At 35.2% G+C, this 72089-nt stretch overlaps 2 protein-coding genes across 4 annotated transcripts; both read right to left on the minus strand.

Moving 5' to 3' along the window:
* Positions 1-3966: 3966 nt before the first annotated feature.
* LOC121428366 (alsin-like) lies at positions 3967-58753 on the minus strand. Of its 3 annotated transcripts, none has more exons than XM_041624960.1 (28): positions 58608-58753; positions 48940-49871; positions 46715-47273; positions 34029-34197; positions 30647-30759; positions 29725-29893; positions 28127-28298; positions 27103-27358; positions 26345-26504; positions 25821-25952; positions 21646-21774; positions 20374-20427; positions 18052-18122; positions 17428-17599; positions 16447-16553; positions 16009-16074; positions 15258-15356; positions 14248-14518; positions 13860-13937; positions 13401-13525; positions 12763-12933; positions 11927-12032; positions 10891-11048; positions 9928-10089; positions 9212-9391; positions 8187-8232; positions 6372-6580; positions 3967-5505 (listed from the first exon to the last, which is right to left on the minus strand). In XM_041624960.1, the coding sequence occupies exons 1-28, from the start codon at positions 58616-58618 to the stop codon at positions 5364-5366; spliced, it is 5019 nt and encodes a 1672-aa protein (XP_041480894.1). In that variant the 5' UTR covers positions 58619-58753; the 3' UTR covers positions 3967-5363. The 3 variants fall into 3 exon arrangements, with proteins under 3 accessions (XP_041480894.1, XP_041480885.1, XP_041480903.1); XM_041624951.1 differs by having other exon boundaries at positions 48928-49871; XM_041624969.1 differs by lacking the exon at positions 20374-20427 and having other exon boundaries at positions 48928-49871.
* A 4348-nt stretch (positions 58754-63101) lies between these two features.
* On the minus strand, positions 63102-69680 carry LOC121406587 (vacuolar protein-sorting-associated protein 25-like). Its single transcript, XM_041597599.1, has 6 exons — positions 69575-69680; positions 67271-67416; positions 66993-67046; positions 66359-66447; positions 65547-65622; positions 63102-63597 (listed from the first exon to the last, which is right to left on the minus strand). The coding sequence occupies exons 1-6, from the start codon at positions 69622-69624 to the stop codon at positions 63485-63487; spliced, it is 528 nt and encodes a 175-aa protein (XP_041453533.1). The 5' UTR covers positions 69625-69680; the 3' UTR covers positions 63102-63484.
* Between the last annotated feature and the right edge of the window lie 2409 nt (positions 69681-72089).

Raw genomic sequence — 72089 nt, forward strand, 5'->3', positions numbered from 1 at the left:
ATTAATATTTGTATATCTTAATCAGGCTAACTCAAAGTACTACATAGAAGTTATGTCATTACATCATTGCAATGCAAAGATAAATGATTTCATATGAATTAACCATTGAAATTAGGTCAGCAAACATATAAATTCAATATATAGCTGTCATTTGAGTATACATGTAATACTTTTCATTAATACAAGGTCGATGTGGTTTAAGTTGATATCACTTGTAGATGGTTAACATAAAATCACAAATAAGAGTAATGCAAAATGAAACACCCATACACACAAAACTTTAAAAAAAAAGAGACCAAAGATATATAAACTGTAGAAACTAAACTATTGAAAAAAAAGGAACTCCACATATCATACTATACTTCAAAAATAAAATAAAATATGAATTCGTTGTAGATTATGTAGGAATACATATTGCACAATCATGGACTGCATATTCATATTATACAATAAGAGAACCTGAAATGTGATGAAAATTATATTTACAAGGAATTACATTGACAATGAGGAATGTTTAATATTCCATTTAGTAATGGTACATGAAACCATTATAGACTTTCAGATGCACACATTTAGGAACAAAGAGACATTACTAAATAATATCAATTATCAAGCTTTAAGTAGATTAATCAAATACAATTTTTGGATTGTCTGTTTCTTTACATGGAAACTAATGATCCTTTTGTTATCCCAAAGCAGTATATTAAATTATTATCAAACTCTTTCTTCAAGTGAATGACAGCATAACTACTGTTTTTCTCTCAGTGGATGGATATTATATCCATCAACTGACTGACCATCAACAAACCAAGAGGAAAAAATGAATAACAAATCAGAAGCCAAATTTAATGATGGGGAAAATAAAATAGTTTGCAACATAAATTTAACTGTAATAGGACCATCTGCAAACATGATTTTGTAGGTAAGAACAATTGATTTTTTTTTAAATCACATTACATTGTACTTTCATTACATCCTTGACTTTCATTCTAAATATTGAAAAGGTTTTGCAGTAGCATAATCATGCTTTCAATTATAATCAAAACTTTTCTCTGAGAATGGACCTCTTAGACAAGTTCTGCAAAAATAAAAACAATATTTAAAAAGAAAATTATAAATGTAACCAATAAATAATATTTTCATTTTAATTTGGGGTAATTCTGTAGAAGAAATGCAAGATCTTGTCAATATATATGAAACTATCTAATTTGAATTTTATCTGTATATAATCTGATTGCATCTCTAGAGAACCAGCACAACTGCATTTGAGCAACAGACAGAAGTAATTGCACACTACATTAATATTAAAAACAATAAATACATATTTAAAAAAAATGAATAGTGCCTCATGCATGCACTCACCCCCATTAGATCTCCAGTGGCTGGCTTGGCCTTTTTTTTCAGAGGGGGGTGGGAAGAATACTGTAATATTTATTATAAACAGTTCTTGTATAGCGCATAGCACATTATAGCACATTTGTTTGGGGGCGTCATGGTCTAGTGGTTAAGACTCATCTTTCAATCTGAAGGATGTGGGTTTGATTCCTAGCCATGGCGCTTTTTCCTTCAGCAAGAAATTGACCCATATTGTGCTGCACTCAACCAAGGTGAGGTAAATGGGTACCGGCAGGAAGTAATTCCTAAAAAAGCTGTGAGCACCGGAATCGGTAGACTAGCTTAGGCAGGGTAATATCGGACCGCCTTGAGCACCTAGCAAGGTGGATACATGCGCTATACAAATCCTATATTATTATCATGATTATAACGTCTCTCTGTGCTTACAAAGGACTTTGATATCATAATCCCAGCTTTAGCTTGGCACCGTAATTACTTACAGTGCAAGTTTTTCAAATATAAAATATGAATATCATCCTTGTCATTCATATTTGGATTGACAAATACATTTACATGTAAATTGGAAACATTACATGAATACCTTATTCTTGTTAAATATTAACTAGAGACTTCAGGTGTTTGGTTGGACTGTTTCGGACATCATTTTTAAATACAAATTAAATATCAAATAATCGCCACATGGGAATATTTAATTGATAAAAGTGATGTTTGTATTTATTAACAAATAAAATTTTGCAATCTTTATGTCTGGATTATTTCTCACAAAAATAACGAGTTGGGGCATTTTCCCATGTTAAACATATCCCCACTTATCAGATAGTTGATTACAAGTCAAACACAGTACACACATTGATGTTTTAATATTTGAGCCATGGGACTATTTTAACTTTACACATATAGAAAAAAAATAACTCACTAACAAAAATTAAAACCAAGAATTTCTTTATCAGTTTACAAGAAATTCCAATTAACTGTGAGGAGCAACATAATTTATATTAACATTGACATAGATAAGATACAAACCAGTGGACATTATGGTGATGAAAGAACTTCCAATTAACTGTGAGGAATGGAGTCCTTGAACAACGTAATTGATTTCATCCTTGATATAGACAGCAATGAAACCCATTTCAATACAAGTCATTATCTCATCACAAACCTCAATCATGAGTGCATTTGAGAGCTTTTAAAGTAGTCTTTAATGTAACGCAAAACAAGTAGTGACATGTACAGTAAAAACACCTTATATTTCACTTCCACTTGTACTGGATATACTCGGAATAGGATTTCAGAGACATGTAGATATATTAACTTCATGAATGTTATGTAGATTGGCCATTTCTACCTGACTTTTCAGTAATATTATCAATATTATTTTTTAAAACATGAAGATTGTTTTTAACAACATTCCACACACAGTACTACTTTCATATTACACCTTCTACATGCTCCTTACATTTTACATACAATTACAGATTGTTCACATTTTTTGTTGAAGAGATAAATAGCTATATACACAATTTACAAGCATGGAAAGAGACATTTACACATATATGCAATGAATTATACTCAAATACATGTACATCATGCAGTAAGTCAATTACAAATGAAATGGTAAAACATCAGAGATAAAAATGAACATTCATGTATACAATATAAGTAAAAATGTGATGAATGCCAAGACATATGTGCGTAAAACAGACTCTTCTCATTTTCATGAGACTTGAGGAGAAGGTATATCAGTAAATAATAAACACATTCTGATCATACTGCATATTCTACATTATGACCCCTTATTAAATGAAATACAAACAAAATAACTTTGATTTCTAGATATTGCAATAAGCAGACATATCCAATGACTATTAAATAGTGGATTAACATTCAATTTTTTCCATTGTGATGCCAAAGTTACAAAGGCACATAATTACCAAGAAATCAGACGACACAATCATTTCTGCATACAATGTCACATTAACCATAGATGTCAAGACCTCTCTATTAGAAATGATATGATTTGCGTACAGTGAGAGCATATCTTTTGGGTATTAGTTTAAATATCAAGCCTCAAAATGAACACATACATCGATGTATACAATCTACCAGAAAATCTGTAATCTCTTGGGTTACATTTCATGGCAGGAGTTGATAGTGCTTTATCAGACATTGTATGCTTAATCCGACAATTACGATAGGATATTAGGCTTCTCAGTCCTCAACCAATCAAAACAAAGGATATTTGTTAGGTCTGACAACTTCTCAGACAACAGATTAATGAAATACTCTCCTGGGCCCAGTCTGAAGGCAACCGCACACCTTACGATTGGTCTGCGACCTGATTTTGGAATAAAACCTGGTAGAATTTGATGCTAATACTGAGACATGGAATATCTTACTGTGTAATGTTCTAAATCAGTGTACGAATACCGATGTTCAAATCTGTGACTATGCTATCATCCTTAGAATAAAGGTAAATTCAATGTCTAGCCGTAATGACGTCACAGCAGTCGCAGGATTGGCTACGATTTGAAACTAATTTAGCCTTTACTCTAAAATAAAGGCTTGCAATCTTTCAAAATGGTTGTATTAGTATTCTATCAATTGATTTTAACCTCAAATAAACTGATATGTTCCATTCACATTTTCAGAAAATGAGCAAAATGCGATTTGTTCCAAAATCGGATCGTGAACACTTGTTAAGGTGTGCTGTGGCCTTTTAATACAGAGTGCTGTAATTGATCTTATCAAACTCCAAGACATAAAACCATCTATCTTATGATCCTTCATCTATGATGCACTTCATCATCAATTTGTTACATAAACTCTATAGAGTATGAAGAGCTGTGATATATAAATGGACCTATTATCATAGAGAAGCAGACTGATTAACCATAGCAATAACATACACATGCTTGTTACTCACATTAGTTATCGTAAAGGTCTCAAGTCACATTTAGCCACAAAGTTTCGTTTGAATTTCGTCAGAGCACTTTCCCTTCAAACCATCAAATTTTGACACAGAGACAACAATGCGATAGCCCTTATATGATTGATATAGTATCTTATCAGAATTGTTCTCAGTACTAATATAAGTTTAAAATGCAATGATTCATTTAGGATCTACATACTGTAGTCATGTAAATATTTCTAAGTCCAATATCCATGACATGTCATACAAAGAAAAAGGATTTATACATATCTTTGATACTAATATTGTTCCTTTCATTTCAACTACTCTTTGGCTCAATCATATATTCTTTCATTCAACTTTATATTCCCCCCCCCCACCTTCACTTTCTCTCCCCCACACAAGCACACACACACACCCAAGTTCTCACTAGTTATTCTGACATTCTTCCCCAAAAATTTGATCCATTTATCACTCAATAAATCCAATCCTATAATCTCCTTTTTTCTTCCTTTACCTCTTATTGGATTCCTAAAGAGGCATTCATTTCAATTACCAATACCTTTAGGACTTGACAAGAGCAGAACTGTAAGAATGGCAGCTGTCCGATAAAGGAGTATCTATGAGTGTCTGCTAATATATAGGTTGGCTTAATCTGACTAACTTTACAGACAATGGCAGCAAACCATGAATGAACATCTAGAAATGGACATTTGTGAATGTATGCCATATCTAGTTTCACAATCTAACTCTAAAGATTATTTGGAACATTTCAAGTTATCTTAGGGCCAGGTGGACAGACTTCATAGTTTAACAGCTATCTTTAAGGTTAGTCAAAAGTAGACCTTAAGATTCACCAGTATTAGTAATTGCCATTCATATATTAGAGTCATGCTGAATCAATAATCATAGCAACATCTTTATCATGACTTACTTTACAAATGGGCGTGCATGAATTGCTCCGGGGGTCATGTGTCCTTTGAATGATCATCATAATTTAGCGGTTAGTGCAATCCTCAATGTTTAGGAATCCTCAATGATTATGTCCACCTGAAAAAAAGCTAATAATGGCTGATGTTGAGAGAGGTTGGATACCAATCTATAATGCCTTGAGGTTGTCATTCTTAGTATGCATATAACAAGCCTTGAGTGTAGTAAACATGATACCTAGCTTACCATGGGTCAGGTTAGGGTCCATCATATCATCAATAAACTGGATCTCAGAACCTAGATGAGGGATCCTGGATAAATACAAAAAAGAGAAATGGGTTTATTAGTTATTTTTCCAAAGAAAATGGAAGTCAGAGAATAAAACACAAACTTTCAAAGCTCAGCTAACAGAATCTAGTAATCAGCAGGGCATTGCTGCATAAAGGCTGTTAGCACTGACAAGCTTGCATTCACAGACAGTCACTAGTGGACTGATGGCTGAGAAGCGATGATCTTTGACTTGTGATATGGTAACTATATGACAGACATGTCGATGCTGAGAAACTCTATGAACTGTTGAAGCCCCAATTTAACAGAGTGTCAAAATGAGGAGATTAATCCCACTATTAAATAAATCTATACATATTGGAGTGAGGTCACTATTATGATTATCATTATTATTACTTAAGGCTCTTTCAATCAGGGGCATCAAAGCTCAGTCATACTTTTTAATACAAAGTCTATGGGATATAACGGGTAAGTCTGAAGACAAGAGGCAAGAGATTCACTTGGCACTCGACGGGTAAAAATGGCTTACCAATCAAATCTTCAAAAAAGTTTAGCACAAGTGAAAACAAGTATATGCAAAAGTTTCTATTCAGAGTTGAATGAAACAAAAGCCATCAATACAATTATCATTCAAATGACTCATGATTTAGTAATGAAATCATAACAACTACATAAGAAACTTCATCATGGAATCATATTTTTGTCACTAATTCTTTAATGCAAATTTGTAACTTCTTGAGACTTGAAGCATCATAATGCACACATCGATTAGCAAAACTAATGTGATTTTTCTCATCATATTGGAGCACTTTCAATAGTATTGTTGAGCTTTGTCACATCCTGTCTGAATAAGTCTTTTCCTAAAGCCATTGGTCATGGGGTATATTACCTTGCTCTGACGACGACATACTGGAACACAGGGAATAGATCATCCATAGACCATACGTGTCCTTCAGAATGTTGTGAGTTGACAACATTATTGATTCCTTCAAATGATGCTTCTATAACGTGAAGCTTATCAATAGGACAGAAGGTTGTACTGATGTTCTGGAGACTCTCAATGGCTTCCAAGAAGGATGCATCCTTTGTCTCTTTCAGCTGACACCATGAAAAGGGAAAGATTAATGAGCTTGATTTAATGAATTTTATACATAATCAAAACAAGATGGTTTCTTGACTGCATTTAGACAAAAATCTGCCTTTGCCATTGCTAAATTGAAATATTACACAACTTCTAATATGTTCCAATAATTACCTAAGTGATCTCTGACCTTTTAACACCTAAATCTATCAGATTGTCACTCCAATGAGTACAAATAAAGCCAACTTTGATTTCGTTAACATGGCAGAATAATAAATACAAAAAGAGAGATAAAGGTCCTTGATATTTGGGCAAACCTTTCCACTATCTTCACTTTTTGGGTTCTTTTAGGATCTGACATGATATCCATACTGCCAAACTTTGGCAAAATGAAGTGACACATCAGTGAAATTTGAGTTATTGTTGTTTCTGAAACAACCTTTGTATGTTCCATGTTCAGGCAAAATTTGGGGAAGAAATGATCGTTCTAAGGAAAGATATTGAAGAAAATATACTGTTAAATTGCATTGATGCCTACAATGTATGTAAATGACGAACACACATTGCTCATTTACAAAAAATGGTACTTTTGTACCATTTTGCTTCCTTTTGCCAAAGTACGGCAGCATACCACTTGAACTTGTTTTATTCTGAAAAAAAAAAACCGGGAAAAGCTACCCCCCCCAAAAAAAAAACCACACACACACTCCACACTACAATATATTAACCATGATTAATTTCACATCTACCCAGCATGGTTCTGCAATAATATGTTATACATGTTTCCCTCATTTCACTATCACATGTCCCATCATACATCAAATACAAAGACATAGGAAGCTATTCCAAACAGGATGTTGAACTTTCTATAGAGACCCACTCACTTGAAATAAGTAGGACAAAATGAGGATCTAAATCCCTTATTGTCTTTGATCACATAATGGTTTCATTAACAACACAATCTAAAATGTAAGCTATTCATTCTGTATACAAGGGGATTAATCAAACACTCAAAGAGATTGACTTTTAAGTAAACTAAGTCCCTGTAGACTTAAGAGAAAGATTGATCAATGATGTTTCCTCATTCAGAAGCAGTTTGAACATTTATGTTAAAGATATAAGAGGGGCAACAGACTGATATCAAAGTGGTAAATACAAGTCATCAAATTCTGATTACCCTTTCCAAAAGAATATACATGTATACTCTAATATGCAACCCGATTGCAATCATTTTAATTGAATCTAATTTTACATTTATGAAATTCAATTACCACTTGTGAGTCAGTGTTCATCAATCAATTCTGTATACTTGGGAGTACAGAATACATGCTGAAGTATGCCTATACTGCTTATGAAATTGGCTTGGTTTTATCTACTGCCACCACATTGAGGTGTCCTTACATGCAGTAATATATACATGTAGTGGAGTTTAAATTGAATGCAAACCACTATGTGAAGTTTGTCCTTTTAAAATGTTAGATAAAATGCATCCATTTTTGCTGGTATATTTCATGGTTATTCCAACATAGGGATTAAATATTACTATTCTTCTATAATACATACTTTATATAAACAGCAACACAAACAAATAAATTCTAAACATCATACTATGAATGACTATACCTTTCCAGGGTTAGCAAGTGTGGTCTCGTCTACATTCCAGAATTTTCTGTAAGGGAATATAAGGATAGCATAAGATATGGTGTACATATCTGAAATATGCTTAGTAGGCAGGCTCCGCTCCCTGATATTTCAACATATGTCAAATTTTCTTTGATTTAAAATGCTGTATTATCTAATTCAGATGAATAGTGCCATATCTGATCAGATCATGTTGAATCAGCTGATGTTACATTGTTTTTGTATTATGTTCATTTGTGAAATATGTAAAATAAATTCAAATTCAAATATATTACAAATAACAAGTTTACATTTCTTCTTAACCCTGTTTTAGAAAATGCAGATAAAACTTTGAAATGATAATTGGTTTGTCTACTTGATTTATTTTGAAATGAAAGAGGCACCATCTGATTTAAACACGGATCTTAGCTAGAATCCTGTCTTTTCTAATGTTTGTGGTATATATATAGATAAAACAATGGGGAATCAAGAAAGCCACTGAAAAAACAACAACCATGCAGTAAATAAAGCAGAAGAAGAGTTTTATTGAGGTAATTACCTGACTCCCTGCTCTGCTCTATAGATCCTCAGATTTTGATGGAGAGTAATTTAGTTTTCAGAGATATCAAAATTTAAAAAAAAAACCCTCATCCACGATCTTGTTTGGATATCTTGTTTTAACTATGTAAAAACTTTTGATGCTATTACTTGAAAGATTTCTAAATCATGAAATTATATAGTGGTATTTTTATACAAATAGTTTAAGGGGATGTTGCAAGAAAATATTTGTTATCAATTGCAAATATTCTGTTGCAATTTTACGACTGATAGATCAACGTTAGCTGTAGAAAATCTTATTAAACATCTTGTTTCAAGGAGCAAATTTGCAATCAATCACTAATTTGCAATTACCTGCAAGACATATGACTGATTTAGGGACCGAAATTGACTTGCAAAACCCCATTAGAAATATAAGAAAATAATAATAGAAGATTAAAGAAACATTGAATAGATATTATAACACTTACTGATCTACACCAAGATAAGCCATAAGACCAAGATCAGATTGTTTGTTCAGTCTAGTCAGTCTGTATCGGTAGTTCTCATCTTCCTTCTCATTACGAAGAGCATACAGAGTGAAGATAACAGGGTAGAGACGTGGTAACAGGGTTGGATGAAGGAGGCCCTCGCTTGTTATCTGGTGTGATCTGAAATTCATCAAACAATCATATTTTGTTGGTTAGAGTATAAAGATGAAATATATCAATATGATCTAAGAAGTACCAGCAAGCAAAATACTACTGTGGTTAGTGAACAGTCCCACACATAACACATACTAAATCTCTTAACCGCTCTTAGGAACACCCAGTGTACCCAGTTTTACCACATAATTTCATGTGTGTTGTGATTCATTCACATCTGTAAGAAATTGAGAAAAGTATCTAGATTTTATGACCATTCTTCAATGATTTATAAAAAACACAAGATGAGTTTCAGTGCCTTAATGTATTGATATTTCATATTTCATATAATACTACTAAACTCAATATCACAATATATGATGTAGTCCAGGCCGACACTTCTGAGTCATAAAGCCGTTGGAGGCAACCTTCTCCCATAGACTTTGTACATGTGACTCAGAAAGAGGCCAAGGCCGGCAAAATGTGGTCTCAGGGCCGGCCTTGACGACATCCCTGGAAATCTCACAGCCCATTTACATACTCAGTCCCATCTACTAACTTACATGTCATCCTTGTCTTTCTCCTTGGCATTACTATGGTATGTATTCTGTGATTGTGTTGATTGTGTATCCCCATAGTCATAATAATAATGAAAGGAAGGCGTCTGTTCCATCACAGGGGTCTTCACTCTTGGCTCTTCGCTTGGTAAGTCAGGAAACAAAACTCTGTAACAATTCAAGCAAACAAATTAACAAGAGTGTTTATGCATTCAAAGAGTTTTCAAGAGAGTCTTCCAGAAGCACCATTCTCAAGAAATAGAATAAATCAACATCAAACTTTAGAAAAGACAGATCTGTTTTTTTTTTCAAATTTCATGGAAAATTGTCTAAATAAATTCTTTTGACTATATTCGACTTTTGACTATATTCTAATGGTTTTCTATAAACTTATAGGAGTTATGTTTTTTAAACAAGTGCTGTATAGTATGTAGTTTGCTGCTATGTATATGGACAGATTGATTTAAAAAAATTACCATCATGTTTATGAACAACAAGTGGTATTTCCACTGTTTAATTCTGACTAGTAATTCATTCAGTACATTTCCAGCAGAACCTGTGTCACCAAACATGTTATCAATTGCAAGGTGATATAAGCTACTGTTTTCTGCTAATCAAATTGTGCAATTTGATCAGTCAAACTAAAATTCTATTGAATTTGTCATTAATAACAAGTTAAATAAATTGGGCCTCTGAATGTGACGCTACATTCTGGTGGAATTTTCACAAAGAGGTGCAGAATTTCCAGTTGCGTGTGGTAGAGAAGACACCACCCCACTGGTCAAATCATGCTACGAAGACACACACTGAGTATTTATAAAATTGCACATTATATATCATACAGTATGGTATCATATATCATATATCATTTGCACTTCATTATATAAGCATGACTCGTCAGACAATAATTTTATGGTTTGTGAACTCCTCCAACCCCCCCCCCCCCACCATGATACTATTTGAACTGACCTTAAGAGATTGTAGAGTCTCTTGACATAGGAATGAATCTCAGTGACAGCGTAAGGGAGTAACCAATGATGAGCACCTACACCTATATAGGTTGCACGGTAGACATTGACTAGATTATCAACTAATCTACCCAATGGATGCAGTGGATGGTCAAAGGCCTGTCATGGAAAGGAAACATAAGTCATTTAATTACTCTCATTTGTTTACCAAACTGCATCAAAGGCATATAATTCAAACGCAGCAAGGAATAAAGAAATTTATGTATAACTTAGTTAGGTATGATCAAATCATTTCTAAAGTGAAAAGAATGGGGGTCATGATTTATCTTTGAGATAAAATAAGAATTGGAAAAATCACTTTTTAATGACTAGGTAAACCAAGATAGTCCAAGAATTCAATCTGTAAGAAAATATTAATTAAGGCTCAGTCGCATTTCAAAGGGAAACAATCGTGGCATTCAAATTTGATAATTCATCCAAATATATGAATTTGTCACCCTAGCACTAGCAGTGCAATCATTATTTAAGAAAGATTATATTTCAATAATTTATCAGTATTCTGAAGAGGTTGCAAGAATGATCCACTTCCTACAGAGCAAAACAAAATAAGGGGCAGTGTGTGTATTTATATCTTTTAAACTGCATTATACAATATCTCAATATCAACCAGTTGTCTGTGGTGAAGTCATAAAAATTAAGAAATAAGGGATCAATGGATATATTAGTATTGGTGGTGATTTTTACTTGATTGCTAAAAAGCATGAATGCTTGTAAGAGAGCAACCAGAGCTCAGATGGCCTAAGGTCTTGTCTGGGGGACCTGGTAATGAGGATTTAAATACCTGACCAAAGGGCCTTGTGTATCAAGTGGGAATCAAACCTGGGTCACCAGAATCCTAACCCCCATTTTACCAACTGAGTTATCAAGCCTCCGCAAGTTAAAAAAAAAAAATATGTGTCTCCTCACAGGCATAGAAGGATCCTAAAACATTTTCTTTTTATGAAACAGATATTTCTTCCATAATTTTAGGTTAATACCTTGTCTAGGTAGTCTTGAATGGATGTATAATCATCTTGTGTAATCTTTCCTCTGTTATGGGTTGGTATCCTCTCCAGACCATCTAGTGATATCCTCCTGTCCAAACTAATCACAAAAATAGAAAATGCATGATTCTTAACAAAAATACAACTGGCAAAAAAACACAGGAGCATTTTCAAGTCCTCTCAACATCTTTTGAGTCATATTTTTTTCAGCAAATTCAAAAACTTTTTTGTCCTTATAAAACAAAAATCACTAGACCTGTCCCCTAAAGGGATTTGTTGAATTGCAGCAAAGAAATAAATGGTTTTCAGGGCATTTAAGCCCCATTTTTTTTTATAAATAGCCCTGATTAGTTGAAAAATATCACTCTGTAAATGACCATTGCATTCAATACAAAAGATAATTTGGAATGAACAGAAGGAAAATAGCTTCCATATAGAAAATATTTAACTTGATTAATCCTTCCTGTAAAACAGCACCATATCAACAAACTCTTAACAACACCTTGTAAAGCAATTACCAACATATTCTCATATAACACTGATTAATCCTATATTTGTAATGATAATATACTAATTGGATTTATCAAGCACCTTTCCACAGAGGAAACAAAGCACCGTTTGAAGCTTAAAGCAAGTTAAGATTTATAATTATATAATTGTATGATCAGAAGCTATCTGAATAGGTCAAGTGAGATAATGTTTTCTAGAGTTGGAGGGAGATTTTCCAAAGACATCGGGCCAGAGATTGAAAAGTGTTGAAGTCAACAAAATTGTAATCAAATTGTAAAATGATTACATAATAGATGAATGAGTGAATGATATTTGCTTACCATTCCTTAGTATCTTGCTGTCTATGTCCACTGGAGAGTGCTACAGCGACTGCTTCCCAAGCCTTATGAGAGTCAGGAGGGGTAGAGTCTACAAACCCGAGCTGTGTCCTGCACTGACCAAAGATATCTTCCCATTTCTGATCAGGGGGTACAGTATGTTTCCCTATAGCACTGGTTAGTATGGAAAAACAATGATAGTTCATCAGGTAGATCTTTTATTATGTGCTTTAGCACTGTAAAATGAAATTCACATATCTTTAATTGATAATAATGTCATATATTTACACAAAGTGTTCATTCAATCATAATCATAATCATTCCTGCATTAGGTGTTAGATCTTAGATAGACCAATTCTTACTCAAACTCATTTACATATATTAATTTGTTCACATTTCTTAAGGAATAAGGTAAAATCTCATTTACAGTTATTCAAAGTGCCAAGGTAGATGATTATAAGCAATTAGAAAATTCATATGGTTAACAACGCAGAAATACACTGTTATCAAGATAACATGGAAAAATTGGAACCAGGCTAATTCACATCCATTTTTTCAACACTTGTATTTCAGAAAAAAATCCTTTTACAATTTCATCATCTGTACTGTGGAATGGACTGGTAATGTGCACAGACACTTACCATGGTCTTTTAACTTGCTGATCCAGCATGCCTTTGCTGAAGGTACCGTTTATTTTCACTCCATCTCCCCAGATACCATTGAATGTACCTTCCAATACATCTCCATTTGGAAGAGTTAAGATACCCTAAAATATCAAACAGAAATGAAAATTAACTGCTTATTCCTATACCTCTAAAGTGGAAATCAAATTTAAACAAAGTAATTATGAAATTGTTGTCAAAATAAGGGTAAACCTTACATTTCTTAATATAGAGCATAATGTTGTATACATTACACAATGTGACTATACTTTATTGTACTCTACGTGATAATTCCATATAAAAAGGTGAAATCTTAATTTGTAAAAAAATTTCATTAACAAAATGAGGCTATGGACTTTGAGTTATGGCATTAAGATATATAGGTAATTAATTACAAATTTGGGGGTTATTTATCAAGTAGGAAAATATGAGTATTACCTTTCCATTGAGTGTTGGTCCTGTAGCAAGCTCACCTTCATAACATGTACCATCTTCAGTGACCAGTACACCAGAACCCTGTTCAATAATGATGGAATGACACATTGAAACATGAGGCAGTCTCCATATTGAAGATCAAACATTGGTATATTACAGTGGTGCTCATGTTAATATCTAGTTGCAACACATGTTATTCTTTTGTACAAACTTATCTGATATTCAGTACTTGAACCAAATGGAAATTTGTTTTGAAATATTTACTTCAAACCATAATAGTGCAATATGAATCTTTACATGCTTTCTTGTTGTAAGAATTACAGAAAACCATAGATCTTATTTGTTTCTGAAAAACAGAAGTAAGAAAGGCAAAAAAAAATTTCAAACTCACATTGACTTTGTTATGAGCAAATACTGCCTCATAGTACAATCCACTTAGCGTTATGACCAGTCCGTTACCATGACGATGATCATCCTGCCAGAGTCCCATGTATTTTTCCCCTCTTGAATTGTCATCAATCACCCCATAGCCGTGCCGTTTTCCGTGACGCCAGTTACCTATGTAGATGTCATGAACGGCTGCATTGCCAATTTGAAGAGTTCCATGACCATGCTTGACACCATCTTGGAATTCACCTTCATACACATCTCCATTTTGATACCTTCAATCAATAGTGATCAAAAAGTCATTGATCAGTAATTTTTAAAATATAAAGTAAATAATATCTTGTCATACTTGATTGATGATTACTTGATCGAGGTTTAATAACACTACCAACATAATGTGTTATATGTCTGAATATCAATCTGTACAGTTATGCTAAATAAGAGGATTTTTTGTAAATGTTATTTATATGATATATGGATTGATATAGTGCCATAGAGAATTTGTTATTAACATCTTAATTTCACTACAAATCATTTAAACATTAAATTCTCAAACACACCAGTACACTTATAGTACAAATATCACTGTTCTTTTTTACACTAGACAAATTCACTTAATAGTCGTCTGTACCACCCTAACATACACAGAATGTGAGCTTTCTCCTCCCTGGGAAGTGTTCCAATGGCAAGAGGGAAAAGGGTAGAAGGGAGAGGGGTGAGGAGTGGGAGTAATAGAAGGGAATGGAAGCATGGCATCCCTAATGAAGAGCAAACTACAGTGGCACTTGCATCTATCAAAACACAAAGTTGAAAGTGGGAAACCTAATAACAATAAAAATCCCATTATGATACAATGTCTCTATGCCCTTCAAAATGATTTATCTCCGCTATAGCCCAGCAGTAGATAAACGTCTTGCAAAATGTTGCTAATGATTTAGTCAGTCTTTAAATTTTGTTAGATCTTATCCAGCAACACAAGATCAAGAATCTTCACCATGTTGTTAAACAGTGTACCTTAGAATGCCTACTCCATGCATCTTTCCTTCAAGCCACTGCCCTTCAAAGATTTCTTGTCTGGTAGGATCAGGTCCAGGCACTGTAAGTACTCCATGACTGGTAAAGTAAAACAAATTAAAACACAATTATATTATTAGCATCTCTCACATACTCCACTACACACAATAATTTAGTAGTCACAATAGGGTGTTTTACATAATAAAACCCATACCTGCATTGATATTTAGAACAAGATCTTAACAGGGAACCATTTACTGCAGTGTTTGTTTTGGTTAATTCCAAAAGAATTTACATTTGATCCCTATATGTAAGACCTTCCTGAAATGGTTAATCTTTACTCTGTGCTTCATATTGACAGGGGTAATGTCTCAAATTATCATGGTTTGATTAGTTCATGAAATGGAGTCAAGGGGTGATCATTTTTATATATTGCCCCTTTGCTTTTCTTGTACTTTACAGGAAGTAATTACATGTAAATAATGCAATGTGGGACTGATAAATGTGTATGTTGAAGATTTGTGACCATAATTTAATGATCATTTGAGAAACTAATATTGTTAATGTCAAGAAAGATTAAAAGCATGTCACATTAATATAAATTCTCATAAGCCTTGTAACCCCCCCCACCCCCATCCTGCCCTGTCACTTAACCAACCAAAATTATGACTACGAACTTTCATTGTCCTCCTTAATAAATAGATAATTTAAAATTATTTTGTTCCTGTTTTCAAGAGGCATATCTACTTACCCATGTTGCACACCCTGTACAAAGCTACCAGTGTACTTCCTTCCATCTGGCCATCGTAGTGTTCCCCTGGAAGAAAACATTAAAAAAGGCAAATATATATTAAATGCTTTTATCTTTCCCATTTCTTTACTTTTCCCCTAATATTACAAATGCTCATATCTTAGAATTTCCATGTTTAAAGATATGGAGTGAAGATTCATAGGACTGGATTGGCTCAGACTTCATGATGAAGTTTGATGATTAAGTATTTTACTTAAGTGATTGAGGTGAATGAGAAGTACCTTTATCTGATATTAAATATATATAAAATTATGAGATGGGAAAATGTGTCCATTGCATGTTTCTCATAATGTACACCATCATAACTACCTATTTGAAGTTATTACAGAATTGAACAGCTAACCAATCATTTATACCAATCAAGGAACTTGAACTTACTTTCCATTGCATTTTCCATTCAGCCAAGTGCCTTCATAAACAGCATCTTTGTGTATTCCTGCTGAGCTGAACGCATGTCGGCCTTGTCTTGTTCGCTTCGGTGGTACCTAAATACAATTATACATTTAACTTAAATATTGCTTTAAAAAAATCTTATGTGGTACTTTGCACAAATTTTAGTTTATAATATCCTTAGCAATTAGTCTGATAAAGGGGTGCAATTCTATCTTGATCCACAGAAACATAGCAATGCAACCATTGCATAAAGGTAGCCATCAGATATAAGATATCATGGAAGAACCATGGAGTAGCGGTTCTGACTCTCGCCTTGTAAACAGAGGGTCGTGTGTTTGAATCCCTCCGCGGTCTAGCGTCCTTTGGGAAGGCGTTAATCCACACTTTGCCACTCTCGACCCAGGTGCTAATGGGTACCCGGTAGGATGTGAAAGATATTGTATGTTTGATTTTGCCAGTGCCATAACAAGGCTGCGATGAATGCTCCCCAGGGAGTGGAAATTGTGCACTTTTTGTGCGGGATTGAAATGAATCCAATGACCGGGGTAATAATATGCTGTAACGTGCTTTGAGCCATTCTGGGAAAATCGCTTTATAAAAATTGGCTATTATTTTTATAATTAAGAAGTTAACAAACTGTTTTCACAAACAGATATTCACATCAAGGTGGTTGTTACAGTGAGATTGTTATTCTGGATCATGTTGCATATGGTAACTTGTCAATATGACAACTTTCATGGAAACCATGATTATGATAGAGTCATATTACCATGGCGTTTACATGAATAGTACAATTTCAAGCGATGTGACTTAAGGAAAGCACTCTCAACAATCATCTTTTGAGAGAACAATCTATGCAATCATGATAGAAATTCAGCTATTAAGAAAGGTCCTACAGGAGACAATTCTACCTCAAAAGAGCTCTATGTATTATACACCTGAGAGTTTCATGCTGTGATATCTTACTTTCTGAAAGGCTCCATCTTTGTGTGTGATATCAGGGCTAGGACTCTTCTGACTGGCTGTAAGAATAGCATCAATGGCTTGATTGATAGACCACAACCATTCGGCTTTCTCAACAGGAGAGGGCGCTTGTAATACTAATGTCTCCTCAGGCATATGCAGCTGTATGGCATTACTGGGTATGGAAAATATGAAGGATATGTAAAATACTACAATTATGGTAACAATATACACATATTATTAGAAAGGGAAAGACCTATTTTAAATGTTTGTGTATTATACACCTGAGAGTTTCATGGTGTGATAATGTTGAAGTAAATTGAATTGAATCAAATTTGAACAATAACTTTCTTCAACTACATGAGCTAATTTCAAGATTCCACATATGAAGGAGAGTAAGCATACCGGGGTAAGTATTTTTTTCATAATAAGTAAGAAGTGTCTAGAAGGGGGGATACAGAGACATACACAGACAGAGAGATACAGTTACACAATACTTTATTTTGTCTTCGAGAGAGAGACAGACAGACACAGAGAGAGAGACAGAAAGACAGACAGACAGACAGACAGACAGACAGATAGATAGATAGATAGATAGATAGATAAGAGACAGATTTAAATACTCACATGACTTGGTCTGTATCAGGAATAGGTTCTGCCCATACCAGGGCCAAACTAAATATCTGATGGTTGGAAAACTGAAACAAAAGGAAGATCAGAGATATATGAATAATTGATTTATTCCTCGCATATCGTCAAAACAATGAACATATTAAATCCTATTTTTACAAAATTCAATAGCTTTAAATTATAATTTCATTATCAAAACTGCAGTATGGAGACTTTGTTTCTTTACTCTTGCAAATCAGTACCTGAACTAAACCAAATAAAGCTTGAACAAATTTAATTAAAAACTAAAATAAAAAAAGTCCCAAACAATACTCAAGTTATTTTACAAAATTTCCAAACCATCCCTTACTTGGTTTAGCTTGATTTTCAATATCTTTAGAATTAGGGCAATACTGTTGGCAATAAATTGTAAAACCAAGATTTCAATTCATAAATTTATTGATAAAATAAACTAATCAATTGTGGGCAGAAGAATTCATCATTATTACAAGAAAACTCTGCTTTAATTCACAATAAAAGATTATAAAATTTACACAAAATTTAATAGTAAAATTAATTCAAACCAATATCATGCAAACATATGATCACATTTAATACATAGACAGACAATTACTGCAGCACATGCTTACACTGTATACCAATATATATAGACTTTCCAGAGGCAATACAATTATAAATATAATCAGCAATGTAAATCAAAGATCTAATGCTCAATATTTTACAATGGACCTCAGCTTCCTTTTGTTTAGGGTGCTTTATTTCTTTTCATTGTTGATTCTCATCATATCTTAAATAAATCAGCAACAAAAACTATATATTTTAATCCAAAGATTCAAATATGCTGCTTATGGAGTCAGAATTATGTAGCACTAGTAATGAATGAAAACAAGTTTTGATTGATTGATCTTAAATAAAATAATATTTGGGGGAGTTAATAATCTGAGAAGATATCAGTGGTATATGAATTAGAATATTATACATGTCCTGCTGCTGCATAAAATATTAATCTTCAAGGATCTAGTCCACATTGCTGAAAAGTTACTATTATGGTAACTTTGTCTTCCAATTGTAACTTTCATGGAATCCTTGATTTATATTGTCTGTTGATCAGCGTTACCATGGTAGTTACATGTACCATTGGACAGTAAAGTTACCGTAATAGTAAGTTTATGCAACAGGCTCAGGTAGGCATTCTATAAGCAGCTTCTGTGTCTTCATTACATATATTAAACTAAGCTCATATAAGGAATAGATCTTACAATTCCTGATCAAAACAATACCTACAACAAGCATACAAAATTGCATAAAAAGTGAATTGAGGTATTACCAATCCAGAACCCTGAGAGCATTAGAAATTGTGGAAAGAATTTGAATGATTTAGATCATTTAGAATTATTTGATGCATAATGATCAACTGAGCATTGAAAGGGACAATTATGAGATATTTATAGTTTCATTAAGCATACACTTATGGAAAGTCTCTATGTGTCCTGTTTGTATCCTTTTCGGAAAGGGTCTTTGAAAGGGTGGTGCCAAGCGTCATCGCAAGGTTCTACGAGACAACAGTTTTACATCCTAGCAAAACTGTTGTCAACCTCAGTTGTCTGAGAATGAACATCAGGTCCTTTCATTAGGACTTAATTTTGCTATGGCTCCTAAGCAAATTAACCGAGAAGAATTTATCCAGTAGTTGTGTCTACAACTAACAACATCCAAGGTATCACAATCCTTTTCTTTTCGGTTAACTTGCTTAGGAGCCATAGCAAAATTAAGTCCTAATGAAAGGACCTGATGTTATTTTTTTAACCATCTCACTTCAGGAGCATGTAATGTGCAGTACATGTATGAAAATATAAGATTATGAATTGGCTCTCAAAATGATATAAAAGCAGTGTCATGGTGTGTAACATGTACTTTATGAACATTAATGTGTGGAATGATACTCAAACATTCTACTCTCCACAAAAAACACTACCAGAACTTAATGCTAGTAAATAACAAAAAAGAAAAGAATATTTACAATTTTGCCAATGAAAGAAAAAAAAAATGGACATGGATCATGGCTCTGACTGAGAACTTGATGCTAAATTATGATATTTATCAAGCTGACTAAACTGGCTGATACTTAACTGCTTTCTTCATAAAATCTGTTGGCTTTGAGTTAAGAATACTTCATGCATACAATTTTCTAACTGCTACAACTTCAGCCATTCACAATAAATACAACTAATCAAGGTTACACAAAAAAACATAGCAAGCTCAACGAGTTCAAGACTTGATACTCATTAACACAACAAAAAGCCTTAAGAATGAGTCTACCTTTTGTGGCTCAGGTGCTCTTTGAATGGGAGGCAGAGCAACTTTTGTGTCCTCCTTTGATGTTAAATTATTCAATTAAATTTGTAGCAAAAATAGAAACAAATTTATTCTATTTTGGAAATAATGATCATTATTTCAAGATGTTAAGTATAGAATCTCATGACATTACAGGTGTACAAACAACACTCCTCCCACACAAATAATGCATTTATCCAATGTTAAATAATATCATTTCTACATAGATTTAATACAGTTGATATATACATAAAGACAGGGAGAAAAAAAAACACTGAAAGCAAACTTAAGCTCAACTAATATGAAAGTATGAATTCTATTACAAATGCACAGAGAATTCTGTTGAATAATGATATATTATGAGTGATGACCAGATTCCAAATCCAGTATCATATTTAGATTAATTTCTCTTTTCAGTGTTTAGTCAAATTACATCATAATCACCATCATTATCACTACCACCACCACCAACAACAGTTACAACATCATCGTCATCATTACATCTTGTTTATACAGCGTAACTTCATCAGTGACGTACACTGATCTCCCAGTGGGCCCTATTAAATCATCACCATACTTATCATTCTTATTGGGATCCTAGTGACATTCATTTCTCTTAACCCTATGAACCCTGAATTATTTGGGGCAGTCGTGACATACACCCTGAATTATTTGCACATAAATGACTTCTCGACCACATTCATACAATCCCCCATGATTCGAGACCCAACGGCACCTTCCCCCAGCTAGTACCCGGCTCGAGCCGGCTGAAGTTATTTGGCATCTCGTAGACCTAGTCTACAATCAGAAATATCAAATTTAGTGTCTGTTTTGGGCTCAAAATCACTGTTTTCACCAAAGTGAGATATACCAATTGCTTCCCCACAGTAAGCACGTGACACGCCGTGTATTACCGCACCTATGACTCGAGCAATCACAAAAAAGTGGCATATTTTGGCCATTTTTTAAGCTAAATCCTTCCGAAATCATTGCTGACTTTGACTGAAATTATCGACTAAATATTCCTAAACGTACTAGAAAGATGACGTCATTTTAGAAGATCACCTGACATTTAGAATCCATGCTTTTGAAATCACATGGCTGTAGGCCGGTATTCCGGCCTATCGGGTTCAAAGGGTTAAGAGCACAAAGCTATCACATAGAATGAATCCTTCAAATCACAATATGACATGGTTTATCATAAAACGAACACCTCCAAGTAAGAATAATCACTTGTGTAATTTCAGATTTACTCACATATGCATGAACAAATATATCATTGAAGAGGAGAAACCAATGGGTCGAGAGTCGTTTAGCATTAGCAAGCTGCAGGGGCTTGGTTCGACTATCACGGATCAAACGTCTGTCTGGAGATTTGATGGATTCCTGAGTTAACAACATAAACATTATCATTACATATTTGCAAAACAGATTCTGTAAAGCAAGGTTTCCACTTTGGCGAGTTAACATCGCGAGTTATGGCGAGTTCTAGCGAGTTGCCAAAATGAGGCACTCGCGATAACTCGCATGAAGCTCACCATGAAACTCGGGATAACTCGCGACAACTCGGCATGGCTCGGCGGAGCTCGTTCAAGCTCGGGACAACTCTCCTTGAAGTCGTGAGCAGTTTCAAAATTTTTGAACATGTTCAAAAATTTTGCTAACTCGCTGTAACTCGTGCCTGACTCACCTAAACTCGTTATATACTCGCAGTACTCGCAATAACTCGTAAGAAGCTCGAGATAAACTCGCAATAGCTCGTAATAACTCGCCACATTTGAGTATACGCGAGTGCGTTCCGAGTTTTCAAGAGCGAGATACGAGCATTGCGATCGTTTTACGAGTCAAGTGGAGGTGCCCACGAGATTAGCGCGACTTTAGATCGAGCACCCCGAGTTACAGCGAGTTTCGTATGAGTTTATTCCGAGTGCGTGGCAAGGGCTCAGAGGCATGCCAGCTGAATGGTAAATGTCCAGTGATCTATATTTCCCCACATATAAACCCCTCAAAAAGAGTTTGGAAATCTGAGTTTGGCCATTAATTTCTCCCAACTCCAAAATTTACACAATGCATATTTGACATCATTTAAAAGGTCATTCAATTCTCTTTACAATGATACCATGCTTGTTATGATCATACCATCACGAAAAGAGCAGGATTTAAAGTGTTGGATGAAGTCTGAATTGAAAAGCTGCAAAACGAGCAAAAAAGTTTGGAAATCTGAGTTTGGCCATTAACTTCTCCCGACTCCAAATTTTACACAATGCTTATTTGATATCTTTCAAAAGATCATTTGATTCTCTTTAAAATGATCCCATGCTTGTTATGATCATGCCATCAAAAAAAGAGCAAATTGAAAAGTATTGGATGAGGTCTGAAGTGAAAAGCTGCAAAACGAGCAGAAATAGTCATGAAGGGTCAATACAGAACATGATTCTTTTGTCTGTCAATAAAGATGAAAATCCATTCATGTTTGTTTGTTGTGTGTTTGATTGTGTGTTTGATTCCATTTGAATGTTGATGTTAAGGTGCATGAAAACAATTGCTGAGAATCTCACTCATATCATTTTAATATCATTTTAAAGAAAATTAAATGATCTATTCATTAATATTTATTCAACATTGATATTTACTAACACCGAGGCGGGATTATCGATCAAACTCAAAGGAAACCGCTTAAAAACTCACTCATCACCACGGTAAAAGGAACAGTGACTTTCAATATTGTGTCTCTTTGCAACTTTTGAATTTTGACCTTGCCCCACATTTCAAGGCACTGCACCTCCGTGTGAACCATAATCATATCATGTAGGGTATCATTTTAAAGAAAATTAAATGATCTATTCATTTATATTAATAACAATTGATATTTACTCAAACCGCGGAGGGATTTTTGATCAAAGTCAGATTTCCGAACTTTTTTTGAGGAGTTTATTTTAAAATGAGAGCACATTTTAACTGACCCACACAATGTACACGTGTATAAAAAGGCTGTTGCCACTGCACTATTACAACTTTCAACAAATAAGGAGAGAAATATGCTTCTATGAGTTCTATCCAAAAGATCCAAGAGTTGTGGCCATTCAGGTAGGGAAACAGTGAAAGAAGATGTCATTCAAACAAGAGTAGAAGTAGAAGAAGTGCAGGAAGAGACAATTGAAACGGAAAACAATACACCAGACTGTGGACTGTACTGTTTCCAGAAGATGAGGAGGTCAATGACGAGCAGAGCCAAGGTAAAAGAACTAGACATGAAACTAGACAAGGTCCAAGTGGAGCGCCTCTGACAGTCTCACCTGCATCACGCTATCCAATATAGCAGAGGTGCTGACTTTGAAAACTACTATAAAATAATTATTTAAAAAAAATCATAGAATGATACAATACTACGTTCATTGACAAAAAAAAATGACATTTGACCTTGATCATGTGACCTAAGACTTGTCAGTGATACTTGATTACCCCTATATATCCACATTTTATAAACTGTATCTAAACTTTGAAAGTTATGACAGCAGTATAGTATCAATCTCCAAAATGGCCAAACTTCAATAACCTTACATGTAAATGACCTTTGACTTTGGTCATGTGACCTGAAACTGGCATGAGATGTTCGGTGATACTTAACTACTCTAATATGTCCAAGTTATATGAACTAGATCCATACACTTTCAGAGTTATGATGGTTATTCAACAAATACCCCCGACATGGCCAAAGTTCATTGACCGTAAATGACCTTTGACCTTGGTCATGTGACTTGAAACTCGTACAGGATGTTCAGTGACACATTATTACTCTTATATCCAAGTTGATGAATCGTATCCATAAGCTTTCAAAGTTATGATGGTAATTCAACAAATACCCCAACATGGCCAAAGTTCATTGACCTTAAATGACATTTGACCTTGGTCATGTGACCTGAAACTCGCACGGGGTGTTCAGTAATACTTGATTACTCTTATATCCAAGTTTCATGAATCAGATCTATAAACTTTTCAAGTTATGATGGTAATTCAACAGACCACCCGAACATCACGAAAGTTCATTGACCTTTGACCTGGGACATGTGACCTGAAATTTGCACAGGATATTTAGTGATACCTGATTACTCTTATGTTCAAGTTTCATGAATAAGATTCATAAACTTTCAAAGTTATAATGTTAATTTAACAAATACCCCAATTGGCCAAAGTCCATTGACCATAATTGACCTTTGACCTTAGTCATGTGACTTGAAACTCAAGCAGGATGTTTATATACTTTAATAACCTTATTTCCACGTTTCAGGAACTAGGTTCATATATTTTCTAAGTTATGATGACATTTCAAAAACTTAACCGTAGGTTAAGATTTTGATGTTGATCCCCCCAACATGGTCTAAGTTCATTGACCATAAATGACCTCTGACCTTGGTCTTGTGACCTGAAACTTAAGAAGGATGTTTAGTAATGCTTGATAAACCTTATGGTCAAGTTTCATGAACTAGGGCCATAAGCTTTCTAAGTTATGATGCCATTTCAAAAACTTAATCTTCGATTAAGATTTGGTGTTGACGCCGCCGCCGGCATCCATCTTTGAGTGCCAAAAATGTGCATATCCCGCCCCTTGGTCGTATGAAACAATATCGCTCGTAACAAAATCTTGATAACTCGTTCATAGCTCGCTTTAAGTCGTATAAAGGTCACTGCAACTCATACTAAGCTCGGCCTGACTCGTTTCGCGCTCGGTTCACTCGTTCAGCGAGCGTAGTGAACTCGATGTTGAGTCTTTTGTCACTGAAGCAAATTCCAGGAAAAAATGTAAATTTCACGCGAGCTTGTGCGAGCTAAGGCGAGTTAGAGCTCGCGCAGCTCGCGTATGACTCGCAACTCCAACTCGCCAAAGTGGAAACCTTGCTTAAGGTAAACAAAATTTTCAAGAAGAACTGGATGACATGACAAATTAATTAATATGTAGAAATTATATCTTACTTTGAGGGACAAGATATAATGGGAAGTGTTAGCCAAAATAGATTTGTTGATAACAAGATAACAGACATATAACACCTGCTGAAAAAATATAAAAATAAAAGAAAATTAGGATGATGTTTAAACAGCTGTTTGTAACATTATGCAGGACTATACAAGTGATTGGTCTATGGAAAGACAAAGAGATTTTCTGAATTATTTTCTAGTCAGTTACAATGTAATTTACATGGTTTGATATTATTCTTAACGCACATTCTGAATGCAAATTGAATTTCTTCACAACTTGTCAAGATTGTTAAGAAATATAGCCAAATTTTTGACATTGTATTTAGCCCTCTATATTCCAAGTATTCTTTAAATCATGTATAATTTTATAGAAGCTTTGTGAAAAGGCCCCTAGAACTGATATCTACATGTATAAATGTGGTTTTGTCATTTGTTTGCTGTTAGTTTTCTTGACTTACCGCTAGTTTAGCAGGACATGACTCCCAGAACGTCCTTGTGTCATCAGCATCAGATTGCTTCTTCTCTAACGTCTTCTTCAATTCTTCCCATGATGCACCACTCTCATTAAGAAGACTATACTCGCCAGAATCCTGGTAAACAAATTGACATCTAAATTAACATTCAAATTTGAATATTTAAAAAAAAAATTGGTAGATGATCGTACATGTACATGGGAATACAATCTTTCTAACAGCGAAAGGGAGCAAGTGACATAAGTGACAATTAGAGGATTTAGTAATCTCATACTTAAGAATTGTGCACTTCTGTGCAAAATTTTATCCTAAAATACTTCTACTACTAGGAGATATGTTCAGCAAGACTTCATGTATTGAGGATATGTGAATGCAAATAACAAATTCATTTTGATCTCCTAAGAAAATGTAACTGTTTCCACTTTCTCTTTGCTATTGAGTAAAACAAATAACACCATTCTGTTTTTATAAATCACTTACTACAATAGATCAACATCAATGGAACATACCTCTGGATAGTAATCTCTGAGTTTGGTTAGGAGATATGAATATGATTTGATTCTATCCAATGGTAGCTTCATAGCCATCCTTAGAGGAGCTCCATATACTGTAGGTTTCTCTTCATTCAATATTTCAGTAAATACACCATCATGTTTGGCCAAGGCATCACTAGAAAGAGAAAAATGAGGGCAATTAGGGCAAGCTGTTAAAATTTTGTGTAGACCAAGATATTAAACCACAATTACACAATAGGTCTAAACACACTAAACCAGTGAGACCACACAGACACCAGAATATAATGAAATCTTATCCATTATTACTAGATTGAGGCATTCTGGACACAAGTCACAAACACATATTTTGTCTGTGCAATTGATTTTAAAAATACAAGTATTTTTCTTAAGAATTAGAAGTTTGATATTCCTTTATCATTTTCTTTGATCGAGGTATCAGATTAAAGAGCAAATAATGAAGTGATGATATATGTGACTTTCTTTTTTAAGTTCAGATACCATCGGCAAAATGATTTTTTGGTATCCCTTCTTTCGATTGTTTTTAATCACTAATACATGAATAATTGTCTGATTTATGAAATAGGAGACTCTAAGCCTTACAATGATGAGTCATTTGTCTATTACATTGACATTTGTGATAGACCTATGACAAAACATCAATAATTCTTGGTTATACTTTTTCTTGGATGCAATTTACAATTTATAAATGGATGAATAATAAATAAAATTAAAATGTCTTTTTTGTGTCATACTTGGCAATTTTTCCTAGGTGGTTGAATCCAGTGATTGTAATGAAATCACAGACAGCGTTGGCGTACTCCTGGAAGAGCTGAATATAGCGACCAATCTCCTTTAACATCATTACATCCCATAAGTCTTTATTGCGCTGAACAAGACCTGTCAGATGTAGACAGTTCTGTGCAACAAGGCCACACACTGATCCATAGAGATCTAGGATAAGCCTCAGAGGTCCACTGTAGATAGTTCCTTCAACAGACTTCTGAACCTCTGTAAAAAAAATATATAAAATCAACCTAAAAAATCATACATTCTGGCTTCAACATGACACCATTTGATTAATACACAAGTTGTTTGTAGTAACAGAAAAAAACAAAAAGTTCTGATTAAACACCATGTTTTAGCTCTTCATATTCTTCTCTATTTTTGTCCTTGAATGCATTAAAGAAATATTAGGAAAAATAAAAACTCAAGTGCGATATGATTTTCAGCCCATTTAAAGTCCATATTAGGAGCTTCCATCATATCAAAATGAGTTGCATCTTTTTTTAATTGGTCAGCTTATGCTACCACATACCCATCAATGGGATTACACTTTAAATAACATAATGTATGCATGTTCAGCCTAGTATAACTTTTTAAGTCATACTTTTAAATCTGTGTGAAATGCCAACCACGATCTTATTATTGGCTTTACACGAATTCTGTTAAATCTACCGTTCTCTTTGTCCCTTAACATACAAGTAGCATTGTTCAGAAGACCAGGGCCCTGTCTCAAAAAGAGTTGTGATTGATCCAATCAACCTCAGCTATATGGAAATCCATGAATGTCATAATATCTAATATATGGGAAATTTGCACAATGTCTGTTGTAAACAAGGACAAGCACACTGAATTTTCAAGTAAATAATGAATGTAAAATATGCATCATATCTGGATAATATCTGAGTTTAGATGTTGACGTTGCCAGCCTTCCATAGTAGTTGTGGTTGATCAGATCAATTGCAACTCTTTGTAAGACGGGGACAAGGACCTTACCTGAACTTTGTAAAGTCTTGATGATAGATGACTTGATGGAAGAAAGTTGACTGTAAAGAAGTCTCTCTGTGGCTGAAAATTCATGGGTGATTGCAACAAAGCCATTACTGCTCTTATCGGCTATACAGGCACACTGGTCAACCGAAGCCGCAACGGCCTGTAACCAACCATTCTGGAAAAAAAAAAAATAATATTTTGTTAAATATTGCATGCTCATGTGATGAATAAAAAAAATAATAATCACAGGGAACAATTACAATCGAAAGTTATGTTCAAAGCTTCTCTTAAGGTTTTGATCACTATTCCACTTACAATATTATACCCTAAAGCTGTTATGATGTGTATGATTTGAAATATAAACACGTTTGAGAAGATGAATTTAGCAATTTTACAAGGAATTCATGAGGTCGGGAAACTGGCCAAAATAAAAGTAACTGAATATTTCTTTATGGATTAAACTTTTTCTCAAGCACAAATTGGGCTGAAATTTGCAGAACATAATATTTGTTTGCAATTTGTTTATGGGCAATAAGTTAATTTCATAATAAGTGATCAACAGGCCTTTCTTAAAGAAATGAAAAAATCAAGAAAAGGGGAACTAATGCTAATAAAATGTGATCTTCAAATTTAAAAAAGAATCAGCAGAAAACAAAACAAATGAAAAAAAAATCTCAATGATCACCACACATTTGTAAGTTTTAATGTAAAATGATATTCAAATTTACTCAACGTTTTAGACATATCTTCAATATTTTACTACCAAACTGAACACTAGACCATATTGTGCTTTATCAAGTCACTAACTAGTTGTGTGAGGGATTAATCTTACAAGTATTTTAAAAACTTTTATTTCATAACTTGTTGTTCTTTTTGCAGGTTATTGTGGTAAACATTTGACATACCTGTCTAGTATTTTTCTTGAGGAAGCAATTTATGTTATTTAGTTTTTAAGTCCTTGCTCTGTTCCAAAAATATAATTCATTTTTCATATCTATAGTACCACTTACAGCATGAAAAATTATCATGCCAGAGATATTGCATCTCATTAATGCATGTATATGGTGCTGAGAAAAAAGATTTTCTAGAATGTATCATCATTTTTTTTCTGAAATCTCAAGTCTCAAACATTTTTAAAGGCAAATTGATCATGCCAGAGAAGATAATTATAATGTAATGTTAAAGGTGTAATTTCATGCTTGCATACTGTGCTAGAAATGGCTCAAAAGATCACTAATATTGTTCTTATTGATTAGAATCAATAGATTCTGTATTTCATTTCCTGATTATAAAGATGAGCCATGAGGTTTGCAAAAACCAATGAAAAAAAAATAGTTAAAATAATAGGAAGAACATTTAAAAATTCATTTAATATCATATATTTATGAAGAATATCTGTTAACATGATTTTACATAAACAAAAATCTTTAATTATAATAACTAACATAAATGTATAAAAGATAACTTTGCCTGACCTTATAAGGGCTACTAAACTTGGCCTAGTGATCATTCTGTATTATGGTGAAAGCAGTGGGATAATATTCCAAGTACTAACAGACTCCTAAGACTCCTATCTTAGGCAAATCTACTGATGTTTTTACCTTCTTAAGAAAGGTAAGTTTCTCAGGCTGCTTTGCTCTGGCTGCATATTTGACGGTGGGTGACTTAGAGATGGATGATGACATTGGCCGTTTCTTAGACTTATCACTTCCATCCCGTAGAGGACTCTCGGGAGTAGGAGTACTGTTGGAGTTCCTTAATTCTTGAAGGCTACCACAAAAAGTCAGTAAAAAAAAATCAGTCATTATATATTCATATATATTTTATGTATGAAAGTATGCAATTCATGCAGTATCAAAGAATTAAGACATTTCCTGATTTTAAGACTTGACCTTCCCCCCCCAAAAAAAAAAAAATGCTACTTGAATTCTTTCAATTCCAAAACTATTTGCTTTCAGTTAAGTTCCAGATGCATTCATGGACAACAGGCTATCAAACAAAATAGGCTTCAAAATAATTTTGATAATAAGAACGTGGTTATTAAACTTTTATTAACTCATTCTTAAAGGAAGGGAGTAACAGAATTTGCTTTCAGAAAGTGATAAATTATAATACTCAGCATATAAAAAAGGATGATTCAGCAATGATCCTGATTGTGGGATTGGTTTAATGTTTAATAACATTTGATATCACTGATATGTGACGACTTGGAGTTTGTACTATAATAATGAGCAAAAATATATCTTTGGGGGAATATTTTCAGTGTACGAACAGGAAAGTTATAATTCTGTGACATAAAAAATCTTGGAAGCATTGCCAATGGTAGGATCTCCGGTAAAAGCATTGTTGATTACAACATTCAAATGCTATAACTTTCTTATTGTCTGTTTAATTGTTCTTGAGCTTTCATTGATCATATCCTTTTATATTTCATACAAGCTGACTTGCTCAAAGTGTTTCATTCTAATCAAACTAGCATTTCATCCCAATAGTTGTTTATTCAAAATGTGGCAGGTATTGTACCTTGGTTGTTTTCCTAAGTAGTACACATCTGGCATGCAGTTGGTTCCATCTGCAAGGAGAAGGGTATGTGTTCCTCCTACTGCTGCATCCCATACAGGTGTGTTGTTTGGCATCTAAAAAGAAACAAAGCAGTCAAAATCAGATTTGATTTATCAACGTAAATATCTGTAATGATTTTATTTTCCATTTGCTTATGAATATTTGTTTATGGCATTGTTGTTCAAATTTAAATCAAGTAGAGATTGCTATGACGGGCATTAAATGTGAACGTTGTGAATGGAGCGTTGTGGCCCAGTGGATTAGCCTTCGGACTTTGAAACAGAGGGTCGTGGGTTTGAATCCCAGCCATGGCGTAATTTCCTTCAGCAAGAAACTGATCCACAGTGTGCTGCACTCAACCCAGGTGAGGTGAATGGGGTACCAGTAGGAAGTAATTCCTTAAAAAGCTGTGTGCGCTATGAACGCATAGCTAAGCCGGGTAATATAGGAGCGCCTTGAGCACCTAACAAGGTGGATATGTGTGCAATATAAATATCCTATATTATTACTATTAACAATAACTCATCATTGTAGATATCAGTGTCAGTTATATTTCTGAGCAGGATATTATCATTTGGAATAACATGACACATCATAGAACTGATTTGACCAATTGGAAGTGCATGTTGGAGACTTGGGTTTGGTTTAATTGCATATGATTATTTATGAAACACACTCTTGAGAAAGGCGAATTTCCATTCAAGATACATGTACATGAATGACAACTTTCTAGCATGGGGACAGGAATAAATTCAACTTTACAATCAGCCACCTAATTTCAATCAGACATATAGAGGAAGTGATTGACATCCTGAAATACCATATTCATGAGTTACCATGGCATCAGCCTTACTAATAAACAGTCCCAAGAAAAGCCACCTCTATTTGACTGTTGGAGATGAAAATGTAATTATGGTTTCCTGTATGAAACTTTCACAGAAAAAAGGGGAATACCACACATACAAACACATTCACAGCATTTTACATGCACTTTCTGCATTTCAGAGAATAATAGTGAGTAAACTTTGTGAAGTTGATGCATATTAATTACTTCAAATAGAATAGTAGAAATTATATCTTTTACAAGTCTCTTTTGAAAAACAAGTGGATCGCCTCTAATAATAACATGACTCAATATAGCAGGCTTTTTAGCAGATGTTGAAGACAACTATTAAAGATGAATAAATATTTTTTTAAGCCATTCATATGATAATAAAATACTAAATTCATTTACCCTAAATGACTTTTGACCTCGATCATGTGACCTAAAACTTGTACAAAATGATCAGTAATACTTGAATACCATACCTTGGTTTGTTACCTTTCATTCAAGAAATATCCATCATTCAGAATTCTTTGACGGATTGGAATCATCAGACACTCAGCAACTTCTCAGGACCACACCTTTCATTAATTCACCTTGCATTTAACAAACTCAATAATATGGTAGTACCGGAATTGCCTTTTAAAATATCTGCTATAGATCTAAAGGGAATTGGAATGGCTGACCTGTCCAACTGAGTGTTTTTCTATCCCAAAACTGTATAAACTCAGATAGACATTTCCTACAACGATGTTGAGTACCTGGACAGACTGCAAACGATGGAGAACCTTAAGGCACTCTCTCTTGCATTCAACCAAATACTCTTCACTCACCTACCTAAAAATGAAACAATCAAATTTCAAGAAAACAACATCATGGATGTCTCTCCCATCCAATTCCATACAGCAGCAGTGCTGACTTTGAAAAAAACATTCATTTGATTACAAAATAATATGTTTATTGATTTCAAATGACTTTGAACTTGATCATATGACCTGACACTCATGCAAAATGTTCAGTGATTACCCTTGTGTCCTAATTTCAGGCAATTGATTATTAATTTACTTTCAAAGTTATGATAAATTTCAAGTCCATCCCAGAAAAATTATGATTTGAGTATCAATAAAAATAATCAAACAAGCTTAAATCTGAAAATTTCATCAAAATCAGAATTAAATAAAAAAAGTTATATTCAAAGCTTAACCCTTTGGACCCTGAATTAATTGGGACGAACATGATCCTCATCCAGTCCTTCACGTTTATAATCTCGTGGAGCTCAATAAATCGCTCTCCTTATTTTTTTGAGGAGCTCAATTGAGCTTCTCAGAATCGCTCTCCATGAGGAGCTCCAATCAATTCATTACAATACATGTATGATAAATTGTAGATTTTTCTTAACATTGTATATATGTAATAGCTGTGTTAGCTGTTAATTAATCTGTGGTGAAACTAGGCCTGGGTCACGTCAATACGTTTACATGTTGTACGCACCCCTGCTAAAAAAAAAAAAAAAACAATTAAAAAAAAAGCTAAAATTTCACATTTTACATCTTTAAATCCATGAAATGGCCTTCTTTTTTCCATAATTCCTTAAAATTACTGTGATTTAGTCGAAAACTATCAGAAAAATGAAGAATATCCACCTCTTTCCCGACTCTGATTTGAACTTACCTCGGTAAATATTGTAGTCCCACATGTAAACTTCCATGGTGTTGCCATGAAAATCTACATATGGGACTACCTGGGACTGCAATATTTACCGAGTTTAAATTAAAATCAGAGTCGGGAAAGAGGTGAATATTCTTCATTTTTCTGATAGTTTTGAATTTAATCAAAGTAATTTCAAGGAATTATGGAAAAAAGAAGGCCATTTCATTGATTTAAAGATGTAAAATGTGAAATTTTAGCAATTTTTTTTCATTTTTTTTTAGGAGCGCGATTTTTTGCTCTCCTTATTTTTTTTTAGGAGCGCGGTAGGAGCGCCGGCGCAATCGCGCTCCACAAAAATGAAGGTCTGCTCATCCTGACTTTTTTGCAGATATCAAGCTTATCGGCAAAATGAAGGAATACATGACATTTGAAATAAATGATCTCCTATTCTCATGACTCAAGCAGAGCTGGTACCCAGGATGGCCCAGCTGATGTTGTTCAGGATCATGTGACCTGCAATTCAGGCTAGAAAATAAGTGATACTTGATTACCCTTGTGTCCAACTCTGACCATTTTTTTTTTAAGTTATGATATTTCATTCACTTAACCTTGGTTAAGATATCGATGTTGATAACCCCAACATGGTCAAAGTTCATTGACCCTAAATGACCTTTGACCTCAATAATCCTCCTGAAAGACAATCAGGGATACTTGCAAATTTAATGAACTAGATTCATATAATTTCAAAGTTATGATGACAGATCGATGTAAGAAAGAAAGATAAACAGAAAGAAATTAAAGAATGGAGACAGATCTTAGGAAGGATGATGGGGGATGGTGGCATTTCCTATCATTCTCAATTTTCCTTACCTTTAATCTTTTTGGAACAAGTTGACCAGTGTGTCCAAGCTGACCATCAGAGTTACATCCCCAGGTATAGACTTGACCATTGCTTGAGATAGCCACACAGTGAGATGCTCCAGCCACAATACGTACAATGTTTTTACTGCTCAGTTGCTTGATTATACTTGGTGCATGCCTGAAAGAAATGTCAATCAAAAAGTAAAACTACATGTACTGTCCTGAAAACATGAATATCGACAATAAACATATACAAGTACATGTATGTAGAATACAAGCTAAAACAATATTCTCATCCTGAAGCAGTAGCCAGATCCCAAATACATATGAGTACATGTGTGAATGCAACCTGAAATACATGCACTGTACATTGTTCATAAACATGTATCATAAAAACATTAAAGGACAAGCCCATCCCAACGAAAACTTGATTTGAATAAAAAGAGAAAAATTCAACAAGCACAACACTGAAAATTTCATCATAATCGGATGTAAAATAAGAAAGTTATGGCATTTTAAAGTTTCGCTTATTTTCAACAAAATAGTTATATGAACGAGCCAGTTACATCCAAATGAGAGAGTTGATGACATCACTCACTATTTCTTTTGTATTTTTTTTATATGAAATATGAAATATTTTGATTTTCTCGTAATTGTCATGTAAAATGAAGTTTCATTCCTCCCTGAACAAGTGGAATTCCATTATTTTAACATTTTGTGCTTCAGGCAAGGAGGTCCTAATTGTCAAATTCGTAAAAATTGAAATATTGTATAATTCAAACAATAAAAAGCAAAAGAAATAGTGAGTGAGTGACATCATCGACTCTCTCATTTGGATGTAACTGGCTCATTCATATAACTATTTTGTTGAAAATAAGCGAAACTTTGAAATGTCATAACTTTCTTATTTTACATCCGATTTTGATGAAATTTTCAGCATTGTGCTTGTCTGATTTTTCTCTATTGATTCAAATCAACATTTTTCTGAGGTGGACTTGCCCTTTAATGTAGATTCAAGCAGAATGGAGCAATGCAATTATCAGCCTGTTTTCATTTTGTGGTGACCTCAAAATCGATTTTAGTAAACCTGAAAATGTGCAAAAAGTGTTTTTGTTTGTAACTTTAGCTAATGACCATGAATTTGAGTGATAATTACCTTTTTTAAAGAATAGCTCCTTTTACTATCCATATTAAATTTTTATCATTTGTTGACAAAAAAGTCTCAGAACTTTCCAGTAAAAAGTAAAATCAAGTGGTCGACGAACTCAACTGATGTACATTTTCCATTTGTGATCATGAACAAATTAAATAATTTTCATTTTTTAATGAATGAAAATATTCCTATGGAAAGCGGTATGAAATAATGTGACTGAAGATATACAACCCACAAATAAAATAAATTTCAAAATTTTGAGAAAATGGCAATTTAGGGAATTTATATCACATGACATACGATGACGGTGCTCGTTTCTAATGTCACAAAATCAGTACTTTAAACATACAGAAAGTCTCTGTTTGATAATCTTCAACAGATTTTCTTCAAACCTGCACCAATACAACTTTATACATATAATTTCTTTTATCAAAACCAACTTATCATTAGGATGAACTTCAAGTATATACCTCTCATCTTTTCATGGTCAATAGCATCTTCCTTCCATTCTACTCTAAGAAATACCTTCCTTAATTAGAAACTGACAAATCTGGTTATAAAGGAAGAATGCTTAATTCATGGTCATAATTAATTCAATGTCCTTGAACAAGTCTGTGAGTAATTTGACATTGTCCTTTCAGGTCAATGTATTATCAACAAACAAATCTAGATGTACACCTCATACATTTAAAGAATTTATTGCTCTTAGGCTGAGGAAATAAGGCTTTTCCGTCAAGTCAATTCATACAGCTACTCTTGACATTAGCTACCTAAGGAACTCATTACTCACACTGACAGAAACCCTCGATGAAGGCTGGCCAGAAGGAATTGTGACTCAATTGAAAAGGGCTATATTCAGGTCATTCATACCCGTAGGCATTTCAAGTCAATTTAGCCTGCATTACATTAATAACATGTACACAACCTGTATTGGTAACTTGCCGTATGATGGCATATGGCTAGATTAAATTCAGGATTTCGGCAAATAATATTAAAACTGACTGAAAAGGGAAAAATATTTAACTGATTGGTTATAAAATGGAGCAAAATAAACTGCTTTAGATAACATACATGTACACGTAAAAGTCTTGCTTTTACTTCCATTTAAACTTTCTACATGTATGTTGTCACTCCCCTCCGATACTTTAAATGTGGTCATATAACTGTAACATACACTCCTGTTTTCTTTATTTAAATCATGCTCATATTGTAGGCAATGTTCATGACATCATTTTATGTTTTTAAAGGAAATGCAGATCAGAATGAATGAGAAAACCTAAGATGCTTTATAATGGCAATTTGATAAAAAATTAAAGGAAAACAGAATATTTTAGATTAAAAAAGATTATATAATTTTTGACATCACAGGCAGGTAACTGCCCCATACCTGTATATCATGTACACACTCCATAAACACCAGCATCACTACTGCTCAAATTGAGCTGGACATATTAATTATTAAATAATTTTTAATATCTCAGAAAATGGTATTGATATACAGTATGTACATGTACCTTGTATCACAAAACTACCATTTTAAAGCTCAAAAATATGTTTTTCTTTGATGCATTTTCACAAACCTTAACCAACATACAGTATCTTTTTTCCCTCTTAGATGCTTTATCAAATTCTCCATGTATGCACACAGTGTCTCAAGGAATTATTTGTACACTACATTGTACATACTGTACAACAATAAAAACTGAGAATAAGCACTAGATGCTGGAACAAAAAAAAATCCCAACTTGGCTATCATGAAACAATGAATTATCATGAAACGAGGAGAGAAAAGCCTTTTTTCTTGCACCAAGTTACAAATTGTGATCAGTCAGAATGATTATGGATCATGCGATAGTGCATGATTTCATACATGTACCTCGTTGTGTTCATTGCAGTGTAGCACACAATGCTTCAATGTTCATGATTTATTACACTTTTATTCTGAAAGATAAGATGACATGCTTTCATTTCATATACAATTCCTAGTATTTCAATCGGTATTCCCGTGCAAATTATTTTAGAATAATGGATATCTGACAGCTGTTAATACCTCAATGATATATGTACAGGGGTATCTCAATTACTCTTCAATTATAAAAAAGGTATGAAAATATGCGTTAAATCACACTTACTGAATTATTATCATTCACTATAACTTGCAACTACATGTAGGTAAAAAATAATGAAGGCTACATGTATACTGTACATGTACTCTTCTAATACAGTCAATTAGATTTTATGAAAGCCAGGTTTTGAGAGTTTTACTTCCACCTTACATGTACATGTAGCTCTTCCACTCATTTTACGGATTTTTTAATATGTAGTGCACAAATAATTACTAGATACACCGTACCGAGTAATAATGCCTCAGGGTAGTAATTTGATAAACTTGACTAATAGATTCAATTACAGAGATACCCTGCAAACTTCCTAAATGTCCATTTTGGAAGTAATGAATTAAAATAATTTGATATGTACACGTAAGATTGTATCTTTGATGAGCAATGTGTACATGTCCATTGGCAAGCATTCAGATTATCAACCCTGTCACTCAAAGACTCTGAAATTTGTCATAAAGTATCTGATACATGTACACAGGTTCAAACGAAATTATGAAGCATTATTGTGATACTATACATGTACAGCACTTCAAACATTTTTTGATGAAGAGATTATCAAGGAATTAGTGAATTTGTGTACATGGACCCCACTGTATGAATGTGATCAATTTGAGAATAAAATAGGCCTACATGTACAATGTATCTATGGGCTTTCAAAACAGTGGCAGAAGAACAATATAAAAAGTGAGGGGGGGACCACATGTGCAAAAAAAATCACAATCAAATGGTCATTTTCATACATGTACCATTTTAACACATTTAATTTAAAAAAAAACCTCAGGTGGGTGGCACTGTCCGGAGAACCACCCACCCCCCCCCCCCCCTTTCTACGGCCCATGAAGAACATAAAATACATCTGTATTAGATTTTTGAATTCTTGAACTTACTGTAATTATCTGTCATCCTTAAAACTTCCTCTGTTCATACTGCATGTACATACACTATTACACATTAACAGTTTTATGTACATGTAGTGGCCACCTGTCTACAGCAACCACCTGCCCATAGTAACACTAAAGATGGGGTAATAACAACAACGCGCCTCGGAATAGAATATTTCTAGATAGATGGCGCTAAATAAATGCCTATTATTATTACTACATGTACTATTACACTAGATTCTCATGGAGGCAGATTGTGTGTGTAAGAACCTGTGTATAGCAGCCACCTGTCAGTAAAGGCCACATTTTGTATTCCCTATGGTGGCTACAGGTTTCACTGTCACCCCAAATCAGATATAATAAAATAAAGTGAAAAATGGAAAATACTGAAACCAACTTGGACTCTAAAAACCTCATATATTATGATTCTTCTAGTATATCACCAGACGATACTACTCTCTGATGAATAATGCACATCTCATGTGCAATTCCACATGTTTACATTAAGAGTGATAAATGGCAGTTGTTTGAAGGACAAGCATCTGTCACATACATGTAAATGCAGATCCACCTGGGGGAGCGTTTAATGACAGGACTTGTCAGACATTTTATCTTACAAGGCCTGTTTTATCTCACAGTTACCATAGGAACAGTGCTTCTCAGCCAATTAAATTCAAAGGAAGTTGTCAGATATGACAACTAGTCTTGTCGGAAGAAAATATGTTGATGTAATGCTCCCCAGATATATGCATGTGAGTATTGACTACAAGGTAATACAAAATTATACAGCGAAAGGAGGGAAAAGCGATAAAGAAAAATAGGGGATATATTGTAACAAGGGGAAAAGAGAGGGAGGGGAAAAGAAGGGGGGAAAGAAGGGGGAAGAGGAGGGAAGTGAAAAGGGGCGTAGGGGGAGACAGACCAAAATGTACATAAATACATGTGGGCTAAGAGCTTTGAAACTAAATCTCTTCCTTATTAGCACAATTGTGAGGGATTTTATTTTCAAGCACAGAGACCACCTTGCTATTAATCATCCTTTCACCTCACTCTTGCAGCAGTTAATTATTCCTTATTCATTCAAGCGCTACATGTAGACTAAAACTTGTCTAGTTATCCTGTTCATACTTTTACCAGATTAAATGTTGTACAAGAGTACAATGTTGCACATATATTACCTCATGAAAATCGTTTTTTCTTTGTTTTTAAGTTACACCCAAGCGCTCCATGTAGACTAAAACTTGTCTAGTTATCCTGTTCATACTTTTACCAGATTAAATGTTGTACAAGAGTACAATGTTGCACATATATTACCTCATGAAAATCGTTTTTTCTTTGTTTTTAAGTTACACCCATACCTTATTAACAAATATGTATTTAGTTTTGAGGATGCAAACGAGGGTATGACGTATGTACGGTATACATATAAAACCTTTCCTTCTCTCTGTTTATGCAAAGGCGAGATAAAATGGAGCAACCTCCCTAGGGGCATGCCTCAGTTCAGCATAAATAAATTGCTCTGTAGACTCCCAGACCTTTCCAACACAAGTGATATTAAAACGTGTCTGCACACTCGATAAACTGCTCACTACCCTATCCTTGGATGAATATGTGTGGTATTTAAGGCTCTTTCTTATTGCCATATGCGTGTGTTGTGACTGAACTACCTGTATGTGGTATATTTCTGGAATTTTCCCTTATATTATGTCTAAAGGCCCGTTGGTTGCAGTATATAATCCCTTGTTCATGACAGCTTGATGATTGTTAGATCATGTTTCAGGGTGTATAGGGTTTTTATTTTCTTTCTCTTTTTAAAAGAACTGTATTATCTGAAAGGTTCTGTTTAGCATACTACTAGAACTAATGTACCTAGATGATGGATACATGCACCATATACATGTGTATTTGTGTCTGCAAGAATTATTGAATAAACTAACTGTACTATATTTATCTGATTCCAATGTTAGTCTTCAAAATAGACAATGAATATGTATTCAAATAGAAATAAACTTAATTTTACATTTACAAAATTACAAAATTAAGAAACTTTAAATAAAAAAATGTTTCTACATCTTTGTTAGATTTTGAAATATCACATCTACTTGCTAATAAGTGCAAGCATTCAACATTCAAATGTTTTACATGTATGTAAAATAATTTCTCTCTTTCTTTCTCTGATCTTGTTTCATTTTAATCACATTTATTCCTTCAAAATTTATTCTTTTATTCTACCCAATCCTGAAAATTTTCATTTGCAATAAATACATCATTCCTTATTTCTTTGATTCTTGTGTTTTTCAATGTATAGCTGTATAAAATTGTCTAATGCTAGGTTCACACCAACGGCGCTTTGATGGCGCTTTAAAGCGGCGTGCAAAGCGGCGGCAAAGCGTAACAAAGCTTAATTAAAGCGTAAAGACCGTAATAGAGCATGAGAAAGCTTTGAGCAATTTGGTACATTCGGCAAGAGCGCCAAATTTTTTTAAACTGTTTAAAAATTTTAGGCGATCTGTCACGGATTGCTTAAAGCGGGAAGAGCGTATTAAAGCTTATCAAAGCGTCACAAAGCTTAACAAAGTCGTAGGAAAGCTTAACAGAGTTTAAGAGAGCTTGGTTCAAAGCGGTGACCCCATTTTGGACGCTCTTTCACCACTTGACACGCTTTGTTAAGATGTCTTAAGATTTGATAAGATCTGGCATCAAGACTTGACACGCTTTCCCACGCTTTCATCAAGGATTGACACGATTTTCCACGCTTTAATCAAGGATTGACACGCTTTGTCAGGCTCTGTCACGCTTTGTTACGAATGGCTAGCTCTCTCACGCTCTCACACGACACACACGCTCTGTCACCATCCCTATTAATACCGACGGGACTCGAGTTCTTATAATTTCAATTGTCCGAGTGAAAGAAGTTCTAAATCTGGTGAACTTTAAATCTACTATAAAGTAAAATATGGGACCCAAGAGAGGTCGAGACACAACCAAGAAGAACCAGAGAAGAGGACGCAGAGACCATGTCGTTGAGATTCAGAGGGCTAGATCTCCAACTCCACCGCAGCCAGAAGAAGACATACTGGTGCCAGAGCAGCCACAGCCTGTCATAGAGTCTGGGGAAGATCAGTCTGTCATAGAGTCAGGGGAAGATCTCCCAGAAATCCCATCAGTTTCAGCAGCCCGCAAAAGGCGTAAGAATAAGCCTTATTATTATGCCCAGCTGAAAGAGGCTCAGAAAGAAGAGTTGATTGATTGGTTAAAACAGAACCCGTGCATCTACTCCAAGAGGCTGTTTGAGTACAAAGACGCACCCCAAAAGGAGAAGCTGTGGGAAGACAAAGCCAAAGCGATGGGTTTGGAGGTGGCAGCCCTAAAAACCTTCTACAAATCAAACAGAACCCAAATGAGCCGCCTGAAGAAGAGTGTTGGGAAGTCTGGTGATGGTACAGATGTTTTAGAGGACCTGTCTGCTACTGATCGATGGATCTGGGAAAACTTCTCATTTCTAAAGGATCACATCGAGACAGTTGAGCGCAGAAACGTCGTCAGCATCCATGGCACAACTGAGAGGGATGCAGGCAGGACAGCACCAACATCCACGTCTACTGGGTCAGCAGCCGCAGTACCACCTACAGCAGCCTCCAACATCCAGTCAAACTTTGGGTCAGAGTCACAGTCTACAGACCCCTCCTCTCGAAGACATTACAAAGAGAGTGCTGACCTCAAACAAACTCTGATGGAGTACATTTCTGGTTCCAAGAAAGTGGGTTCCTCCCCCTTTGCCAGACATATAGACGAGGGACTCGCTGAGCTTCCCAGCGACATCAGACGCACGACACAGATAAAGTTGATGACTGTTCTTCATGAGGGGCAGAAACAGGCTGAAGAGCGCCAGGAGATGCAGCAGCAGGTGCCTAGTACACTGCAGCATACCTTCCGACAGCAGCAGCAACAGGTCGCCCCCTTCCAGCCAAACCCTCCGCCGTACCTTCCCAGCTCCACCAGTAGGCATGACCCCTCCAGATTGATGTCACAGAATCACCAATGGCAGCCTCCACCATCCCAGTGGCCAACCCAGATGACAGGACAACAGACCAGTCTCTGGCGCTCCCAAGACCCTCAGTTCATGAGTTCACAGTTCCCTGCCATGTACTCACAACGGTCGTTGAGATCCCCCGTTCTCATGGACCTGGACACGGGAACAACACGCCCCGTCTCACCCATACCAAGATCATCCACTCCCTTCACTGATACCAGCTCTCAAGGGCATGGTGCTGCTGCTACTGCCGCTGCTGACAAGACTACCGACTCCCTGAATCTGACTGACATTGTAAACAGTGCCATAACCGCTGCAGGTATCTCCACCAGGCCACCATCTCCTCTGAGAACTCCTCCAGGACCGGAAGATGACACCACCAAGAAGTGAATTCAGTAGCATTTTTGAATTGACACGGGAGATTTTTCAATTTTATATGCTGTATTAACTTTTGATAGTTTGATGTTATAATATTTGTCTGTACATTGTATTATGTACATGATGTATGATGTATGATAAGACAAAGAAGGGTTTTTGTTTGTTACAACGTTTTGGAAAAATTAATAATGTTTGCTTTGAAAGTTGTAAATGTGTTATATCAAGTTGGATATATAATTATAATGATTTGGAAACAGTGATTATAATGTTTGCTTTGAAACGTTTAAATGTATCATATTAAAGGTTTGAAACGACTAAATATGTACAATTCAGTGAAATACTTGTTGCAATAGTTTTACCAAAGAAAAAATAAAGCAATGACCGATTATCGAAAGTTGCTGGTAAAAGTTTTCTTTATTATATTGTTAACTTGTACTGCCGAAAATTTGAACATGAAATTATTATTATTTCGGAAGTTACCCACTCATCAGACCCGACAAAAACAGAATGTCGCAATTCAATACGTTTGCCGATATGTTTATGTAATGCAAATTAAAGCACGATCTTTTCTTATTAAAACTTTTCTAAAACAAATTAAGCTATATGCCTACATGTTAAAATAAAAATACATGTCATTGAAAACTATTCAATTTAATTATTTTCAAATCAAATTTGTTGCAAAAGCCATTGAAACATACGTAACCATGATTTCAAGTCTTCCTTTAAATAATAAAAATAAAACAAAACAAATAAAAACACAGTGTCCTACAAAAAAAAACACCTGCACACTTCCGGTCCGGAATGCACAACAATAACGATATCATTGGAAAGAGTAGCATTTTAAAAGTAAATGACCAAAACATCACGAAATATGATTTTGTAGTTTTTATTTTATTACACTTTTTGCGAAGGGATGCAAGCAATGAAATCATGTACTTTTGAGAAATTTCCCATAGGCCCTACAGCTAAGGATTCGTTCAGCCTGATTTTTACCGCTTACAGACCTTTGCAAGAAGTATTATAACACAAAAACCACTAAACGTTATTTTGGTATTATTGGATCATTTACTTAATGAAGAGTTGGTCTCTTCAATGAATAAAAAATAATAATAAAAAAAAAACGACCGGAAGTGTACCGGAAATTTTTTATGGGACACCCTGTATAAAACACAATAAGGTAGAAAAGGCAATAGAGTAAAACAATAAAAAGAAAAACTCTGTTGAAAACATTGAGTTTTCCACCAAGCTCTTCCCTTTTATTTTTTTATTATATTTATGTTTTTAATTTTGTAATGTCTTATGCTCTATTTCCTTAGTTTTATTTTCTCTGTTAAAATAATGGTTATTCATCTCACATATAAAATTGATTTTCTTACTATTTTTTTGATTTGTAGGAAAATCAATTTGTAATAATTTGTAATAATCAATTAAAAAAGGCGTATTTTCAAGATATCTTATCGCACATAATTATATTAATTTCAAATTATGCAACTTGATTCCTTTAAATTTTCACTCCTGATTCACAATAGTAGTATTATCTAATTTTTCTGTATTTTTATTTTTACAAGCAGATGAAATACATAACACCAATAACATCTTCACAAGAACACATGATACAAAACTTATTTAAAACTTATATTAAAAATAAACAAAGTGTGCATATGGGAAAATGTTCTTATTTCCATAAACAAAAGTCTTTATCTTCATCATCTGCTTCTGACGATATCTGAGCCATTCCTTTCTTAACTCAATCAGGAAGTACCACCCCAGCCATTCTTTGTTGCCAGTCAACAGCACCCACTGGAGAGACGAAGTATTCTCTGAGATGATCTCTCTGATGTCTTGCATCCACAGTGGCGAGGTTACCCCTTGCAGGTGGTTGCGGAACATCTTCCCAGTGAGGTCCATCTCTCCAGCCCCCTGGTGCGAAGTTGTGCTCTTCATCTTCGTGGTCCACCGCATTGGCTGCCAGCGCCACCCTCTTCCTCAGCAGGTTGTGGAGCACCACAGCAGTCTCTACCAAATCTCTGACGTTATCTACCTTCTGTTCCAGTGTTCCCAATAGGCACCGGAACCTGTTGGCCATGATGCCAAAGGCATTCTCCACCACTCTTCTTCCCCTTGAGATCCTGTAGTTGCAGATCCTCTGTTCATCTGTCATTCCTCTTCTACTGTATGGCTTCATCATGTAGCTCTTCAGGGCAAAAGCATCGTCACCCAGGATGAAGTAGGGAATATCAGGCTGATTTTCTCCAGGAAGAGGGCATGGTGGTGGGAGTCCTATGGACCCATCTTCTAGGCATTCGAAGAGCTCAGAGTCTGCGAATATCTGGGAGTCAGACATGTGTCCTTTACCTCCCAGCTCAATCCAGATGAACTTGTAGTCTGCATCTACCAATGCCAGTAGTGGTATAGAGAAGAACCCCTTGTAGTTGTGGTAAAGACTGCCTGTGTTTGCTGGCTTCTTAATGGCTATGTGCTTTCCATCCAAGGCACCAATTGCATGGGGGATATTCCATCTCTGTTCAAACTGCTGGGCAAGGGTGCTCCATGCTTCAGGGGTGGTAGGTATGTTGAAGACCTCATATTTATACGCCTCTACAATGGCCCTGCACACTCCTGGAATCAGCTCTGATATGGTTGAGATGCCACATCTAAAACCATATGCCAGTGATCTGTAGTTGTCCCCAGTGGCCAGATGTCTCAAGGTGATTGCCAGTTTGAGGCCAGCTGACAAAGGGTGCCTGTAGTTAGTCTTTTGCTTCTGGATGACTGGTGCCACTCTCGCAAGGATCTCATCGAACACTTCAGGGGTCACTCTAGTGAAGTTTGTGAAGGCAACAGGGTCCTCTAACCTCAGCTGTGTGTCCAAGAGGATAGTGTACTGGCCATACTGCTGTCTTCGTTCTTCAGTGAGCCATGGCCTGGTCCAGCAGCACCTGATGAATTGTCTTCTCCCTCCTGCTGGTAGTTCATTCTTCTCTTGTCTTTGCTGTTCTTCCTCTCTCTCCTCTGCCTCGAGGGCTAGGATGTAGTTGTATAGCAGGGAGACAAAGGTCATGTCTACATCATAAGATGGTTCATACTCTGATACATATTGAACTTCCATATCTTGTTCTTCTCGAAAAATTTTTTGCAATGATTTCGTGTATCTGCTGCATCTTTATATATACTCTGGATCAGAGGCGGGTTGCAATCAGATCTCAAATTTTGTCATTGCGTAACAGTGCTTAACAGAGCCTATCAATGCACAAGTGAGCTTGATAATCGTATCAGAGCATTATTTAAAGCGTGAAAGGCGCATCAAAGCTTATCAAAGAGTAATAAAGCATATCAAAGCGTGATTTAAAGCGTAATAAATCTTGATCAATCGGCATCAAAGCGTGAGAAGCCGTAGCGATTCGGGAAATAATTTGTCGACCAAAGCGGGAACGAACTTCGTTTCAGAGCGTATCAGAACTTATCAGAGCATATTATATCTGATGAGATCGTGAGATTTTTTTTAAATTAAAAAAAAATGACGCCGAATTGATCGCCGATTTAAAGCGCGGCATTCGCCGTTGGTGTGAACTTAGCATAAAGAAGCGAATGTTATTTTTGCCACATATTAAAATATACAAATCAAAAAATTGGTTTTATTTCAAATAGAAAAATGTTACTTGAGAAAATGTGATAAATAGTGTTATTATAATTGGAAAATATAGCTCTAGGAAAAAAGAAATAATGTTAAATTATCCATTTCGGCCAAGTGATGGCAGTATTGCAAATTACAACATATTGTAGGCCTATGCATTTTTGAACTAGGAAGGACAATAAAATGTATTCAGTTCTTGCAGGTCCTTTTTGTTGTAAAGAAATCAATATTACCTTTTGAATGATTTGAATGTCAATATCTATTGTATATTGAAACAAATATATTTTGGAATTAATGAAACAATATTTTTTTAAACAACTTTAAAGCAGAATATATGTTATGCATTGCAGTTACTTCCATGTATGTGTACTTTGACAACGCCATAGCTCTCTTCATTTAAAAAAAAATTCTTGGTTTATGTGAGGTTGTTGAGTCATCATGATAACCAAATCTTTACATACACAAAAACCAAGGTTTGATCATGACAAAAACATACCTGTCAAGTGTATCTCCCTGTCCAAGCTGTCCCATGGTGCCTTTGCCAAAACTCCACACCTCAGTCTGATAGACAAGATCATCCAGCCCACCCATCACAGGAGATATCGTCCGAAGCTTCTTATCTGGCAAGTTACAGCTTGATTCTAACACCTGAGCATCCTTATCCCTGATGATCAGCTCAGTCTCACAGATGGAGTTGTCGCTACTTGCCCTTGAGACAGTCTCTGTAAGGCTCGTTCGAGGCATCATGATCTTCTCCAGTCGTAGGGCCACAGACTGAGGCAACGAAGCCAGGATACGGGTACTAGGACCAGGTCGTTGCTGAGGGGTGACAGCTTGTACTGGACTCCCTTGTATATTCAGAGGTTTCAACTGCTCTGCCAGCTGCTCTTTGGAGCTCCTAGAAGTTGTAAAGACATCATCTTCATCTTCATCTGCACATTCTCCTCCATCAATGCCATTCTTGGCAACACCATTGGGTTGGCTACCACTCCGTTCACTCACTTCTTCTTTGATTCTCTTCAAGTTTCCACTAGAATCTTCTAAAGTGTAAGTACCTGTATAAAACAGAAATGAAATAAATGAAAATGCTTCACACTTTTGAGTGGTAAAAACAATTCTTGGTAAACATAAGCCTTATTTAATTTCTTATGATCAGATTTATATCAGGGCCTCGTCTTACAAAGATTTGCGATTGATCCGATCGATCGAAACTATGGAAAGCAAGCAACGTCAACATCTATTATGCATGCTTGTTCCAAATATTTTCTAACTATGATGTATATTCATGCATTCATTGTTTTCTTCAAAATTTGCTGCACTTCTCATACAAAAGACATTGTGCAAATTTCCTGTAGAAAAAATTATGACACTGATGGATTTCCATAGAGTTACGGTTGATTGGATCACACATAACGGGGCCCTGTAATATATCAAAAACACTATGTTTTTCAAATCTTCTCCCCACTCTATCATCTCTCGATCTGCCTCTGTGCACCAGTCTCCATCCCTCTCTCTCTTTTTTCTCTGCCTATCTCTGTATCTCTATTCCCTCTATTGTCTGTATCACTGTCTAATTCTGATATCTCCACATACATGTACACAAGCACTCAACATACAGTGCATGCAGTCATTGGTTAGTAAAATGTTCCCATGCATGGACACAATGCAACATTCTCAAGTGCAAAGGCATTCAATCAACAACATGAAAAGGAAGTTAATTGCCTTCAATATCTCAGAATATTCTCAAGGGTCTTTTTTTAATTACAGGATACATGTAAGAATCCATTTCATGCAATCAGGCTGCAAGTTGTAAAATATGGTACATGTATGGCATTGAATTTGATTCATCCTAGAGCACAGGTCTTCCATGATAACTTTTCAATGGGTCTTCTTCCCAATGGTCTGCTCACAAAGACAGTGCATGCACCATTCCACCTACTCCCATCCACCCAATACTTCACAGATTCAGTTTTTGTAAATTTGGAGTTTTAAATGTTTCCAAAAAATTACAAATTCACTTTATATTGACAAGATATACTTTCTGTTAATCGGTAAAAACAGTTTTGAAAATTGCAGAAAAGAAATAATATTCAGCATATCATGCCAGGTTAATGTTAACTTGTTCAAGCAACTTGTATTCTTACATAAGCTGTTTTAATCTGCAAAATATTAGCCTACAGACAGAGGAGAAAAATCTGAAAACATAATTACAGTATACCTATCATGTTATTTAAATAAATTGAAAGAGTGGGATTAATTATTCACTCTTACAAGCTCTTGGACATTTTAATAAAGTTTGGGATTGAAGGGTCTTTACAAGCTTCTTTGCGATAATAACTATTTCAAATAGTTGATGGTGGTATTGCAGAGCACCATCAGAGTAAAATGAAAGAGGAAATAAAACTGAAGGTAGTATTTTGGTCCGGGGAGTGAAAGTCAATGAGCTTTGAAACACATAGCTGCCATTTTGATAATTTGTGTAACCACACGTCTGTCTATTTTCATTGTTACAAAAGGGAGATGGACTTTAATACATAAATCAACAAGCCCTTTCTATCTACATGACAAACCACAAAACATGTGAACTCATGACAAAAGGTATCTGGATCTACGCATAGCTATGGACTTAAGAGATGATCAAACTAGTACATTTACACCCTTGATCTACATGGAGTTAGTTGGTTAGTAAGGTAAGGGTGCCATGCATACCTTCACTACTACCTTGTGATGAAGTTGATCCTCTATCTCTCCGTTTCAGTTCCACTGCCTCAGTTGCAGCTGCCCATTCTGCCTGTTGTGCCTGAATAGCTGCTACATCGATACTATCAGGTGATATGCTCCTAGACGTAGTGTTGCCTGAATCGGGGCATAACAATGAGTTGTCTGATATGATAACAGTGTCACCTTCATCATGCATTGTGTAGCCTGTATCCTGGCAGGTAAGACTAGATCCAGAACCTTCTTCTTCTGGTTCATTTGACTTGTTACCTGGTGACCGCATCAATTTCAGTCTTTGGACCAGCACAAGACTCATGGTACCACCACAAGCCATGTGCAGTACTTTCCGACCCATGAGGGCACTGACTTTCTTTGGGGACAACACCGGAGTGGAACCGGTTGAGAGTCCAAGCTGTGGGCCAGTTCCCCATGCCCAGACTTCACCTTGTGTAGACATCGCAAGGGTGTGGGAGTCTCCGCAGGACAGCTGCGTGATCACTGGATCACAGTCTGCATCACTTATATGAACCTGGGTGGGAATGTTGATCTTTTCTGACACACCAATTCCACATTGTCCATTGGTGGAATCTCCCCAGCAGAAGACAATTCCATCTTCGCACACCACTCCAGTGTGGTTATTTCCACAGACAACATCTGCAACATTCTCGCTCTTCAGTTCCTGCACAAGCATTGGCTGCTTCGTTATGTCTGTGAATTTCTTGTGACCAAGCTGGCCATGCTCCCCACTCCCATACGTATACACTGATCTCTGGTCGGTTAAGAATGCACAATGCTTGCTCCCGAGTGAGATCTTGATGATGTTCTTTGTCTTGAAGACATCGTGGGTGAAAGGTGTGGTGTTACTGAGGAAACCCTTCCACATGTATGGAATGCCCTGCAAAGCCTTTTCTGGTCGGTCTTTCTCATCTTTTTTCCTGTGGGGAAAACCAGAGAAAGAATGTTAGACAAGTTCAAAAAAGGGCATAAAAGAAAATACATTAGTGACATGTACTTACATTAGTTACATTGTACATACTGTACAGGTGCATGTAATATTCTACATCTACCTCATTTTAATATGAGGACTCATGTAAATACCCATGATACTGACAACTGATACCAAATTAAATTTTGTCCCTTTTTATTGAATCATTCTCTGTACAAGGTTGAATTATTGTACTTATTGTTATTGTATTAAGATTCAGACACCTACATGTACATGTATAAATGTTAAATTAACATTACATGTAGGCGTTGAATTAAGAGTACATGTTGATTATAACTTTATAGTCTTTATCATATTATAGCCTAATTAATTGTTATTTGAGCAGTTACATACATGTATGTACATACTTGGTTCATGGTGTACATGTAGTAGACACATTTTTGGCATTGGTTCTTAGAAGTATTGAATTCTTTTGAAGATTAGCTGTATGTACTGTACATGTGCATGTAGTTCAGAGCTTCTGAACTCTTTCCAGTGAATATTTTTTTTTTCAAAAGAGTGATTTATGGCAATTTCTTTTCATAACTTCCATACTCACAAGGTATGACATTCCCAGCAGACTCAACACAGGCTGTGTTGAGTCTGCTGGGATTACACAGGTACTGTACCACTCATTCAGATTTATCCCATTGTGGACAACAAAATACAAAACTTTGTGATTATAGCACAGGTACAATGTACATGTACGACATGTATTATTCTGAGTCTGAATTCAATGTTCACTTCCCATTTTCCTGACAAAAATTGATTTATATTGATTTATCATTATTCTGAAGTCTGCATACCCCATTCCACACCACGGGCAGTGTGAATGGTATTGATCAGTTTTGAAATATGTAACAAACTGTCTCTAGATTCTAGAAATTGATACAACTGTTTCAATTCAATTATTCATTTGAAATGGAAAAATACATAGAGAGCCATGTCCTTTTACGAAATACATCTGATTCAGAACTTTAGTACATGTACATGTGCAGTACCTGTACAAATACTGCATCAGACATGAATATGCATTTTCTCCTAAATGTACATGTAGTGTGCAAATTACAACTGTATGAAGATGGCAAAATCAGGCCCACAGAACAATCTAAAAAAAAAGATTTTTCCTTAAAAATTATAAAAGCTCTCTATACACATGTATATTAATGCAGTTAAAAGTGCTATACAATACGCTTTTTAGAATACACATAATTATCAAACTGTATATCTTTGCACACTTGGCTTACTAATGTATATGTATACATTTATGATTTATGATCATCGGTTTGTCTGTAACTATGTATGACACTCTGGGTAATGACATAATGTGACCAAATGGGGCTGGAATGAGCAATCCCAACACCATTACCTCGTAGACATTATGCATTTCAGCCCAAGTAGGCAGAACTAATGTGTCAAGATGGCAGTGACGACATCGCCTGACTGAGATCAGTTACACTACACCAAAATGGTGAGTGAGTCATCCTACATGTACATGTACACAACGTCATCTTAGACTCGTGGAAGAAGAAAGTGTCATCTACCAAATCACATACATGTACTGTGGGGTGTAGTAAATGGCTACCTGCCCTGGCAGTGATGTATTCCTTGAAATGCTTGTGTGCCAGCATGGAAGCCGGACTAAAGTCAAGCTAATAATTAATTAGCATCTTGGCTACTCTAGTGATTGGTCACTGGTGTAATCTGTACATGTCATTATTAATACTGCACTCCCCCCCCCCCCCCCGGCCCAAATCACTTGCATTACAATCAATTTATTTCAAGGAATTATATAAACTACAAGTGTAAAATGGGTTTTAAAACCTTTTTCTGAAAATTGCTAGTGATGGAGGCCGTCTTTGTACAATGTAAGTGGCAAATCATTCCAGTATTTTAAAGCCATCACTGGTTATAGTACATGTACATGTACACGTATGTTGTCAATAATTTTCTGCTTGAAATTAAATGTACCGTATATATTTGATGTCTTCATACTTTATACATGTATATGTACATGTATGCACACGTACGAAAGAGGTACCAAAAAGAACAATATTGGCAAATATGCAAAGGAGACATACATTGTAAATCAAGATGTGAATACAGTGAATTTCAATATGCCAAGCCTTACTCATTAAAAAGCATATTATGGCAAATATTTTCTAATTCCTATGATGTACTCAACATGATGTCTAGTCTACTGTACATGTAATAAATGTTCATGTATATATTCCTACATACATGTACATTGTATAGCACTACACACCTGGCAGACTGGCATTTTCACACCCATTTCACTGCAGAATTTGTAGGTTAAACAGATTTGAATGCACTTGTACTGCACATTAAATGCATCCACTATGCACTACATGTACAGTATAGTGCATCTTTCATACAGTGCAACCTGTGTGATTGTCTCTCCCTCTCTTGTTTTGATGCAATATGCACTACAGTCTAGATACATGTAAGACTACTAGATACTCTTCATATATTTCTTTAATGAAAAACAAAATAGTTAAAATAATAATTCTTGACTGACACTTTATGTCCAATACCTTTCAACATATTCATTTACAATATTCACATTATGAGAAGGGCATGTACATGTATCAGCATTTCTACATCTTGAGAAGATAGTACAGTACAACATACATTCATGACCACATGTACATGCACAAAGGTTTTTTCCTTTTGACCATTTCTGACAAAATTGTAAAATATTTATGTAAGTAGCTGAAGATTCCAAGGTCAAAAACCACCCATGCATGAGACCTTGACTGACTCAGCATGAGACCATCAAGCATTGTGCACAGTGCACATCAGATCATACCAAGCATTTACACATCAGGGTCCTATTTGCACGTGAATTATACGAACTTTGGCATCTAATGGTACCTTTAATGGAATCCTTGATTTTGATTGGCTGTTGGGCCATGTTGCCATGGTAGTTACTATTGTTTGGCAAGGTTACCACAACAGAGCTACCAAGTCTCACGCATTATGCGTGAGACTCAAGTATTTTGGACTCTTGTTCATCCCCTCAAAACTGTCTCACGCAACTATCACAGCCTATCCCAATATCTGTGATCTCACTCAGATTCACAGAAAATCTCACGCATAGCTGGTCTTTGAACTTGGCATCTCTGCCACAATAGTAACTTTTATGCACAAGGGCCCACATCTCAACAGGGCCCATCTCAAATAAGAGTCATTTGTGTCATTCTTGTGATGCCTATTTCACAAATGAGTGAGTAAAAACAATTTGAAGAAAGGCTATGAAAGGTCGCCGTGCAGATGCCGATATCTGAAATTTATCAAAATTTTAGTTAATTTCGTGTTCTATATTATGACACCCAACAAGCAAAAAAGGTATGATTTTCTATGAACATGTACACAATTACTAGACCTGTATTCAATTGGATAGAAGCCAGAATATAAAGATTTTACTCAGAATCTTGATGAAAATACTTATCTTCGGTATTTTGGCTTAAAAGCATTTTGCTTTTAAATCTAAAGTCAGCAGCCTACAGTACCTTTTTGCTTAGGTCTGGTTTGTGGAAATTTAGTTTACAAACATGCATATGCACAGTCATACATACTGTAATGCACACAGATACATACATACGTGTACATGTACACTACACATTCTTTGGCTTAAACTTTATCAAGTCACAATGTTTATTAAGTCTTTCTTTAATTTGGCTTGATAAAAAAAAATTTATGTGATCTGAATACAAGTTTCAGAATTTTGCTAAAATTCTTTCAATTGAATGCCGGCCATTTGTACATGTAAAAGTGCATGTACATGTAGATGGTAAAAAAAAAACAATTAAAAAAACACCTTGTCCCAACATAGGCAAAATAATCAGACTGCAAGAAATTCTGAATTTAAAACGAACCTTTATCATGTTCTCAACATTTGTCAAAATGTTTCAAGCCATGAACTAAAGTGAGAATTGGGATGTGGCAACTGGGATAGCACACTTTAGCCTCATAAGAGGAAGTCTTTAATAAATCTGTAAACCAATGTTACCTTAAAAATAGCAGCTTTAAAAGATGTAATTGGAAATCTGTTAATAATATGTCAGTCCATGACTCATCTTGAGTAACAGACATCCATGAACATGTACGGTACATCGTTCACTTTCATCGATGCATAATTTTTAAACAAAGGCATCTTCAAAATCAATGTTACCTCCAGTCTTTGTGGGTAATTCAGAGGATATATTACATTACCCCAAAATGCCCAAAAGAGGTGCCTACTCACTTGGCATAATAATTTGAGAACATTATCACTGGACATTAAATCACTGTTTTCACATCAAAGACAAAGTATTGTATGAAAACGCATCATGAAATGTGCTTTTTCCAGAATGAAAGCTGAAAATGAGCTGCAAGTTTGTGCAAAAAAAAATCATCACAATCATAATATTTATCTTTATTATGATCATTATCTATTATTATTACTATTACAGGGTGCTACATAAGTACCTGCCCGATTGCCCGGGGCAAGTAAAAATTACGGTCGGGCAAGTGTTTTGAAGTAAAGACCAAAACTACTTGCCCGAATTGGGCAAGTGAAATTCTTCCAGTAGAATGACCAAAGTTAGGGTCGACATGATATTGATATTGATAGTGACCCTAATTTTAGTCATGGCAGGCAAGATAAAATCAATTTTGAAAAGAAATTGCAATAACAAGGTAGATCGGTTCATGTCAAAAGAGAGACATATATCAATGGTTTATAAAACTGCAAAACTTCTTTTAAATTTAGGTAAAACTATTTTTTCAATGATTTTTTCGGGCAAGTGAAATAGATTTATGGGCAAGTATATTTCAAATATTTAAGAATTTACTTTCCCAACTGGGCAAGTGCTTTTCAAAAGTTATGTACATGTAGCACCCTGCTATTATTCATATTGTATTACTCTGTGGCTAAACTGAAGAAAATCATTGTGATCATTATCATCATCAATTACCTACACTGTACAAGTAACACTCCAAAGCAATGTTTATACAGTAGTATGTAACTATTACAAGGCTCCACATTAACTTTTGTTGGTGGTGGCCCGTTCGGGCCACCAAAACCTTCAAATGATTTTTTTTGGTGGCCCATTATTAAAGTTTGGTGGCCCGAAAAATATAAAGAAAAACAACTGAAATATGCTGCAGTCACTACCATGTACCACTATTCTTTGTACATCTTGTATGTAAATCGTGCTTGTTATTTTACTTCGCTTATTTTGTGGTAATATATAAATTGTTCTATTATTGTGAACATGAAATGATTGAAAGAGAATAAAAGAATTGTATTGTTCCCAGGTTGTGTGGACTTTTAATCTCCGTATAGACACACACTCATAATGGTAAAGTAAATAAATAGTGCATAGCAAACTCAGATTGATTTACAAAACAATGATTTTTCCTTTCTTCCTTATTGATCGTAAAACCTAGATTATGCAGGCCCCAAATCCAGTTTATTTTCCAGCATATTATAGCAGGAGAAAATCACAGAAAATATGCTGCAGAATTAGAACAATGTATAAAAGGGGGAAATAAACAAAAATAATTTTTAGAATAGTATATTGAAAAAAGAAACAAAAATTATGAAAATGAATAAGTGAAATAAGAAAAAAAAATGAAGTAAGAAAAAACAATGAAAAGAAAAAAAATTGAGAAAAAACAAAGAAGAAAAAAAACAAAAAGTAAGAAAAATGAATAAGACAAAATTATCAGAAAAAAATGGGGAAAATTATTATTATTATTCAGTAAAAACATGTTCTTTAATCAGGCATATTCAATGGGAAGGGGTATTATCGTTTAATCACTGTAAAAAATGACAGAAAAAATAAGAAAACGGCAAAAGTTACCTGGAAAAAACAGTGAGAAAATTCCTTCCCTATATTTGACAAAATGATGGAAAAAATTCACATTTCATATCAATGAAATGCCTTCCCAAAGTATTTACTTCCTTAGGAGTGGTTTAAGAAGTCATTTATAAACAAGAAAGAAAGAAGCTGTCTATTCAAGACAGCTTCGAAAATAAACCAAATATCAACATACATACAAATGCACACGTGGGACTGTGATGTACTCACCTATGTGTTTTTATGTGTATTAATGCATTTGGAAATCGATCTTTTTGAGTCAAAAGAGAGGTCATCATTCCTCCTTTTAATGCTTGCAAATTATCAGGTTTCAGTAATATGGACTGTAGAAGGGCATTTCATTGGTGCAAAATGTGACTTTGACGTAGATTTTCTAAGTTCTGGGGAAGATTTCTTAGCAGTAACATTTCGCATCGCAGCTCCCTGAGTCTGAATAGTCTGCTAGCGCACAGCCAGCTGCAGTGGTTTCACGCATGCAAAGCTAGCTCAGCCAGACAGCCGGCACTGCCGGCTGAATAATAGTTACTGTATGCTAGCAGTAGGCCTACATACTGTCATGACTATGCCATCTTTGTGTGCAGATTAACAAAAAAAGCGCATGACGAATTGACTTGCAATTTGAACTGTAGAAAGTTGATAAATGTATGCAAAATCAGGAGAAAAATTGCGCTACTTTGAAAATTATTGGTTGCCCGATTCGGGCCACCAAAACTTAACATTTTATCAATAATGGTTGCCCGAGATGAATTTTTGGTGGCCACCGCTAATGTCGAGCCTTGACTATTATGTCTTCTTCTTCTTCCTCTCCATTATTCACAGAGATCAACATTTTAATAGTGGTAGAGAAATACATGTAAGGTAAAATTTGACATACACGGTACAAGGATGTCATTTTTGTCAAGTAGGCCTACAATGTACATGTGTAATTCTTGCATTCAAAGTTTTACTAATTAATACTACATGTATACTGTACAGTAGATGGGGCAAGGAGAGAAGCATCAATGAGGTCAGGCAGGTGAATTTTATTCCAATGCTTGGTAGGGACCCAAGGTGACAGTGACTTCTTCCCAAAGCACACATGTGTATATCAAATTTACAAATAAATTAATTCCAGTAAAAAAAATATCAGAAATTTTAATACAAATTCAATTTGTGTTTTTAGCAGTCTACTGATTGCAATTTTATGCATCTGTTGGCCATGAAAGAGAAGAGCAATCTTGATCACTATAATATTGATGGTCCCCTGGCCAACTCAACTAATGCACTCAGTTCAGTGGAACGTCTTCCAGGGCAGTCTTGCCTGCACTACATCATATGCAGCTCCTAGCAGTGAGGGCTCTGAAAACAATGTCAATTAATCATTTCTAATAGAATGGGAAAAATTCATTTGATACTAAAATCCTCAGTTCGTTGACCTCAAATGAGCTTTATCTTTGCCTATATGTAATGTAGTAACTTGAAAGTATGTTTATCCATTTGCTGATCTTTACTTTACTGACTTACCTCCCGGATACTGCCCTACATGTACTGTACATGTGTAAGTTATTACATGTATGTGGAGGTGAGAGGTGTTGCCACCTCCGCTGAAGAGGATCCATTTTGCTTACTTGCCAAATTATTTTGAAAATTCCAAATCTTATTCTCACTCTGCTATGCAGGCGAGACAAAAAATTAGTTCAAAATAGAATATGTAGAAAATAAATTAAATACAAAATTGAAAAAATCCCCACATCCAAAGGACAGGCGCCATCATTGGTTATTAACTGTAAAAAATGAAGATCCAACATTAACACATATAGATATAACTGGGTGGGGTAGAGTGTATGCAAGAACTGTCTTTTCTACTTTTACCTACTTTATTTCTTCTTTATACTCAGAAAAGCTGCAAAGCATAATTTATTTGCAGTCATGAATTCTATTCACCCATTTAAAGTAAACAAAATACTGAAAACAGTTCATGAATAAAATTCTTTTGTTATAAGAGCCCGGAGGGGCCACTTCCATTGACGAGTGGATACCATGCGCGACCGTGGGGTCTCGAAAAGCACCCTATTTTCCATATTCTGAAAATGCACCCCTTAACAAGTATTGGCATGTGAAACCCTATCCTTAACAAGTATTGGAAACAAAACGATACTCTTGGCAAGTATTCCCTGAAATGAACCCCTACAGAAGTTGTTGTCGTGGGTCCGTCGGTCGTCGGTTTTACCTTTACACATCATTTGGTTAATACGGCCCCACCTTCCACATCTTGCGCAAATGAGATGTAGTGTTGGGGCAAAAAGGACATCCTTTATAAAACATTTTAATTTTGTTTTATCATCCCCGCAAATTTGACCCTAAACACGTAGCTTTCCTAGCGAAATAGATACCCTTTTTTCATTATTTTTGTGTTTTTGACACCCTTATCACGTTACGTACGTAACATGCCCTATCTTGAAAAAGACATCCTTTTTACATGTTTTTTGGTAGCGCGTAGTATCCACTTGTCAATGTACATGTAAGTGCCCCCCCCCCCCCCCCCCCGAGTATATTAAAGCGTCAATTAAAAAATTGATTTTAAAAAGAGTCTAATAAATCAACAAAAAAGCAGTGGGCATATTGTTTATCGACCTCGAATTCGAAATGTAACCGAGTCTGAGAGACTTGTTATGATGACATTTTCAAATTCTGGTGGGGAAATTTGCTTGAATTTTGAAATTAGTTGAATAAAGTCACCCATTGCCTTGGCAATTGCATTGCAAAACTGATTAGCACCCCTTTGTTTTCCAATTAAAATTAGTCTACATAGGCCTTACACTTTTTCCATGTTTCCAACTAGCTGATTTATATGCTGGAATTCAAAGGCTCTCTGCTCCTCCCAATCAATATTCCACTCTAAACACGTTTATTTCGGTCACGACATCAGTTCGATTTTCGACCTCTCTGCATCTGCAATACACGAACAGAGCTGAGCTACTGTACAGGAGCTAGGAGCACTTTGAACATGTCGCAGATTCGTGTTTCTCCAAAATTCTCACGGGAAAGTTCAGGGCACGGTCAGAATAACAAGAGGCAAAGTTCATGCCGTGCCGCCTCCTCCGGCTACGAGCGTCGAGCAGGATTAGAGTAGTTGGGAAATTCAAACTGTTAACATCTATAGGCTAAACGATTCATAAACAATTTCAAAGGCATCTGTAGTTAAAGAAGCTTAGAATCAAAGGAGCCGAATTAATCTGATGGCACAGCTTCCACAACAAGATCAAGAGGATTAGCCGCACCGTATACCCGGTAAGGTGATGGAGAGAAAGGTTCCTTTTTTGACGCGATCTCGATTTCGATTCTCGACTCGACTAGACTGCGGACACAATATGGTATCTTCCATGCAAAAAAAAAAGAAAATGGTCGCAGACCCTAAAATAGATACTAGTTAAGTAGCAAGATGCCCATCCATTATTTTTTCATAGTAAGCTTACATAAACATTTTTTTATTGACAAAATACAATTTTTCCAAGTTTTTCAAACTCTTAAAGATGTTTTTTCAAGTTACAAGAAGTTGAATTGAGCTAGAAAATAGCATAAGTCTCTCATCCAATCCACCCCCTATTGTTATGTTCTTCCCTGCACTGATATACTACCTCCTTCTATCACCCTTTCCCTTGTCTCGCATTCCCTTTTTGTATCCCTCTAATTCCATTCCCCTCACTCTCTGCCTCCTTAGGCTATGCAATAGCTACCAATTCTCATTTCTTTTCCCTCTCTAACATCACTTAAGCTGCCCCTCTTCATTTTCATCTTGCCACGGCCTCTCCCCCCCCCCCCCGACTCTTACCAACCCCCTCCCTCTTTATTATCTTCTCAAATTCATTTCCCTCCTCCCTCCCTTAGCTTTAGGCTACCCCCTTCTCCCACTCCTTCCTTCCTTCAACTGCCACATTTCTTATACTTAACAAAAAAAAAGATATCTAACTCAATACACACCATTATAGAAACAAGAAGCAATGTATCAAATAGGTTAATATTATTGTATAAAGGCAAAATGATACCTGCTTTTCAGTTGTTCTAAAATAATATGTACATTTATTAATATAGGCTTATAATACACAAAATATTCAACATAGCAAAAGTCAGGTATTTTTAAGTTTTAAACACAAATGCATGATCAGCTACAGACCATTCAATGCTACTAGAATGGAAATTAGTACAAAATGATTATATTTTTTACAAAATTGCTCCTCTGACTTGCCCTGGAATAAGGAGCAATTCTTTAAAGAACACTCTCCCTACCCTTTGGACATGGTGGACATGAGGGGGCGCTAATTCAATATCACTTCTACTGATAAGGAGAGTGTCTATTCTTTTGAAAGGTTGACCCCCAACATTTGAACAAAACAGGGAAAGCAGTAAAAGTATAACACTAATTTGCTATCAAATTAGAATGTAAAATATGAAAATAGTGTTTTCAAGTTTGCATAACTTTACAAAACAGTGATAAACATACAGCATTCATTTCTTTCATTTTCCATTAGAGAGACAGTAAACAAATATGTATGGATTACCAAAAAGCTCAACCATGAAGACAGATGTCACTTGGGGCAACAACTTCAAATTAGTTTGTACAGAATCCAAATAAAGGACCACCTAAGTCTGTATAAATAAAAAAATAGGCTGTATAAATAAAAAATAGGTGCCAAAGCCAAAGTATTTTAGAAGAAATGCTATAATTGCTGGGAAATTAGCAAAGTAATCATGACATTCAAGTCAATTTTTGGTTCTCGTGAAAATCTGTGTTGGTGTTCTTGTTTTGTTTAGACTTCAAACCTTCTCAAAAATCTGTTCATATAAAGTACCAGATCTAGATGATATAGTGACAATCGAGCTTGGTGTTACAGACTCTCTCATGACATCAGTGTTTACTACAAATACATTAATTTATCTTGAAACATCTTTCTATATCCAAGAATCTCAAATTATTCATGAAAGGTTTCAGTACTGAAAAGTTAAATACTACAATCAAAATTAGAGATCACTGCTTCTGACCGAATCAAAACACAATATTCAAGTGAAATTGTCACAGCTGAAAACTTTCATGAAACAGATCCTTAAAATTTTACAAAGGTTATGATATTAGGAAGCCCTAAATGATATGTTCACAATATTATCAATTTCTCCACATGATAGAAGAACCATAACAAGTGGAATGCCTCTGGCTGTCTCACCTGCATCACACAGTTCAATATAGCAGCAGTGCTGACTTTGAAAACTACTCTAACTCGCACAAGATGTTCAGTGATACATGGTTACACTTATGTCCACTTTTTATGAACTACACCAATAAACTTACAGAGATATGATGATTATTCAACAAAAAAACCCAACATGGCCAAAGTTCATTGACCTTACATGACCTTTGACCTTGATCATGTGACCTGAAACTCGCACAGGATGTTCAGTGATACTTGATTACTCTTATGTACAAGTTTCATGAATCAGATCCATAAACTTTCAAAGTTATGATGGTAATTCAATAGATACACCAAATTCGGCCAAAGTTCATTGACCTTTGACCTTGGTCATGTGACCTGAAATGCGCACAGGATGTTCAGTGATACTCGATTACTCTAATGTCCAAGTTTAACGAACTAGACCAATAAACTTTCAAAGTTATCATGGTAATTCAACAGATACCCCTGATTCGGCCAAAGTTCATTGACCCTAAATGACCTTTGACCTTAATCATGAGACCTGAAACTTGCACAAAATGTTCAGTGATGCTTGATTACTATTATGTCCAAGTTTCATGAATCAGATCCATAAACTTTCAAAGTTATGATGGGAATTCAACAGATACCCCCAATTCGGCCAAAGTTCATTGACCCTAAATGACCTTTGACCTTGGTCATGTGATGTGAAACTCATGCAGGATGTTTAGTGATACTTGATTAACCTTATGTCCGAGTTTTATGAACTAGGTCCATATATTTTTTAAGTTATGATGACATTTCAAAAACTAAACCTCAGGTTAAGATTTTGATGTTGATTCCTCCAACATGGTCTAAGTTCATTGACCCTAAATGACCTTTGACCTTGGTCATGTGACATGAAATTCTAATAGGATGTTCAGTAATACTTGATTGGCCTTATGGCCAAGTTTCCTGAACTAGGTCTATATACTTTCTAAGTTATGATGACATTTCAAAAACTGAACCTCAGGTTAAGATTTGATGTTGACGCCGCCGCCGTCGGAAAAGCAGCGCCTATAGTCTCACTCTGCTATGCAGGTGAGACAAAAATGGGCCCAATTAAAATGTATCTCGGTTTAGAAAATGGGATATAAAAAGAAGTCAGCAAAAGATGAATAGCTACCTACCAAACTAACAATAAACTGAAATTTGTATGATAAAACAAATAAATACCCTACTGTCTTGCAAGAGCATGCAAGAGCATGCAAGAACTTATAAAACAATATTGGAAGCCAGAATTACTATACATCCGTGAAAAGAAGTCAATACAATAATGCAAATTCTATGCATTTTCACTAATTAACACTAACAGTAGATATTGTTCATTGAAATTACCTCACATTCAGAGAAGCTTAAAAAACAAACAGGTTTTATTACATTCATCATCTGCCTAAATTCTCTCATGTCATAAGAGCAAGTTTGAGTTTAAATACAAGATGACAATTATTTTCTATTAATCTCCAGATTATAGATTAAAAACATTTCTCAAAGATTTTTCCAAGTAAATAATATTGAAAGCATTTCAAGTTCTTAAAGGAGAATGAAACCATTTGAACAAGATAGCTTGTGTGAAAACAGAAAAATCAAAGAAACAGATCAACGAAAGTTTGAGAAAAATCGGACAAATAATGAGAAAGTTATGAGCATTTGAATATTGCGATCACTAATGCTATGGAGATAGCAAATTGGCAATGCGACAAAGATGTGTGATGTCACTTGTGAACAACTCTCCAATTACTCTAGTATATTTTTCACTAGAATTGCCTCTTTTATCACATCTATCCATGTATAATGTGTTATGTTTACATGAGGGCATGTAATACATATTTTTTAAGAATACATCATGGATAAAGAGTTTGTATCCTCATAAGAAAAAGCAAAAAGAGACATTTTGAGGGTATTTTATAGTCCACCAAAGGGAAAGTTGTTCATCAGTGACATCACACATCCTTGTCGCATTGCCAATGTGAGGATCACCATAGCATTAGTGATTGCAATATTCAAATGCTCATAACTTTCTCACTATTTGTCAGATTTTTCTCAAACTTTCTTAATTCTTATACTTTGATTTTTCTGTTTCTACACAAGCCTATTTGTTCCAAAGGTTTCATTCCCCTTTAATGTTATATTTATCCCTATCATATGATCAAGCTTGTTATATGTATCTGCATTCTGATGTTGATTATTTTGGCTTGCATTGCAACCATAGGAAAATAACATCAACCGGAAACATAAGCCACAAATATATGGTCTTGTGCTGAACGTTTCCATCCAATATTATTTTGCATTGCAGATTGTTGTTGGAGAATTCATATTCCTCAGCAGGAAAGTAATTGATTTTCCAGATCTCGATCCATATTGATAAAGCAACAATTTATCGTTATTTATTTTACAGACTTTCTCATGAAACTATGTTTACTGCAACTACTTTCATTTATCTATAAATATCAGTGCTAGAAAAATTTAACCCCTTCGTTCCCATCAAAAGACATAAGTTCTGCTTTCCTTTGTCTTTCCAGACATTTCAATGATCTTTTCAGCAGCCAATCTTCTAGTCCATAGAACTCTGAAAGATATAACAGAATTGAAGAATGGTTTCAATGTGCGCTTACATTTGACTCAAAATATTTCTGATACTCCAGAAAGACGACCAGCAAGATTAATATCAACCAAATCAGAGACTCCTTTGTAACTTTAAACAGGAGAAGTGGTCTAAAAAAGGATGAGTAATGTGCAGATTTAAAGATAGAATGTAATTATTTCAAGATTGATTTGCAGCATGAGCTAAATTATACAAACCTTCAACAGATAAAAAATGCCAACATAAATACAGCAATGCTAAAAGACCCAGACCGGAACTAATAGTGATATTGACAAATGGAAAATATCCAAGCTTCTAAGCTTGTAAGTTTCACCGCTTCACAGTTGAGTATTTTGCTTAAGAAAAACTCAAAGAAAATGACGTCTTGTTGTGTTAGAAGCGTTGTGATACCATACAGCAGATTTGTGCACAGAAAACTGGGTAATTCTGGGGTTTTCAGATTACGGAGTAGTTTTTTTTCAATTTGCAGAAAAAAATGGTACTGGCAATTATTCAGTGCTCAACTAGATGGAAACCTACAACTCTTCACTAGGTTTTTAGCGATTTCTTTTCTTTTTTTTGCTCTAACTGAGCCTTAATTGCCAAGTCAGGAAAAGCTAATACACAAAATCTGAAAGTAGATAGTATTGGATAGCTGCAACAAATAAGCAGTAAATAAAATACATGTATGACAAAAAATAGTCCAAAGTTGTAGCTTTCATCAATTCAAGCTTGCAGGAAAAGATATATACATATATATATCTATGCAATAGATGTGAACAAAATAAAATGCATAATCTGAAAAGCAGAAAAATCACCCAGTTTTCTGTGTATAAACCTATGGAATCACAACACTTCTAACGCAACGTGACATCAGTCTTGACCCCGGTAAAAAGCACAAGGCAGCCTATTTTCAAAGCAGTTCATTGGCAAAATATTCAGCTGGTAAGAGGTGAGCTTGCATTGCTGTGTCTAGTTGTCTATAAGCTTTCAAATTTATCCACATTGTGCTGCACTCAACCAAGGTGAGGTGAATAGGTACTTAGCAGGATCAATTCCTTGAATGCACCAAGTGCCTTTAGCAGCTAAAGCTACAGCCGGGGTAATATAAAATGCGACATTGAATAGGAAACTAGATAAATCGGCACCTCATAAGTGCTATATATTATCATTATTATTATTAATTGGTGTTTGATTTGATTTGTCAATTTCACTTTTGGGTCCAGTCTGGATCTTTAAAGAGAAATAACATTATAACAGTAGCATACTCTCATTACTTTCTTCAGATATTCATTTCTTTTGCATAATATTTCCCAATACGGTCTGGAGATTCTGCCAATCACATTTCAGAAATTCCTCCATGCTGTGCTGAACTCAATACAAGTTTAAATGGGTCAAAAACAAGACATAAATTTACAAAAAAAGATGGGCAAGAATATTGCTTCCTTGAACTGCTTACAAATTGGGATGGCAGAAAGGCCAAACTCAGTCAGGGAAATATCATTTAGCATCTTAACCATTTCATACAGTGAATATGGGTACTTAATCATTTAATAAATGATTCTACTCCTCCTTTGGGCGATTTATTTCATTTCTACTTTACGGAGGCGGTAGTTTACAAATTTCAGTGAATTAAGATTAACACTCTTGCAAATTTACAAAATGCCCTTGACTTTCTGACTTTCCAGAGCATCTATGTAAATTTCTGTTACTCATTAATTAATTGTAAAACATACAAGCATGCTGATGAATATAAATACAAAACATTACTCTGCCTCATTTACTTTGTAAATGTATATTGTTGTTGACCCATTTAAACTAAACTTGTATTGAGTTCAGCACAACTTTACAACTGTTTATCAGTTACTTTGTTAGTATCATTCATGAAGAAATTAGAAAAGAACTAAAATGAAACCTGTGGAATGTATATATACCTTCATCCCTAGTATCTTCTCCTTGTGCTATTTCATAAAGAGTACACACTGAGTTGTTCATTCCATTATTACTTGCCTAGAAAAAAATAAAAGAAAATCCTGTCTCAAGATATGACTGATTATTAAGCAAAAGAATTCATAATAAATTATAGACCTACATTGTAAGGATGTTGTACTGGGAAGTCCGAAAAATAAATAATCTGTTTTCAAATTAGAAAGTTCTCAGGTCAAAGGAGTATTCCTTTTTAATGATTCAAAGTAAAGTTTATTGCACATCAATATAAAAAGTTTGCAGTTGACATTCATTCCAGTTCTGTATATTAGTTACTTTCACATGGTTTATTTAAGCAAATTTTGCCACTAAGAGAGAAAGTTTTGTTAAAGATAAATTCCAGTTTTGGTAACGATCTCAAAATGACTTTTGACAGAATCTGATATAATGACCACACAAGTGTCTGTTTGTATGAATAAATAATATGTGCCAAAGGATTCTGGAAGAAATTGTGTAATTGCTGAGAAATAAGCAAAATAAGCGCGGATTCGGTCACTTCCGTCGGGTCTTTATTCCAGCAATATTAATACACTGTCCCACGTGTGTCTATCTGTGTTGGTGATCTTTAGTGTGAACATTTTTTCAGCGTAGATTTCAAGATTTCACAAAGTTCAGCTTATGTAACTGTACCAGATCTAGATCCTCGATTATATTCTGAAAATTAAGCCTGGTTTTACAGACTTTCTCATGAAATCAGTGTTTACTGCAACTACTGGCATTTCTCTTTAAGCTACTTAATGAGTAAATCATTAATACAAACCCATTTATAAATGAGATTTCCCCATTCTTCAGGTGTCCTCCACATTACAAGGCATCTTGTTTTTGCTTTGTCTGTCCATTCAATGTTTCCTACATGGAAGAAAAAGAAATAAAAAACAAGGTGCAAAATGTTCAAATTCTTCTTTTTCAAAAGAATATATGAAATATGATATAAATATATATGAATGAACAAGCTTGAACAAGTGGAACACCCCTGGAATTCTTGCCTTCACTTTGCAAGACAATACAGCAACAGTCTTGATTTAAACTCATGCTAAAATAATCAGTAACACTTGATTACCCTTATGCACAAATTTTCATGAAATAGGTCTTTATACCTTCAAACTTATGACACGTTAAAACCTTAACCTTGGTGAAAATTTGTTGCCATGATGCTGCCATCAGCAGGAAAGCGGCACCTACATGTCCCTTCTGCTAAGCAGGTGAGACAAAATACTTTACAGATAACATAACACACAAATATAATTCTGCCAAATCAAGTGTTCTTGATGTATTTACATCACTAAATTTCATTTGCTTATCTAATTATTTCACAATGACCTATATTTATATATATTTACTCTCTCCATCTTTCTACTTTGCATTTTGAATATTTTTATCCCTCATTCACTCACCCTTTTGCCTAAGCTCTTCCAAGACTAATAATATTCCTTCTCCTGACAATTTACCTGAAGTTGAGAAGTTAAGGACTGCATTCTCCATGTTGAAAAAAAACACAGATAATGTACCGAAACAAATAATGATTCCTTATTCTTATTATAACTATTAATTCATTATTGTTGTGTCATTGTTTTAGTTGTTAGTAATAATAATCAATAAAAATATAATAAAAGCAATTAAGAATTATAAGATTTTTAATAAGAAATCATACAAGTTTTGTTTCAAAGGATACGGTTTAGCTTTGTATTGTTGAATAATTCACTGCTTGCCGCTTCTTTCAGATCTACTGTGTATATTCTGTGGTATTTATGAAATGCTAAAAATAGATCACACCAAGCTTGTAGTTGTTTTTTCCTTGTTTCCAAATTTGGTTGTATTCTGGAAAAAAAAGTGAAAGAAAGAATCATCAATATTGAAGCATCAATAACGGGTAATTTACTCTCTAAGTAGAACGAAAGCTATGGTCTCAATATTAATTGGTTGTTCTGCGAAACTCCCATTTTCTCCACTCACCAATTACATCACTCATTCAATGAAGAAGGTTATGATATTCTCTGATAGGACTCCCTGTGTAGGAGAAAATAAGGTTGGCAATGTTTTGCCAACAAATGAAATTTATAATTTCTGTTTATCAATGGCAGTCCAGATGGCAAAATTCCCCTAACACCCACTATAAAGTAATCCAAAAGTCGGTCTTACAAACACCGACTTGCTCATTAGAACGAGCAAAAGAAAAGATATTCCTTCAACTCCGATTAGGTCATATAGGACTAAATGAAGATCTCTGGCGAATCAAATACACCCTACGGGACACTGCAACTCATGTACGGAGAAAGAAACAGTTGAACACTACATTGTAAAATGCCCTAAGTATGTAATTGAAAGGTCAATGCTTCTTGTCGAGGCAGACATCGCCGATCCTGAGGAAATCCTTAGGCTCCTGAATTCTCAGGACCCTGGTGTCCAAAATGCAGTTTCGTTTCGGTCAAAGAAAGAAACGCTTCCAAAAAGAATAATTTGATAGCAGGAAAGTGTTCTTTTTCTTAATCTGTGAAGGAAAGAGAGAAAAAATATCTATTTGATTAGTATCTAATTACTTATTTGTTCATATAGATACATATGTGTGTATTTGTGTATATATATGTCATTTGTATGAGTATGATGACCACATAAGACGATGGTCATTGTTCTGTTTGTTTTAGAATAAGATATCTCTCTCTAGGTGATTTTCCTTGCATTTAGTAGAGCTAATTATCCATTTAAAAAAAAAAGAAGAGAAAACAGAAAAAAAGGAAAGAAAGAGAAAAGTAAAGGGAAAAGAAAGGACAGGGAGGATGAGTAGAAAAAAAAAGAAGAATGGAAGGAAGAGAAGAAATGAAAGGAAAAAGAAAATAGATGAAGAAATGGAAGAAAGAAAACAAAAAGATATGTATATGCATGTGTGTGTGTGTGTGTGTGTGTATATATATATATATATATATATATATATATTTGTCCATCTAACTTACAACCTTGATTTAACAATGCACCATTTCATTTATTAAAGCCCTCATTTTGGATGCCCCCATAAATTTGGAATCATCCAAATATCCCCTATCAATTTTATTTTTTTTTTACAAAATGAAATGGACATACATGTATTTGATTGGTATATGCGAGATTCTTTCACAGTTTATTTCTCTATTTCTTTTCCGAGTTTCAAGACTATACAGAGTATCCCAAAGGGAGCCCCCTGTCTACATCAGAGAGACAGGACGATGTCTGGACAGTGTCGTAAGAAAGGACGGTATCATGCGGTATAACCTGTAAGATACGATAGTCTTTATAATAATAATAATTAGAAAAAACAAAATACAAATAAAATTAAAATTTAAGGAGAAAAAAAAGAAAGGAGAGGAACGATTTTAAAGGACATGTCGAAGAAAAGAAAATAGTATGCCTAACGAGTTGGCGGCAATAGTCAAATATAACTGGTCGCCATTAACATCCAACAAACAAGAAGTTTGGCTTATTGTTCTTGGTTTTACTTTCAAACTGTCAGTAACGGTTCTTCTACGATCAAAACTCGAAAGACCCTTTTATGCAACACTGCCAACACTCAACAGTCCCCACGCTAGTCTTTAGTACATGTACTTTTAGATAAACACAAATTAACACTTATATAAATAAGTAGAACTCTTCAGATACAACCATAGCTGTAGCTAACATTTCCGGGAAGTCCCATTTCCCTACTGTATTAGGGCCTAGGCTAGTAGTAGTCGTGAGTAATCATATTCATATGATATGAAAACGCTAGTGTGCAAACAATTAACAGTGCAGTGCAGTGCAAACCCTTACACCGCAACTACAACATTAAACACGGTACGTGGGACCGAAAGAGAACAGCAGTAGACGACACTCGGATGATAAATGAATTACTAGTGATCGTTTAACTACATTTACCACAAAATTCGCTCTATATAGAATCACAAAAATTATGATGATCATTAAAACTCGCTAAATATATTAACTAATGGAACATAAGAACTAGTCTTACGAGAAAAACGGTGGAAATTCATACTGCCATGGCCACTCAAAGTTCCCCATTGTAAGTGAAATAGCGCCATCTCGAAGGGAAGCACACTGGGCGTTGTGGCGTGCGCCTGTAATCCAAGTTTGTGAAGTATTCAGTTTCGAGGTTCGAGCCCTGGGGAGCGTTATTTCTGTCTGACAAGTTGTCAGACCTGGCAACTTTCCTTGATTTTGATTGGCTGAGAAGCATTGTTACTATGGTAACTGTCGGATAAAACAGGACTTGTCGGATAAAACGTCCGACAGGTCCTTTCATGAAATGACAAATGCTCCCCAGGTCACTTCTTTCGGATGGTGACGTCGGTCCAGACGTAAATAATTGGGACCTTTCGCAATCATCACGGACGCTAGTATTAGGGTCCCCTAACACAAAAGTTAACGCTTAATCATACACTTGATTTTTAAGATTGATTGTGCATTACAATCAATAGAATCAAACGTAGAAAACTGCTCTACGATCAATGCGAAGCTTTGTGTAACAGGGGGGTTACAGGCCCTACAAATCTGCTTTTCGTGTGCAAAATCCCTTTCCGCGACACCCGTACCGCATACATGCATGTATATTACGACTGATGGCTGGAGATATTCAAAATGCAGAACCTAAAATAGATTTATGACATGGAGAAGAAAGTGGTTTTTCAAACAAATCGAGAACATATTGAGTGAGGAAAAACTTACTGAATGAAGGCTTAAATATAGATCATTACAGTCCATCGAATCGACATTACATTTAATGTGGATTATTGGTGGATCACTGGCAATTGATTTCATGGATAAGATCAACCTCTACAGCCGAACATTTCGCATGCGTTGATATGTACACATCATATGCGATACCTTTGAACTCGTTTCCTTTTGTTTCTTTTGTTTCTTTGTTTCTTTTGTTTACTCCTTATACACAAACGATATGCCTCTCGCACACGATGTGAGGGGCATTATGTTTTACATTCCCCAGAAATGGAGATTAGATTCAAATTCCGGGGGGACCACTTCCATTGATGAGTGGATACCAGGCACGACCATGGGGTTTCGAAAAGTACCCTAAACATGCTAAACAAGGGAAGCAATTCTTTTCCAGATTATGAAAATGCATCTCTTAACAAGTATTTGGCTTGTGAAACCCTACAAGTATTGAATATATATCCCTTATTTCAGCATTTTAAACATCGTTTGACACCCTTATAACGTTACATAGGCCTATATACGTAACGTACCTGCCCACTCTGTCCCCTTTTACGGGTGGTCGCTACTATGGTATCCACTAATCAATGGAAGTGGGCCCCCCGGGCGGCCTCTCGAGCTCTAGGAGGAGTCAAATGTGGCTTTGGAAAGTCGTCCTCAATCGGATAAATCGCTGTTACCATAGTAGCAACCAGAATTTTGCACACGAAACGCATATTGAATGTTTCCGTCGCAGATGCGAAACGAAAAAAAAATCTCATGTCACACAATTTGCATTGCAGGACTGAGTTTTACGACCATGATGACGGGCCCAAAAAGTCCCTTCCAAAGTCAACGACCGTTGTAAATAAGCGTCCGCGTCCTCAAACGAAAGGTCGGGAATATCTGATTGATACACGTCTGACAAAAACTCAAACACACACCCCAAAAAACGGAATGGGCCTAATTAAAGTTCAAGTTTATCGAAGAGCACTGCGGTTCGCATGAATCATGGGTGTCGATCTAAGGGGGGGGGGATAAACCCCCAACCATTGACCAATAGGTAGCCTTTGGTTGAACATCATATTTATTATGAATCATTATGGTCATTATCATAAAGACGGAGTCCAAGATGACCATGATCATGATTATATTGTCACATTAAAGACCATCGATTTTTATTTTGTACGTTCTCTATAAATGTTCTTATATCTATTTTCATTTCAGAAATTGTTAGAAACAGATGGATGGAGAAAAAAATCCACAATTGAATAGAATAACATGCCCATGTTCAACTTTTTAAAAAGTTTACAGCTTCCCGCCATATACCAAGCGATTTGTAGGGATGTTCCCTGTTCATGAGCTGAAATCCCAGGCGGGCATGAAGATGCTCCCCCCCCCCCTTCAAAAAAAGGGGGCATCATATGAATTCAAATGCCAACCACTATTTATGATCTTTTATGATGGATGAATACAATCATTCTAAAATGAAAAATTTCCCCGGCGAACTATCTCATCTTACAAGATTTTGGCCATGACAAATCCTACACTTAGCGAATTATTGCAAAGGTAATATCTGCTGGATGAGAGAATGGTTATATCAAGCATAATAAATTGTATGACACCAATGACTTCTATATGTGGTTATAAATTTGATTATAAACCAATAGCGTGGGGCACATCCTCGGAATCTTTGTGGAAGTGGGGGTTTGTACCCAAAAAATATAGAGATACGTACCCTACATTTCAAGTTAAGTGTACGATGAGTTACTGATGACATTTACCAAATCAATGCCTCGATCGGCAAAAAGAGGCAAGTA

This window comes from Lytechinus variegatus, chromosome 1 (genome assembly GCF_018143015.1).
Source record: "Lytechinus variegatus isolate NC3 chromosome 1, Lvar_3.0, whole genome shotgun sequence".
Lineage (NCBI taxonomy): Eukaryota > Metazoa > Echinodermata > Echinoidea > Temnopleuroida > Toxopneustidae > Lytechinus > Lytechinus variegatus.

Coding starts and splice junctions, on each gene's coding strand:
- LOC121428366 (XM_041624951.1), bottom strand. Junction 27,359..28,126: donor CAAGACTTTACAAAGTTCAG/GTAAGGTCCTTG, acceptor TTTTTTTTACAG/AGGTTCAGAAGTCTGTTGAA. Junction 18,123..20,373: donor GAGCACCTGAGCCACAAAAG/GTAGACTCATTC, acceptor CTTTTGTTTCAG/TTTTCCAACCATCAGATATT.
- LOC121406587 (XM_041597599.1), bottom strand. CDS start 69,624: ATGGGGAACTTTGAGTGGCCATGGCAGTATGAATTTCCACCGTTTTTC. Junction 66,448..66,992: donor GGAAGAGCTTAGGCAAAAGG/GTGAGTGAATGA, acceptor TCTTCCATGTAG/GAAACATTGAATGGACAGAC. Junction 63,598..65,546: donor AGAAGATACTAGGGATGAAG/GTATATATACAT, acceptor TATATCTTTCAG/AGTTCTATGGACTAGAAGAT.